Genomic DNA, 72,089 nt, shown 5'->3' on the forward strand with positions numbered 1-72,089 from the left:
AATTTTACCACAGGTACTATAATATTGAAGCCATATCAAAAATTAAATTTCCACAAGAGATGTGATATTTCCAAATATTTACAAGTATCATTCAAAGACAATGAACATAATGCCCAATCATGCTCTATTAGACACATTCTATTTTAAAATGGGACTGTTCTTCAAAGTGATAACCATTTATCTGTATTTATAAAAGTGAACATGTGTGTGTTTGTTTGTGACATGGCAAAGCGTTGTTCCTTATACAATTTCACACTGTTTCATCCATCTGCACCGAATTTTGCATAGTTACCTGTTAGGACCTTCTGGACAATACTGGCTACATGATATGTGGACACCCCACCCCTTTCTCTGGATTTCAGCACAATCCAAAATGTGTTTGAGAGTTGGCAAAGCGTTGTTCCTTATACAATTCCACACCATTTCAACAATCTGCACCAAATGTTGCGTGTGTTACCTGTTAGGACCCTTTGGGCATTACTGGTTACATAATATTTGGAAACCACACCTCTTTCCCCAGATTTCAGTACCTTCACACATGAGACGGTTGCCTCACATCAGCAAAACATCAATGTGGTCATAGAAGGAATGGTCCACAACCCTCGAATGCTTGGTTTCTGGGACATTTGCACTGCAATGCACCACAATGAACTGCACCACATCAGGGTGAGGCAACAGGTGGGGAAGAACCACAGTAGGTCCCACTATGCAGCAGCAAACCAACTCTCACATCACCCCAACATCTGCTCCGGGGTATGTAAGCCATTCACACACACACATTCTCAGTGCACTTTTTTCTTCAGAGTGGAAAGCACATCAAGTGATTAGCGAACTGGAACAGTGACCTACAGGATCACTGATTTTCAACAACTGATGAGAGTTTTGTTATGTCTGTCCACAGAACCCAGAGAACGGGTGCTTTTTGCTATTGTGAAGTAAAATGTAATTATCAAAAGTTAACTTCTTTTAAAGCACAATCATTGAAAGAATTATTATAACTGAGCATGTTATATAACAAAAGTTGTGAAAATAATTGGCTTTCTAGTACAAAAAGACTAGTAGTAGTAGTAGTTAAAATGTGTATTTGGAAATAAAAATTCCAATCAAACAACACATAATAAAAAATACAGCACTAATATTCATTAAATTCAATCAAATCTTGTGGTCTATGGAAATAAACTAAAATCATTGATTAGATTATACAAATTGCATGCATAACAGAAGGGCGTGCTCAATGTATAGGTTTACATTGTGGGATGTCAGCAGATCCGGGACTGACAATAAGAACTTGAGTGCAATTGCACATGTCTATACTTAGACGCTATTAATACCGGAATTATGAGATCTTTACTTGGCTTTATTAGAATGGGACAAAAGAATAGAAAATGTAGCAGGTTATTTCTATCGCTGTCACAGCACGGGCAACTCCTTCTCTCAGTGCGATTTGTTGATGAGGAAAGTGCCCTTTCCCCAGTGAAAAAAAGATTTGCTCTGAAGGCCATGAATTCTGCCCTTTTTCTCAGGGTGGTAAACCATTGGACATAGGCTGGCTTTGTGGTTTTGGGGGCAAGAGTGCAGTGATACAATTGTACACTCTGCTTCTGCAATTCATTTCTGCTCCTTATTCTCACTCTAAAAGGAGAGAAGACATTTAGTAATTCTCTCTTATCAGAGTTACCTATGTGCAGTTCATCGCTAAATAACAGCCCAAGGCTAAGCTATTGTAAAGATGATTTTGTACATGTCAGCCAAGGTGAAGCGGCACAGGAATTTGTGGCCATAAGGAACCCACACCAGGGCTCTTGTTATTGACAATTGTAGCCTCTCCCATAATCGTATCCAGTAAATCAAGGGTTGTATTGCAACAAGATCTTCCACGTAGGCTAATTCAAGTTATTTATGCAACAGGTGCACTGGAAATCCTTGTGGCAAACCTATGATTTTCCTAAAGAACACCTTTTCAGTTATTTGTTTTTTTTGGTTTGTTGGTGACCCTAAGTGGCCACGCCATATATCAACAAAGCTACTGATTTCGCCTTATAGATTCAAAGGGTGTGATCCATGGTCAAACCACCCAATTTTACTCTGAATCTCAAGATTGAGCCGTTATTTTGGGATGCCTTTACAGTTTTCTGCTTTACAAGAGAAAGCCAACCCAAACCGCTAGAGATCGTCACCCAAAGGTGGCAAAACAATTTGACCCATTTGAGACTTTTCCATGCTGCTAGTATGGCATTCCCTCGTGGTTTGCTGTTGCCAACGCACACAACCTTTGTTTTCCCTGCATTGATCACCAGGCCTCTTTCTTCCAAATAGTCATTAAATCCATTTATCAATCTCTGGAGGGTGTGTTTTGTCCTGACCAACAGGACTGCATGGCCTGCCTATGGAAATGCACACACCCTTTGGTTGGCTACCCTTGGGACATTGCTTACCAAGTTAGCTAGAACGCTAATGAGTTTGTGCTCTATTAACATTGGCATCCAGAATGGTTTCAGTATGGTGTTCTGGGTCAGTTGCAGATTGCAATTGTGGGAAAACTTCAACCACAACCAGTGGCACATTTAGGCTATTAATACAAAATAAAACCATTATTTCTCCAAATGAATAATTAAGACAAATAAAAGAATATTAGTAATTCATGGAAAACATTCCATTAATGCAAAAAAGTTGTATTAATCGCAGCTAGTAAAGAAGACAAAAAGAAATAAATACAAATCAAAATAGCAATGAATGAAAGAGAAACCTAAGATTATTGATTACCTTGAATTATCAAGAAAATTATAATTCACATACATTCAACAGGAGGAAAAAAAAAGAGAAAGGAATAATAAATATGATTATTTAAAGATAAAGATGATATAATCGGAATAAAACATAAAAGCTGAATACAACATTAATATTAATCAGAAATAATGTTAATTATCAATATGAACAGTGTTAATTCAAGATGAAATGCAATACCAATAAAAGTCAAAATGTAAAGCAATAATCTTGGCTAACAAAAAAGTGATAATAAACAAAATACAAATAATGTAAATACATATTAAATGTATTTATTTTATTTTTTGCATTTGGAAGCGCATAAAACCTGTGGGCATTGATGTGCTTTTGTATTGAACGTTACATGGTAGACAGCTTATGTTGGCTTACAAGTTACAAAGTAGAATGCTTGCAGTGACATATGGGTGGGGGGCGGGCAGGTCGAGGGAACAGAGTCTATGTGAAGAGCCGGGTTTTCAAATGTTTGCAAAGTACCCAGTATGATTATCTGGATCGCAGCGCAGGCAATAAGGTGTTGCAGAGTATAGCTGCCCTGAAACGGAAGCTGGAGCCACCAACTTTAGCCCTTTTAAATTGGGGCAGGATGAGCTTGTGGGCTTAGGCCTGATCTGGTTGGTCTTGTTGATTGGGCTTTTCTTATTTTCTGTGAGGAGTGGGTGCAGCGTTTGAGATGCATCTATGGGTGATAGCCAGCATTTTGAAAGATATGCGTTCTCGTATCAGGAGCCAGTATGCACTTCTTCTTGCTGCAGAGATATGTTCTTGTCTAGGGATGTTGAGGGCTGCTCTGAGGGCGGTATTTTGAATAACTTCCATCTTGTGAATTTTGCGAGTTCATGTGCCTGCAAAGATTGCATTGGAGTAATCTAGTCCCACACCAATAACAGCACAGACAATAATAAGGCAGCTGCCCAGAGATGAGAATGGTCTGCAGGCGTTGATACCTATTGTTGTGTGGCCAGCAGAGGAGGCAATAGTGTTGACTTGGTGGGTCAGGGAAAGTGAGGCATCAAGATAAACTCCTATACTCCTCACTGTTGTGGAGGCAGCAAACAGGTTACCATCCATGGTGAAGTAGGCAGCACCCCAGGTGAGCCGACAAGGAGGATTTCTGCCTTTTCTTCATTAAGACATAAACGTTGTGCTGCCATCCAGGTATGGGTGGTCTGAAAGACAGCATTTAGTGTGGCAGTGTCTGCATGGTAGTTCCCTGATGGGGGCAGTAGGACTTCTGTATCATCAGCATAGTGTGTGTAACAGATGCCAGAGGAGCCCAGGAGTTCAAAGAGAGGTTTGGTGAAAATGTTGTAGAGAGTAGGGGAGACACATGAAACTTGGTGGATGCTGCAGGACATAGGTGCCGGAGCACATGCATTTTCCGCAAATACTCTGAAGGATCTGTCATCCAGAAAGAGCGAGATCTAGGTTGTTGCTTCTGAAGAGAAGTTGGCTGTGGACATCAGCTATCGGCAAAGGATCTTATGGTCGACTAGGTCAAACACAGCTGAAAGGTCTAGATGTAGAAGGAGAGCTGGCTTTCCAGCTTTTGTGATGTCATTAAGCTGTTTTTTCAGGTCCAACAGGGCTGTTTCCATTCCATGCCCAGAGCAAAACCCTGATTGACACATCCCCAAGATGTGGTTGGATTTAGGGTTTTGCTGCATTTGAAGGTAGGCTGCCCGGTCCAGGATTTTTAGGAGGAAGGGGACTGTGGTGATGGGGCGGTAGTTGGTTGGGATCTAGGGTAGGAGTTTTGAGTAGTGGGAGTAGCCAGGATTGCTTGAGGCTAGGGGGTATCCAGTCAGAAGAGAAGGATGAGTTGATACAGGTTGTGATGAAAGGAGCAAAGACGTCAGAGCAATAGTTGACATTGGTGCCTGGGCATACGTCACCTTTGCATCTAGTAGGGTTCAGGCCTTTTAGGATGTCAGTGATGTCCGTTACTGTGACAGGGTTAATGCAGAAGGGGGGATGTGTGGGTTTATGGTGGAGGAGTAGTGGGGGCAGCTGATTGGTGCTAAGGGTAGTTTGTTTGAGGTGGATTTTATTGTGAAGGGCGGTGATTTTGTCCAGAAAGTCACTTTTTATCCAGGTGTACCAGACCTGGTCTTTGGTGAGGTTAGCTGTTGGGGCAGACTGCAACTCTATTTCTTTGAGGATGGTGAAGATCACATGAGTTTTAGATTGGGCATTGGCGAGTCTTGTGTTGTAAGTGGATGATTTGTCCAGTAAGATGGCTTGTTTGTATAGCTTAGCCGCAGTGGTAAACGCCATTTTGTCAGAGTCCTAGGGTGATTTTCTCCAATTGGAGAAAATATATAACTCACACATTTTTAAAAAATATATATAAAAGAGAAATGTGTGGACATGTGTGTGTGTCTGTTCGAAATGTTCAGCAAATTTCCCAACATGCTACAAACCTGAAATGTAGCATGAGTGTTGTTCCATTGTGTGGACAATGTATAAAGTATACAATATATATTGTTCAAATTTTTGTTTAAGCAGTTTTTATTTTAAGCGGTCTGCAATGCTAGAATATGTGTGGGTGCATGTTTGAAATGTTCAGCATACTTCCCATCATGCTAAAAACCTGCAGGTTTGCATGTGGGTAGGTTCATGGTGTAGACAATGTACAAAAGTATAAAATATAAATAGAACTGAATGAAATGAATGATCAAGATGAAAAATGTTATCATGAATACAAATAAAATATTAATACAAAATAAAAGTAGCATTCACCATACCTATCTTTCAGAAAACAATACATAATTAAAACAATATGTTTTTGCATCAAGACACACATTCAAGGAACAGGCAATTACAAAGAATCAAGGCAAAGTATACGACTTTGCATCCCTTATCCTGCCCATCACCCTCAAATGTAATACATGGTGTTTGGCAGTGGTTAGATTTTCAGTACACTAAACAAAGTAACTGGATGTACGAAGAAAATGGCTTCAAGTTCTAGCAACTCCATAAAGTGGACCTTATGCCCCTTCCTCCTATCATCCAACCGTTTGGCTTAGGCATAGCGTGCAGATCACTATGCAGCCAGGCAGAGCCATGCACCTATACATCCCTGAACATATGATCCTGATTGAAGGAATACGACACCAGTAGATCCAGGAGGAAGATAATAGGGGACCACCCATTCACAGGGTCATATCATACACATTGGCAGTGAAAACGATCCAATTATCACCATCCATAGAGCATGCACCTTCTTCTGAAGGTAGTATCTGTACTGCAGTGTAGCTCACTTCCAGACCACAAAGTGTGCCTTGGCATGCACACATGTCTCATTGGTGCTACTCCAGGTCAGAGTGAAAATGTGCAGAGTTTGGAAGCACCAACACATACACAATGTACATTATCACCTGCAGTATTGATATTCTTGTCACCCATTGCTGCACACGATTTCCCAGATCCCCCTATGATTCCATGCTTCTTAGGAGCAGCATCCTGCCCACGCACATGGCCACCCAATAGAATAAGCAGTTGTGAATAATAGGAAGGTAATGAACCCGTTCATTGGAGCAAAATGCATTGCAGGGGCTGTGGAATCAGTGAATCTGCTAAATATGAGTCAGTCAGGGAAGATTGGGAATATGGAGGGTGGTCAGGAATCAATAATGTGTGCAGATATGAAGAGGTGGCATTTGAACCAGGGAAGGCAGAGGCACTTTCCCCATAACTCCTTCTCCACCCCGTTGCCCTGTAAAGAACTTCAATAAATGTTTGCAAAACAAATAAATATATGTATGCACCCACTGACACCTATGTCATGTTCTATCCCAATGGATGACACTGTATGCCTCCTATTGTCTTGGTTACTGACACCATGCCGGAATCCCCAGAGGCCACAGGATCACTGATACAATGGGCTTCATTACGAGGTGGGCGCAAAGGGATACCGGGCACCGTTAAGGATATCGGTGCCAGTAATCCCGTTGCGCCCTATTCCGAGGTCCTTTAGCGGGTCCCTTCCTTAACGCCTGGTTTTAACAGGCGTTATGGACGGGGCCCGTTAAGGGACTTCAGAGCTAATAATGGTACCGCAATTTGCGGTACCGTTATTAGCGCCTTCCCCCTTCCCATTGATCCCTATGGGGGCTGAAATGCGAATGGGGAATGGCTTTTTCAATGGGGACTTACCGGTCCCGCAAAGGTCAGAATAGACCGGTAAGTCCCCATTGAACGAGGGCGGATCAGTACCGGTATTGGTGGTAGTCATGGCGCTAATAGCACCATGGCTACCTCCAACCTCGGAATGAGGCCCAATGAAGCACAAACACAAAAACATTTAGTAATTGTAAGGGAATGTGCACTACTGGAGGTCATGTGCCGGTTTCTACACAGAACTGAGTGGGGCCCTGATGTACTAGCGAGTCAAGATTGGACAAATAATCATTGCATGCTCCATGGTGGACAACATCGTTATCAGGCAACATTTTCCATTCAGAGCAACACCCAACCAGATAGTGAGGATGAGGAAGAAGGGAGAAATCAAGGACTTGACCAATGAGTTCGGAATGATGTCCCAATCACCCAGCAGCAATTGGTGGAGATTTTAATTCTGCTTTCAAAGGCAAAGTGGTGCTCCTCAGGGGATGTGTCCTTTCATTTTCTGTAGACCTTCCCCCTCGACTGTAGAGTAATCAATGAAACATGTTGACAGGCATGGACCTGGGCCCCTATAATTTGTGTGGACGGACGTGTGGTACGTTTTAGAACAAGTATATGGGCTGCAGCATATCATGCATTATTTCTACGAAGTGTTGTGATGTGCAAGCAGCACAGATATATAGACTGCACACAACCTTATGTAGAGGTAGTATTGCTGTACTGATTTTTCACTGACTTTGTATGTCCCCATAGCCACCAAAATTACAATTACAATTTGCATAATGCTGTTGCTTAGCAGGCAATTACAGGCAAACAATACATGTTCTTTCACTGCCCGAGGGGACAGCCATATCCGGAGAAAGTGTTTTCATACACTTCACCATTGCCTTGCAAAGGACATATATGGCAATATTTGTAATGAAGTTGTGTCTCTCTGTACAAATTGTTATTTCTAACTTGTCTTCCAGCGACACAATTGTCCATAAACAGTGCTCTCCATCTGCCACTCTTTCTACCGCAAACACCCAAACCTCCACCTTCACCCACCACCCACCAGGCCCTTCCACAGCACACAGCCCAACACTATGTAACACCCGTCACCACGATCACAGCAAACACCCCAGCACTACCCTCTACGTACCACCTACTCCTACAGCAAACAACAAAACCCTTCCTTCTGACCCCTCAACCTCTCACAGCAAATACCCCAACACTGCCCACCATCCGCACCTCTTCCCACAAAACTACGTGCACCCAACAGTGATGCAGATTTTTCCTATGCCCAGGTAGAGGGGTAGGTGGATAATCATGAGGAATGGTGTGGTGCTCTGGTAACAACAGAGCTCTCCGAGGGATGGTCTGAAGTCAATGGTATGATCTCCTTACATTTGGGAACAGGGAATGTTCTGCTGTCTCTAAGATTGCAGCCATGATCCAGGACCCATATGACACGGACTTAGACACCTTCCTGGCACACTGGCAGTTCAAAGTGATAGCTGCCGAAAGGCATTGATGGGTAAAAATAGGAGAGCATTGTATTGTCCCATCTTCGCAGTAGGCACCAAAATGGCCTTCCTGATATTGTGTTGCATGTGACCCTACCTGTTGTGCTGGTCCTTCTGGTGTTCAATATCTCGGCGGTCTAGCATGATGGTTCAATGTGGTGGACCAATGAGTAAATCCTCCATCCGGTCATCACCCCATTCTGAGTCATTCACCGGATGATATTACTGCTCAGTGATGATGTTGTTGCTGATCAGTATCATCTATTGGACCATCTGCCAATGTCTTTGACTCCCATGGTGTCAGGGACAACAGGGTCTCCAACACTCAAACACACTAACTCTTCTACTGGGATATTTTGCAGGATGCGGTCACTAAGACCATGCTTGTGTTCTTGGACACAGCATGTGGAAGGAACTCTGCAGGCTGGCCAGAGATCCTTCTTGGAGTTTTCTTAGTATTGGCCATGTCCAGTCTGGATGCAGCAGTACAACTGTTTGTAACTATATTGGTAGTAGTAGGGGTGGTGGTGGTGGTAAAGGGTGATGGCCACGTGTTAGTGATAGTGGTGGTGGTGATGGAGTGCAATGACCCAATAGTATCTGAGGTGCCAGAGGGAGTAGGAGCATATGGATTCCTGGCTGTCAATTATTTTAGGATTCGAGGTAATATGCAGTCCATTGCTGCACTCGTGTTAATGTGATACTTTAAACTCACATGTGTCTCAATTATTTTACCAATCCTTTGTTTTTTGGCAAATGTTTGCCGTTTCATAATGGTACATGTTAGGGAGAATGCTCACACAAGTGATTAATTCCCTCTACCTTAGAGCCCTCCAGCTTTTTTGCTTTATTTTGAGACTTTGAACTTTTCATTTTTAACGTGTTTTACTTTTGTGTTCTTTGGTTAGGGAGTTTTTAAATAAACTCCATGGGCATTGTCTCTTTCTTATGTGTCACACAGCACCTTAAGTGCAGTGGCACAAGGGTGTCTTTTAAACTCCACAAGGTATAAATACCTTCTCTGGGACTGACTATTGTCTCCCAGAGCATGTAATGTTAAATTGACTTTACTAGTCTTTTTAAATTTACAGACCCAGCACACCTATCTTACTAAAGAGAGCTGGAGGGATTGCCTAGGATCCCCTTTGTCTGAACACTCATGTAACAGTCAGATGTTTCCCTTTCCTACTTTAAATGGCTGGTGGCAGTGGTTTTAAACAAACTACCATGATTTTTCCAAACCGCGAACACCGGTAGCTAAAAATCAGGTCAGCCATGTTTTCCAATATGGCGCCCAAGACCTAAATGTAAAAACAGACTCCGGTCGACTTTTTTTGCCATTTCTTTTAGGAAAGGTCCTTCTAGTGTCCAACACTGCACACCAAACCAGGTTTGGTCCCTTTGTTCATTGGCCTTTGGCGGGCTTCAGTGTTGAAGCCCTCCTCTGGCTCTTTAGTGTCTGGGGTGGACAGGATGTGAGAGAGGTGCCCGAGACTCCCTGTGCTTAGTCTCTTAGGCGACCTGAATGCACTCTGGCGTGATTGGCCAGCTGGCTGTCCAGCGAGGACAGCCACCCTGCTGTGCAAGTGACAGCTAGGCTGGAATGAATGGGGGAAAACTGTTTAAAAGCAAGCTTCTGGGACTTGAAAAGCAGAGTCGACCACTGGAACGAAAGAACCGAAGACGAGCTGAAGGAAGATGACTGCTGCAACTCCTGGTCCACCACTGAAACCCTGCTACAGGTCCAAATTGCCTGAAACTCCATCGACAGAGAAGCCCTTCAAGGTTAACTTCTTCCCTTGATTTTGGTGGGAACAACCAACTCGTAACTGCCTTGTTTCCATCCCCATACTGGTCAAATTTTCTGCAGAGTGCTGTGGAAAACCAGATAGCCTGTGGCAAGGATACCAGTTTGTTGTCTTTAAGGCACTCACACCTTAAACCAACATTTTTGCCAAGCTTGTGGCCTCTTCCCTGGGCAGCGCAGGAACCTCCCGACATCCTCCTTCTTGTTCCCACGACTGAAGTTCAGGGACAGGGAGATCTGCAGGAACTGCCAGGAACAACTGCCTCAGCTACAGCTCTTCTTCACTTTAAAGGTACTGTGCAAATGCGGTCAGGAAATCTTTTCGGCCGCGGTGAAAGTTTGTGAAACTTCCTGACTTTGAAGGCTTGTCCTTCCCTAAACCAACATCCAACTTTTCGTCTGACCAAATTCTTCTAAGATCCATGGCAAAGACTTAACCGTTTACTACCAGAACTGTGCTATCCTATACAAGACTCTGAACCATTAACTTTGGCCCAGGCCTATTGAATTGAATTGCTGGTTGTAGTGAACTGAAACCCTTTGCCGTACCTATGAAAGTATTTGTGCCTTGATTTCTTTTAACCTTGTCTTTTTTACCCCTTTTTAAAAGTAATTGAAGTGCCATTTTGCTCCCACATCAGTGGAGCTGATCTTGTCCAATAACGCTTGAGTAATTGGTTATTTGAATCACTGTAATTGTTGGTCCCTTTGTGTAACCCCTTGTACTGCTCACTTTACTCTTGAGATAAGTATGGCTGCTCAGCCACTGCTACCACAATACTGTGTAGTACAGGCTTGTACCAAAGGTGAAACGGTACTGACACTAGTAGTCTTAATTGCATGTAGTGGTCCCAAAGGTTACTTCATGTGATTCTGCCTAAGAGTATATGGTGTCTTTCTTTGTTTCTTCTGGGGCATGTCATTGTTTCCTGCATTAGTGAGTAGGGTGAGTTAAATGGGTCAGTTTACAATTTCAGTGGGTAGGTGTCAGACTTCTTCCAGGTATTGCGGGTATATTTGTCTCTTTATGGTGATAGGAGTTTTGTAATTCAGTGTGGCAAGGGGTTTACTTAACTTCTATAGTGAGTCTGTCGTGAGCTGACGTCATTTCACTGATAACATTCTTTTGGCTCTCGTTTTTATACACTCTGGACCACCATTGTGTGATTGTGGCATTGGGTGCTCATTTTTGGGTGGCATTATTTTATGTATTTATGTATGTATTTCATTTATATAGCACACCTAACCCTTAGGCATCTGGGTGCTTGTGCTTAAGAATAGGGTTACACTTTGAACTTAGTTGCGTGGTTACAATGCTGAATACAATTTATAGTATTGATACATGAATATTCAGTTGCATTGTCGTCAATAGATCCAGTTACATTTCAGGCTTATTCCATATCATTACATTCATACATTTACAGAATACTTTTTCCTAGTTCCCCTGAACGTGCCTAGTCTGCAGGAGCTAGGAGGGTACTTAGTGCTCAAAGGTAGACTACAGTTGATTCTTGATGTCTTGGTTGAAGAGCCAAGTTTGGAGTTTTCTGTGGAAGGACCAAAGTGAGGGGGCTGTCCTTGGCTCCAAAGGCATGGCATTCCAATAGTTGGCTGTGATAACAGGGAAGCTGGAGCCTCTTGCTTTTTGCCTTTTGTATCTTTGCGTGATCAGCTGCCCCATATAGGCAGATCTAGTTGTTCTGGAGGGGTGATCTTTGGAGATTTGGTTTGAGAGGTAGCACGGGAAGGTATTGGACAGACATTTGTGTGTGAATGATAGTATTTTGAATATAATATGGTCTCTAACTGGGAGCAAATTAATATTTCTTCTAGTTGTGGATATGTGGTCTGATTTGGGGATACTGAGTGCTGCTCTGATTGCGTTGTTTTGGACTATCTGAAGTTTCTTCATGTTTTTAGCTATGAAGCCTGCGAAAATGGCATTACAATAGTAGATCCTGTAGAGGATCAGTGCTCTGGCCAGTGTGACGCAGCTCACCACAGTTAAGAAGGGTCTACATGCGGTGATTAGTTTAGCAGTATATGCAGAGGCTGAGGTGATGGCGTTAACTTGTCAGGTGAGATTTAGTGCTGATTTTAGATATACCCCTAGTGTTTTGACTTCTTTGGCTACCGTGATACTATTACCATCAATGTCGCAGGATTTGTAGGTGGGTGGGAGGTTCTTGAGCCTTGAGGGGCTACCTATGATCAGAAGCTCTGTTTTATAATCATTAAGACAGAGTTTATGTTGAGCCTTCCAGCTTGAATGACAAGGTAGATAGATTTCAGAGATTTGGAGTCTGTGTTGTAATCGCTAGTAAGTGACAGTAGTATTTTGGTGTCATCCACGTAATTTGTGTATGTGACACCCAATTTGTCTAGCTGGTCAAAGAGCGGTTTTGTGAACGCGTTGTACAAGGTAGGGAAGACACACGATCCTTGTGGGACCCCGCATGTGACTGGGGTAGGAGGTGCTGGTGCTGTGGGGGAGAAAACTCTCATGGATCGATTAGATAGGAATGATTCAATCCAGCTTATGGTGTTATTAGAGAAGTGGGTATCGCTAGATAGATGGTGGCCCAGGATGTTGTGATTCACTAAATCAAATGCTCCTGAGAGTTCCAGTAAGAGAACGACGGCTAGGTCACCTCTGTCTCTGATTTGAGCCATTTGTATTTTAAGATACAGCAGGGCCGTTTCAGTGCCATGGCCAGGTCATAATCCTGATTGGCAGAGGCCAAGAAGGTTATGTGTTTCTAGATAGTTCTAGATTTGTACGTAGGCCACCCTGTCTAATATTTTTTAGCAGGAAGGGAACTGTTGTAATGGATCGATAGTTGGTCGGCACATTAGGGTCAAGTGTAGGTTTCTTCAGTAATGGGAGTACCCAAGCTTCCTTCAGATTTTATGGTACTTTGTTGGAGGCAAAGGAGTTATTAATTAGTGATGTGATAAATGCGGCTAGGTTGTTTGCACATTCTTTGATCAGTGTGTCAGGGCATATGTCGCCTTGGCATTTTGAAGGTTTTAGGCCCTTTATGATTTTGATGGTCTCATCTATAGTAATAGGTGTGAATTCAAACCTATGGTGTGTTTTCTGATGGGTTGTATTCTGTGGTAGTGGGTTCGGCAGGTGAAGCAAGCTTCAATTATTTTAGATTAATCTTATGTTGTAGGGATGCAATTTTGTCCATGAGTGACTTTTGTATGCTTTTGCACCAGGCTTGGTCCTTAATACAATGGTCAGGGGTCTGAGAAGGTGATTCTAATTCCCGAACGACAGAGAAAAACACTTTGGTGCCATGTTGGCATTTTTGATACACGTGTTGTACGCGTTGCTCTTAGCTTGGAAGGTGGCTTCTTTGTATTCTGTGGCTAAGGTGGGGAATTGAAGTTCATTGTTGTGGGTAGGAGATTTTTTGCAGCTTCTTTCTTTTTCTGTTGCCTAGGTCTTTAAGCTCTGAGGTAAACCAGTGATTGATGTGGGCTATGGGTTTTGCTTTGCGGGTGCCAAGGGGGGCCACTTCATTAACAGCTGCCTCCATGGTCTGGTTCAGTGCATAATTTGTAAAAAATAAGTGCCAGTGCCCAAAACAACTTGGCCCCATAATGCCGGCACCGGAGCGAGCTGGTTGGGTAATGGTGTGAGTACCTGTGTTGGTACTCCTTTATCAACCTCCGAAGGATGAAAGGCTGTCATGGCCTTGCTGGGGATTCGACGCTGCAACCTGCAGATCACACACACAGTGCAGCAGTGAGCGCTCAACTGACTGAGCTATCATATCGGTTATAGTAAAATGAGTAATTATTCTGTAGTGGATACCATTAAACTACTGAGATTTAACAGCAGAGCAGTTAAGCTCATCTGCAGGTCTGGTGCAAACTTGGCACATGCCAAGCTTGCATGCATCTACTTTCAGGCTTCAGAGGTGGGCAAAATAGGGAAAGCAGCAACACTTAGGAGGGACACTAAATTGCCCGTTGTGCCCTCCACTAACCACTCCATGCTAACAGTGTCAAATTCTTTGCTCCTTCACACTACACGCAGACTCGGGAATTCACTCGCACACAGTAATGTAATATTCCTCCCAGCAGACATCAAACAAGTAAACTACACCTCTCTGCACACCACAGCCCCAAAACAGCCAAAGACAAAAACATGTCATTGTAAGGGAATGTGCCCTACTGGAGGCCATGTGCCGGTTTCTACACAAAACTGAGTGGTGCCCTGAAGTACCAGCGAGTCAAGATTGGACAAATAATCATTGCATGCTCCATGGTGGACAACATCATTATCAGGCAACATTTTCCATTCAGAGCAACACCCACCCAGATAGTGAGGATGAAGAAGAAGGGAGAAATCAAGGACTTGACCAATCAGTTCGGAATGATGTCCCAATCACCCAGCAGCAATTGGTGGAGATTTTAATTCTGCTTTCAAAGGCAAAGTGGTGCTCCTCAGGGGATGTGTCCTTTCATTTTCTGTAGACCTTCCCCCTCGACTGTAGTATAATCAATGGAACATGTGTACAGGCATGGACCTGGGCCCCTATAATTTGTGTGGACGGACGTGTGGTACGTTTTAGAACAAGTATATGGGCTGCAGCATATCATGCATTATGTCTACGAAGTGTTGTGATGTGCAAGCAGCACAGATATATAGACTGCACACAACCTTATGTAGAGGTAGTATTGCTGTACTGATTTTTCACTGACTTTGTATGTCCCCATAGCCACCAAAATTACAATTACAATTTGCATAATGCTGTTGCTTAGCAGGCAATTACAGGCAAACAATACATGTTCTTTCACTGACCAAGGGGACAGGCCTATCCGGAGAAAGTGTTTTCATACACTTCACCATTGCCTTGCAAAGGACATATATGGCAATATGTGTAATGAAGTTGTGTCTCTCTGTACAAATTGTTATTTCTAACTTGTCTTCCAGCTCCACAATTGTCCATAAACCATGCTCTCCATCTGCCACTCTTTCTACCGCAAACACCCAAACCTCCACCTTCACCCACCAGGCCCTTCCACAGCACACAGCCCAACACTATGTAACACCAGTCACCACTATCACAGCAAACACCCCAGCACTACCCTCTACGTACCACCTACTCCTACAGCAAACAACAAAACCCTTCCTTCTGACCCCTCAACCTCTCACAGCAAATACCCCAACACTGCCCACCATCCGCACCTCTTCCCACAAAACTACGTGCACCCAACAGTGATGCAGATTTTTCCTATGCCCAGGTAGAGGGGTAGGTGGATAATCATGAGGAATGGTGTGGTGCTCTGGTAACAACAGAGCTCTCCGAGGGATGGTCTGAGGTCAATGGTATGATCGCCTTACATTTGGGAACAGGGAATGTTCTGCTGTCTCTAAGATTGCAGCCATGATCCAGGACCCATATGACATGGACTTAGACACCTTCCTGGCACACTGGCAGTTCAAAGTGATAGCTGCCGAAATGCATTGATGGGTAAAAATAGGAGAGCATTGTATTGTCCCATCTTCGCAGTAGGCACCAAAATGGCCTTCCTGATATTGTGTTGCATGTGACCCTACCTGTTGTGCTGGTCCTTCTGGTGTTCAATATCTCGGCGGTCTAGCATGATGGTTCAATGTGGTGGACCAATGAGTAAATCCTCCATCCACCATACCCTTTACCCTCCCAGTAGCCTAAAGCAACACTCTGGGTGTTAAAGGGGTCATCACCCCATTCTGAGTCATTCACCGGATGATATTACTGCTCAGTGATGATGTTGTTGCTGATCAGTATCATCTATTGGACCATCAGCCAATGTCTTTGACTCCCATGGTGTCAGGGACAACAGGCTCTCCAACACTCAAACACACTAACTCTTCTGCTGGGATATTTTGCAGGATGCTGTCACTAAGACCAGGCTTGTGTTCTGGGTCACAGCATGTGGAGGGAACTCTGCAGGCTGGCCAGAGATCCTTCTTGTAGTTTTCTTAGTATTGACCATGTCCAGTCTGGATGCAGAAGTGCAACTGTTTGTAACTATGTTGGTAGTAGTAGGGGTGATGGTAGTGGTGGTGGTAAAGGGTGATGGCCACGTGTTAGTGATAGTGGTGGTGGTGATGGAGTGCAATGACCCAATAGTATCTGAGGTGCCAGAGGAAGTAGGAGCATATGGATTCCTGGCTGTCAATTATGTTAGGAGTCGAGGTAATATGCAGTCCATTGCTGCACTCGAGTTAATGTGATACTTTAAACTCACATCTGTCCCAATTATTTTACCAATCCTTTGTTTTTTGGCAAATGTTTGCCTTTTCATAATGGTATATGTTAGGGAGAATGCTCACACAAGTGATTAATTCCCTCTACCTTAGAGCCCTCCAGCTCTTTTGCTTTATTTTGAGACTGAACTTTTAATTTTTAACGTGTTTTACTTTTGTGTTCTTTGGTTATGGAGTTTTTAAATACACTCCATGGGCATTGTCTCTTTGTTATGTGTCACTCAGTACCTTCAGTGCAGTGGCACAAGGGTGTCTTTTAAACTCCACAAGGTGTAAATACCTTCTCTGGGACTGACTATTGTCTCCCAGAGCATGTAATGTTAAATTGACTTTAATAGTCTTTTTAAATGTACAGACCCAGCACACCTATCTTACTATAGAGAGCTGGAGGGGTTGCCTAGCATCCCCTTAGTCTGAACACTCATGTAACAGTCAGATGTTACCCTTTCCTACTGTAAATGGCTGGTGGCAGTGGTTTTAAACAAACTACCATGATTTTTCCAAACCGCGAACACCGGTAGCTAAAAATCAGGACAGCCATGTTTTCGAATATGGCGCCCAAGACCTATCTGTAAAAACAGACTCTGGTCGACTTTTTTGCCATTTCTTTTAGGAAAGGTCCTTCTAGTGTCCAACTGTGTGCGCCAAACAGGTTTGGTCCCTTTGTTCATTGGCCTTTGGCGGGCTTCAGTGCTGAAGCCCTCCTCTGGCGCTTGAGTGTCTGGGGTGGACAGGATGTGAGAGAGGTGCCCGAGACTCCCTGTGCTTAGTCTCCTAGGAGACCTGAATGCACTCTGGCGTGATTGGCCACCTGACTGTCCAGCAAGGACAGCGATCCTGCTGTGCAAGTGACAGCTAGGCTGGAATGAATGGGGGAAAACTGTTTAAAAGCAGGCTTCTGGGGCTTAAAAAGCAGAGTCGACCACTGGAACGAAAGAACCGAAGACGAGCTGAAGGAAGATGACTGCTGCAACTACTGGTCCACCACTGAAGCTCTGCTACAGGTCCAAATTGCCTGAAACTCCATCGACAGAGAAGTCCTTCAAGGTTAACTTCTTCCCTTGAGTTTGGTGGGAACAACCAACTCGTAAACCGCCTGGATACCATCCCCATACTGGTCGAATTTTCTGCAGAGTGCTGAGGAAAACCGGATAGCCAGTGGGAAGGATAGCAGTTTGTTGTCTTTAAGGCACTCACCCCTTATACTGACATTTTTGCCAAGCTTGTGGACTCTTCCATGGGCAGCGCAGGAACCTCCCGACGTCCTCCTTCTTGTCCCCATGACTGAAGCTCAGGAGCAGGGAGATCTGCAGGAACTGCCAGGAACAACTACCTCAGCTTCTTCACTTTAAATGTACTGTGCAAATGCGGTCAGGAAATCTTTTCGGCCGCGGTGAAAGTTTGTGAAACTTTCCTGACTTTGAAGGCTTGTCCTTCCCTAAACCTGGAGTCTTGTTGTAATCGGCAGTAATTGACAGTAGTATTTTGGTGTCATCCAAATAATTTTTGTATGTGACACCCAATTTGTCTAGCTGGTCAAAGAGTGGTTTTGTGAACGTGTTGTACAAGGCAGGGGAGACACAAGATCCTTGTGGGACTCTGCATGTGACTAGGGTAGGAGGTGCTGGTGCTGTGGGTGAGAAAACTCTCATGGACCGATTAGATAGGAATGAGTCAATCCAGCTTATGATGTTATTAGAGAAGTGGGCATCGCTAGGTAGATGGCGGCCCAGGATGTTGTGATTCACTAAATTAAATGCTCCTGAGAGGTCCAGTAAGAGAACGATGTCTAGGTCACCTCTGTCTCTGATTTGATCCATTTGTATTTTAAGATACAGCAGGGCCGTTTCAGTGCCATGGCCAGCTCACAATCCTGATTGGCAGAGGCCAAGAAGGTTATGTGTTTCTAGACAGTTCTAGATTTGTACGTAGGCCACCCTGTCTAATATTTTTAGCAGGAAGGGAACTGTTGTAATGGACCGATAGTTGGTCGGCACATTAGGGTCAAGTGTAGGTTTCTCCAGTATGGGAGTACCCAAGCTTCCTTCAGATTTTCTGGTACTTTGTTGGAGGCAAAGGAGTTGTTAATTAGTGATGTGATAAATGCGGCTAGATTGTTTGCTCATTCTTTGATCAGTGTGTCATGGCATTTGTCGCCTTGGCATTTTGAAGGTTTTAGGCCCTTTATGATTTTGATGGTCTCATCTATAGTAATAGGTGTGAATTCAAACCTATGGTGTGTTTTTCGATGGGCTGTATTCTGCGGTAGTGGGTTGGGCAGGTGAAGTAAGCTTCAGTTATTTTAGATTAATCTTACGTTGTAGGGATGCTTGGTCCTTAATACAATGGTCAGGGTTCTGAGAAGGTGATTCTAATTCCACAAGGACAGAGAAGAGCACTTGGTGCCAGAGTTGGCATTATTGATACACATGTTGTAAGCGTTGCTCTTAGCTTGGAAGGTGGCTTCTTTGTTTTCTTTGGCTAAGGTGGGGAAATTAAGTTCATTGTTGTGGGTTGGAGATTTTTTCCAGCTACTTTCTTTTTCTGTTGCGTAGGTCTTTAAGCTCTGAGGTAAACCAGTGATTGATTGGGCTATGGATTTTGCTTTGCGGGTGCCAAGGGGGGCCACTTCATTAACAGCTGCCTCCATGGTCTCGTTCAGTGCTTAATTTGTAAACAAATAAGTGCCAGTGCCCAAAAAATGCCGGCCCCGGAGCTAGCTGGTTGGGTAATGGTGTGAGTACCTGTGTTGGTACTCCTTTATCGACCTCCGAAGGATGAAAGGCTGAGATGGCCTTGCTGGGGATTCAAAGCTGCAACCTGCAGATCACACACACACATCACAGCAGCGAGCGCTCAACTGACTGTGCCATCGTATCGGCTATAGTAAAATGAGTAATTATTCTGTAGTGGATACCATTAAACTACTGAGATTTAACAGCAGACCAGTTAAGTTCATCTTCAGGTCTGGTGCAAAGTTGGCACATGCCAAGCTTGCATGCATCTACTTTCAGGCTTCAGAGGTTGGCAAAATAGTGAAAGCAGCAACACTTAGGAGGGACACTAAATTGCCCGTCGTGCCCTCCACTAACCATTCCATGCTAACAGTGTAAAATTCTGTGCTCCTTCACACTACACGCAGACTCGGGAATTCACTTGCACACAGTAATGTAATATTCCTCCCAGCAGATATCAAACAGTAAACTACACCTCTCTGCACACCACAGCCCCGGACAATGCATCCCAGAAACATGGGAACACAGGTCTTCGATATTCAAAGGCCCATATGCCAGTAACTGGATCCAGTAAAAACTATTTGTAAAGGGGCACCCGGAGTTAGCACCAGGGTTGATGGCATTGCCAGTGGAATTCTGAGCTTGACACCTTTGATCAGTTGCCAGATTTTGCGGAGAGAATGAAAGCAAAGCCCCCTATGTTGTAACTTTCTTTTTGATAAGAGCCATGTGATGTGGAGTTCATTTAGTGGTGTGCACCTTGTGGTCTGGGGCAGTAGCATAACACCATTGAGCTGACCGGGCTTCAGCACCTGCACACACACACACACACACACACACACAACCATGACATTTTGGGCTACGTTGATGCGTCCTGGCTGATCAACGAGCCGTGGCCGAACACACACAACAGAACACAGACGTTAAACGGTTGCGCAATAGCTTCATGGTTAACGAAGGCCCTGCCATTGTACTTATTTATTTATTTATATAGGGCGTTGCAGCCCGCGGCCATCAGATTGCCAACAAAAAGACAAGAAACTACATATGATCGAACCAGGACAACAAGGTCAGCGAGCAGGCTAGTGGATGGCCGGAAAATTAAGTAGCGGCAAGTTAAGGAACGAGGTGAGGGACCTCAACATTATAAAGAAGAATTATTTGCAGCAGAGAAAGGTGACGTGCAAAAGTACCTGTCCTGCGCACTCACAGGACATCCCATACAATGTGGGCACTACCTCGTACATGCAAACAAACATCCTGCTCCAATCCACTAACCGTGCCCGCCGCAGCATGTCCTTGGTCTTCTTAATGTGATCCGGGATGAGCAAGCATTGGGGTGAAGGGCCGTGAGCCGGCCTCCACCTGCACTCTGTGCGCGTACGGTACAGCCCATCGCTAATTACAGAGATTAGCCTGCGTGTTGGCTAATTGAGTAGCCGGATGTCCTGGAGGTATTTCATGCTCGGAACTGAAGGCGTTGGCCAAGCAGAGGGCGCAGAGCAGGACCAGTCTGCACGCAGTAGTCTGTAATACAAATCACTGGGAGGGAGCAGGCCGGGCTGAGGCAGCCCCGCCCAGCCCTGCCGCTCCCTCCCAGTGTTTTGTAACACTGACTGCTGGTCTGGCGCCATGGTAACACTTCAGTATTACCTTACTTTGATGAATGCAGCGGGCAGGCGCCGGCGAGGCCGTAAAGGATCTGTTAGTTACAGATCCTTTGCAAATTAGGCGTCCTGCGTCCGTGTCCAGCGAGTCCCTGGGGGCTGGTTCCTGAAGCCCACACCTGGGTGGGATTCAGGAACCAGCCCCTAGGGCCTCGTCATGATGTTCCGGTGCTGAAAAAAAAGTGCCGGTGTCCGGGACCGCCAAACACCGACACAAATTAAGCTGGTTATTGGTAGCTACTAGAGATGTGGGGTTAGTGACAATTTCAGTGTGTGCTGTGAGCGTTGAGAGCAGGGGAAGCATGTTAGCTGGTATGATGTTGCAGTGATTTCATGCCTGGGTTTCTGGTGCAAGGATGGTAGGAGTACTTTATTGTATGGACGTGTTGATGGGGAACAATATTGTGTTGTGGTCTGACCACGGGCAAGGGTCATTGTTAGAAATATTAGTGATGCAATTGTGATCAGCAAGCCAGTCCAGAGTGCGGCCTTTGGCATGTGTGGGGCCTGCGGTGCTTAAGGTGAAACCTTGTCCCTCTGCGGTATTGGCCAGAGTTGTGGCTTCAGTGTCGGTGCTGTCATACTAGATTAAAGTCCCCTAGGATAAGAACTATGGAGGAGGGTTTTAGGTCTGTAGTTTGTAGTGCGGCTATGTCCTCTTCAAAGGAGGAAGTGGGGCCCGGAGGCCCGTAGATGAGGTGGATTTGGAGAGATGCTGTAGCAGACAGAGTTATTTTGACCATCAGCAATTCTCCTGATGGGAAGGCTTGGTTTAGTGTTTCTCTTATGCTTAGGTTCGTTTCGGAGATGAAGGTGACTCCGCCTCCCTTTGAGATGCTTTTATCTTTTCTGATGATGGAATATCCATCCGGTAAGGCAAGAGCGAGGGACGGGCCAGCTGCATGGTGTAGCCAGGTTTCTGTTATGGCGATGAAGTCTAGATCATTGGTGGTAATTAGGTCTGAGATGTCCAGGGTGTGTGCTGGGAGGGATCTAGCATTGGTGAGGGGTCCCTTGATAAGGGACTGCATATATTTCTCTTTAGTCATGCTAGACGGACTTCTCACTGTAGGTATAATGGGATTCCTAGCGGTCTTTGCTGATACGTTTTCAGAGGTTAAGTACTGCTGAGTGGCTGCACCCGATGAAATGATGTTAGTCATGGTAGCTCTAGCACAAGGGTGGCTGCGATGAGGATTTGTTTCTTTAGAATGATGTTGGTTCCTGGAGCAGGCAAAGATCTTTCATTTCTCTGCGGGATAGTAGGGATAGTGGTTGGTGAAAAGTTGTGGTACGGCATGGGGTGGCTGAGGGGGGTTGAACTAGGTTGGGTTAATTCTGAGTCATTGAACTTATATGTTCCAAGGGAGAATCCATAAGATTGGCGGTGGAAGTGGGTGGGAGGGGTTGTGAAGTTGATAATGATAGGTTTTCTTGTGTGAGGTTAGTTGAGACCAACTCCCTGTTACCGCCCTCATTGTTCGGCAGTCAGAGGGGTAGAAGGGACATGTTTTGAGAGAGGGTTGGGCAGGTGCATCTGTGGAAGGAATGCTGATGGAGGGATGGTGAGTTAGGGAGTGTTTTGGCCATACTTAAAGTATGTGGTTGGTATGTGTATGTTGTGGGATGTGTGGAGGTTTTGGTGTGGTGTGATGTGTGTGTGCATAGGTTCAGCTTGTGAGTAGTCAGGATGTTTTTTAGTAAGGAGGTTCGATAATTGAGTGTCAAGGCTGCTTTGGATGACGGGTAAATGAGTGCCATGATGGTTGGAGAGGGGAAGGCGTGTGAGGGGTGCTTACCTGATAGTGAAGGTAATCAATGTAGTCTTGTGTGGGTGAGCATGGTGGTGGACAGTTGGCTGGAGCTTTAGTTGCCAGGATACCGGGTTAATGCGGGTTAGGGTGTGTGGGCACTTCACTATGTAGAGGTGCACATTCATTTCATGCAGAAAGGGAGTAAAGAAATGGAACTGAAATTTACCGGAGATGTGGGATCCTGTAACGGCTTCTTTAAGAGTGGAAAAACAACCGCCTGTTTAAGCTCCGGTACAATAGAGCCAGATCGGCAGGAGTTGTTAACCACATCTGTCAGCCATATAGACATAAGAGGGGAAATATCTTTCAAAATTCTCAGGGGAATGGCATCAGAGGGGGAAGCAGATTTAAGTTTACTAACTGCACCCTCCACCTCTTCGACTGAATGATACAAGACCCCCGGCAAAGTTTGTTGCACAGGGACAGGAAAAGCAGATGAACAAATCTTATCTCATATGACTTTAACTTTATCAATCAAGAAAGTGGCCAGGTCATCACAAAAGGCCTGCAAAGGTTCAGCCTGTGGGGCAGAGTCAGGGGGGAGGAGAGAGAACGGACAAGAGAGAATAATTCCTGAGGTAGGTTAAGGGCATTTTCAATTTTACCCGTATAATAGGTACTTTGGGCTGATTGAATAGCCAGATGGTAAATGCTACTTATCGAAGAAAAGGCTAACTTAGTGCCATTTTTTTGCTCGTAGAGCCTTCAGCTCATCCGAGAACCAAGGCTGAGTGGACGGCTTCTTAGCTTCCAAAGAGTGAGGTTGGCTAAGGTGTCAGCAACACTACTAAAAACTTTGGTTAATGTGGAAAAGTCTATTGAATTGGCTGTTAGGCACTGAGTTTGAATGCCGGAAATAATATCAGTATTCGGGGTGTTTTTCCAATTGCGACAGCAATGGTATTTAGCTTCAGCCGGGGTTGGAATGACTTGGGCTTGAATTAAAAAGGGGATGACAAAGTGTTCTGACCACATAATAGGGAAGGGGGGAAGACAATGGCTAGGGAGTCTCTGGAAAAGACCAGATCTAATATATTATCGGATAAGTGCATCAGGGTTGAAACTAGTTGTACTAAGCCGAGGACACTCATTGCTTCAAAGAATTGTTTCTCGGCTGTGGTCCCAGGACAATTAAAAAGTACGTTAAAATCACCTGTAATAATCAGGTGGGGATATCTAAGTTCTAAATCAGAAATAAATTCAGGAAATAAATCACAGAAGGAGCCGATCACTCCAGGTGGTCAATAAACCCCCAGAATATGGCGGCTAAAATGGGAGGAAATGGCGACTTTTACTAAAATGGCATCCATTTTGATACAGTGAATCAAGGGAATCAAGGTGTTCGGCCGGATCTAGCAATTACAGCTGTCCAACCTCCATCTTGCTCTAGCGGTCGATCAACACGAACAATGTTATGAAAGTCTGAGAGAAGCGGGACCACTGCTGGGCTGGAGGCATCGTTAAGCCATGTCTCCATAACACACAACAAATCAGGGGCTGATTCTGACAGTAAGTCCGAACAGGCAGCAGTGTGTTTCATCAGAGAATGAGCATTAATTAAAAGGCCAGTAAGGGACTTTTCAGGGGACTTACCAGGGTGGGCTCTCACAGAGGTTATCTGATCTGCTAGGGTGGGCAGAGATGAGCCGGGGGCGGTGCTAATGCCAATACTTCGTCTCTTGACCATCTGATAGAAGATGTTATATCTGGTTCAGGAGCCCATGGCACGCAGTGCGCACAGACGCGTATATTCATGGTTACCTTAGTTAAGAGCCAGGAGCGCATGATATCCATTTTTCTCTGGCTGGGAATTCAATATGTGCTATGTGCCAAATTGGCCAGTGGACCTCCCAGGTGGATATTCTGATGGCCCTTCTGCAGCCTATCACAATTATAGATATTCCCATCCCAAGAACAGGGATCGCCATAGTCAGACCTTTGGAACATTCAAAGGCAAGCAGCAGATACATCTTTGTTATATTGGACTATGTCATCCGCTATCCTGAAACTATTCCTCCATGCGTCAAAAACCTATGGAAAAATCTTACACATCAAGTCCTATTTTTACCATTTCAGGTTTGCCAAGAGAAAGACATACTGATCAGGACTCGAGCCTCATGTTGAACTTGATGAGTGACATTAAAGACCTATCACATATTAAGACCTCCCAAACATCAATTTATTGATTCCATACTGATGAATTGTTTGTAAGAATTAATCAGGCATTAAAGCAACTAGTAAGAAAGATTGTAGATTATTTCAGATGAAATTGGGATGGGTTATAGCCCTAGAACCTCTTTGGTGAGCCCAGAGGCATCAACCAGCTTACCCTCTTGTGAGCTTTAATAAAGCAGAAAGACAAAAGTAGTTCTGGACTTGCAAAAGGCAGAGTAGGAACAGACAGAAGTCCAGGCCCTCAATACTGCTCAGTTCATCCATAAAACCCAAGATTGCAAACACTTTATTCAGAGAATTGGTACACCAACCTGTGAAGGATGCCCAAAAAAAAGAAGAAAAGTCTGTTCAAGCACAACTCCAGACTAAGGAAACGCTAAGTGGGTAATCAGGTGATGGTGTTAGTTTCTCTCATTGATAACATACTTCTGCATGAGTGGCATCAAACTTTCCTTGAGACCGAGGTCTTAAGTCTTTGAGTGTTTGACAAATAATTTTGTTATAATCATGGAGACAGAAAAATTAACCATAATCGAATTATCTAATCTATCTACTCTCTGGCTAAGAGGATAGACCAGGGGCAACACACTCATCTTGGAAACGAGATTGCACTGAGTAGCAGGGGTTCAATACCTGGTCCCTCGCTTATGGGATGGAGTTTGGCCTGAAGCATGTTATTATAAAAAAAATCTTCTTTCATCATATTAATACCACCTGAGCCCATGCTGTCTACAGGAACACACTGACAAATCAACCAGATGGAGTCTTTAATTAAGTTTAAGCTGAAAGTTATTGATTGGCGACAAAGTAAGTTTGTCTCTCCTATTTTAATGGTCGAGAAACCAGGTAGAAAATAGAGAAGAAATGTGAAAGAGCTTTCTCAATTTGACACCTGCACAATGTACTGGCTAGATGAGCTGATTGAAGGAATTCAACCCTCTGCCATCATATTGACCCGTCAATTAACTAAAAGACTCTGACAGGTTCCTCTACCACCTGAAGACATGGAGAACCTTGTTTATCCAACCGTGCAGAGTTATTGACTATCACTATGCTTCCCTTTGGTATGGATGGGGATCCTACTAATTTCCATAGACGTATGGATACAATTGAAAGTCCTCATCCGGACTTTGCTGGCACTTACACCGACAGTCTTTTGATATTTTGGGAAGAACACATGGGAAAATATCTGATTTTTCCAACCTTGAGGAGTACCCGCTTAAAATCCAACACTTCTGTCAAGCCAAAGTCAAGTATTTGGGTTTCCGCATAGGGAACTCACTATGCAAGTAGGAGTCAGGAAATGTGGAAGCCATTGAGGAATCCCCCTTCCTTAGACAAAGAAGGTTTTGTGAGCATTCTGTGAACTGTTGGGATATTATCAGCAGAGGCTGCTCAGAAGGGTCCTATAAGCAGGAGCTGCTGTGCTGTTTAAGACACATTTTTGGCACTCAGGATATACAATCTTAGAAGAGGCTAAGAAATGTAGAAATCAATTTTAAAGAAATGGGGCTTAGACAGTACCTCATGTGCTGAATTAAACGTGGCAACTTACTTTCTGTTGCTCACCTTTACTGAAACTACTTAAACAACAGTTCCTCTAACCCCACCCTACATGTCTTTAACAAGCATAATCAGGATGTCTCGGGAGGATAGCTCAGGGGCAACATGCTCGCCTTGGAAGCAAGACGATACAGAGCACCACAGGTTTGAACCCCGGGTCCACGCTTAGAAACCTCTGGGTATTAAGCGCATTATAAATAACCTATCATATCATATCATATCATGAAGGTGTTGAAACATGAACTGAGTCTTGAGTCTTCTGTTCATCCCACATCATGACTGTATATAGCAGCCAGCTTTTGAGGTTAGAAATATTACCTGCTAAAAATGAATGGCTGTATTAAATAGACAAACTTCCTTAAACATTACAATGTTTCCACTAGGAGCCTGTAACAAGAACAGAGCACAGGTGAGTGTTCTGGATGTGGTGTTGTAAGTTAACTGGCATTGGGAAATAGTCTTTTGGGAGGAGGCCAAAAAAGCGCATTACAATAATCCAGCCCTCATGAAATTAGGATTTTTATTATCATGATTGTTGCTTGAAAAGAGTAAATGTGTTGAATATGACATAGCATACGAAGATGGATGACATCAGTTTGTACCATATTAGCAATGTCCGTGATCAAATTCTATCCTGCACTTTATGACAACAGAGATTTCAAACATCATAAAAACGGACACATTTCCTTCAGGAAATTAGTTATCTCATACCATACTTAAGAACCATGCTCAACTTTGAATGTTGTTTTTTATTTTTTCATTTGTTTATGACTCGATGAGCTTTACAACATTTTTCATACATATACAAGACAAATTATACTTCTTAAACTGACGTTTCTACATAAAATTACTTCAACAATTGCATTAAAACAAAAATCCAACAAGAATCTAACAAGGCATCAATGAAATAAGTTTTTCAGGTCTACTACTTGTCCATAGTGGGGAAAAAGAAAAAAAAAATAATATTTTACCACTATCTTCCCAAGTTCCATGTAAAAAGACTACAGTCCGAAGAGATTATTTACATATTAATTCCACAATTTTCTAGCACCTTAACCGCTGCAGAGATTAATGCAGCACTCGATCCTGCAGTTATTCTGTCCCAAAAGGATTCTGAAATGAGATCCTCTTCATAATGCACAAAACTCTTAAACAGTACTGAGTGTTGGTTCCATGTCCCTCCACAGTCCATCAATAGGTGCCTTAATGATTGTTTTGCTGGATCAATGCAAATTGTGCATAACTGCTTTGCATTGTCACCTTGCTTTCGTTTATTTAGTACTTCTCCGCAATAGACCAGATTAAGTCTCATTCTGAGGACGTTTTTTCGCAGCACTCTATTTGGGAATTTCTCCAAGAAGCTCGAAAGGCAGCCAAGTTTTTTTGCCTCCTTAAAAAGGGGTTTTCAGCAGAACCCATTCTCACTTCCTCAACTGTCTCTATCCAGTCAAGTGTTTCTATTTTTTTCTTGATCTAAAGCGGATTAGAAATAAGAGTCTCGGCATCAAGGTCGATCTTGGAAAGAGACATCATTACTTTATTCCCCAATGATGACAATATTGCTGATTTTGAGTTCAACATATGACATCTTATGTCGCCATAAAGAGTGGTCTCTTTTTCAATAATGATCTCCCTATATAGAGAGATTAATTTCCAGTCTGCCATACATATTAGGGATTTCAAACCCAGTTCGAATCTAAGACTCCCATTAGGTGTACAGATAGGAATTCCTAAAACCTTTTTCCATAACCGACTTTCAAATGTGCCCCAATTTATAAACCAAAGCCGGGTTATGGCTTCCAGTCCGTAGAGGACAACTGGCACTATTTTGACCAATTAATATCTGATTAATGGAGAGAAAGAGAATTTACAAAATGTATGTTTCAGATTGAGCATTTGTGATGCACCCGGGGTTATTACCGACACCTCGGCCTCAGCTTTAGATTTAGATGGGAAAGCATGGATATTATACCCCAAATACTTAACCATCTATACTCTTTTGATCTTTTGACTACCTAGCTCCCAGCTTGTATATTTGATTTTCTTTTTAGGGTGTTTAAAAATCATGATGAATTATTTAGCAGGGTTGATTGATAACTTGTTGATTCCTGCATATTAATTCAATCTTGTGAGCAGGTGTTGAAGCCCAATTGGTGTCCTGTCCAGGAGCACTATATCATCTGCATAGGCCAGCCAATAGACCTTTTTCCCGTTCAACATAGTGCTGGCCAATGCAGATGATTCTAAGGAGAAACCCATATCTACTAAGAAGAGATTAAACAATAGGAGGGCCCCCAAACACCCTTGTCTTACCCACCTTTCTAGCTCTATGAGTTCCGAGAGATGACTTGACTCGTCCAAACGGACTCTCAATTTGGTGTTTCTATCTAAATCCACCAATATTGCTAAGAGTGCCTCTGGTAGACCCCATTGCCTCAACTTTTGCCAAAGTAGAGCCCTATTGACTTGATCAAAGGCCTTAGGTAGATCAATCCATGCTCCGTATAAAGGGAGCGATCTGATTCCCTCTGTCTGCTGGGTCGCTAAATTCAGGATCAGGCCATTTAATAATGTTCACATTCCTTTTCTAAATCCTGCCTGAAAATGGGAAAGGATGCTATGCTCATCTACCCATTGTCATACCGTTTAGTAGGAGCTTCACAAAAATCTTGCTTTCTATGTCGAGCAGAGCTATTGGTCTATAGTTTACTACTGCTCGACGATCCCCCCTCTTAAAAAAAGGTATGACCAGTGCAATCCTCCAAGATGCTGGAAACAGACGTCTCTTAAGAATTTCTCTAAATAAGCAGGATAACAGTCTTGCCCACATTTCTGGTTAGATTTTGAGTGTTTGATATACCATTTGGCCCTGCTGCCTTTGAAGTCGACCATTTAACTATGATCTCTTGCATATCTATTTCATTAATATCAAGCTTCCAAGGTGTTTCCAGGTTAACTATAAATTGAGACCCACTTGTACTCTTGAAACTCCACCCATCTTTTTTCAGGGACCAGATTGCACAGAGAATTATCTGTGAAACCCTCAAATTGACTGATCGTTGCCCAGAAGTTTTTGCTGTTACTTTCTCTGAGCATTTTTAACACCTTTTCCCCATCATTTTGCATACGTGCCTCCATAAGAAATTACCATGATTTATAGTTGGCTTTCTCCCTCCCTACTTCAAATTTATTTTCCTCCAATGTGAGCCCAGCTAATCTAATTTATCACAAGACCTTTCTATGATCCCTCTTTTTTTTCTACGTCACCTCATCATATGCGTGAATGTGTTTTTGTTTTAATGTCCCTCCTGGTTCACTAGGGTCTGAGGTGACCCACAGGAATTTAGTGAATTTGTGCGGGTTACATTCTAGCTCCCAGATGTTTCTTGGTATCTTCTTTAGTTGCATATTTAATTTTGCACCTTCATGTTTATATTTCACCAATTTTATCTTCCCTTTTTACCATCTAATCGCTGCTTATTCACGCTCATGGGGGAACTAAGAATATCAGGGAGGAGCAGCTTCAACCTAGAATGGTCACTCCCACCATTGTGCTTTATTGTCAAAACTGAGGGGAGTGTGTGCAAATGATGAGAGACAAAAATATAATCTAGGGTGGAAGCAGAGTCCCCTCTGTGCCATATTGTGAATTCTCCCAACTCCCCCCCCGGTGGTCCTGTTTACCATCCTAAGGACCCAATGCTCAGTGAATTCCGACCACATTCTCCCCTTCCTTGATTTTTTGGCTGTAGAATAGTTTGTTCAGTCCCATTTTGACTGTAAACAGTTTCTATTTAAATCCCCTGCTAAGATTATATTGCTGTAGACCGAATCTAATTTCACTGCTTCTAATAATAGTCCTAGATTTTCTAGGAAGAGTTGTAATTTTCAGCTGGCGGGGTTCCAATATACGTTAATCATCACCCATGTTGTAGTTTTCCCATCATGATACATCTGGGCTCTACACACCTGGATGTCTAGGGAACTTTCCCATATTGTGGTTATCTTTTTAAATAGTGAGTTTCTTAAGGCTGTAAGCAGGCAACCTGATGGTCTACTTTTTGCTTTTTGGAATGCATGGTGTACCCTTCTATTATCAGCGGATTCACCAACCATGTTTCCTGCAATAGGATAATATCACCCTGGTTAAATAGATGTTCCCGCATGCCTCTTGCCTTAATAGTACTTGGCCCCGTGAATTCCAGCTGATGACATTTAAACCCCTAAGCCGAAAGGTGCTGAGTACCTACACCTAACATTTGCAGAACTTGGGAAAGGATTTCCAGCAGAAGGGGCAGAAGGGATAGTGTGTATTCATGTGGCTTCTGCTCTATTATTTCTTTTCCCTCTTTGTCTTCTTTGGGATCCTGGGAATCTCTCCCTTTTGTGGGATTTTTTTAATTAGATTCTGCGTTGGTATAACATTCATTAGAGTTACCATCAGAATCATTAATTGGGATTCCAGTTCTCTTAACTTCTTCAAAATGACGCTTTTTGCGCTATCAGATGTAAAAGCTACTTCCACCAAAAAGGGATCTTGGGACAAAGGAAATGTCACGCTTTCTATATCTTCCGAGGAGAACAGATATAGATTGTTTACCTTTTTCACTATGCCTAAAATCACAGAACGACTCAATGATTTATGTTGCTTAGGATTGGTACAGAGTCTTAACCATACTCTAGGGATAGCATAATCTTTTGAGCTTTTTGTCGTTGTTAGAACAAGTGCTTTAAACATTGCCCGATTTGCGGGGCTGACCGTTTCTTGATTCTTTTGAGTATTTATCGATATAAATTTTCCATGACCATTTTTTATGCATTCTGTTTTTGTTGGTATCAATTGTACAGCATCCTGAGCTGTGTCAATCCTTGAAGATTCTTGTGTCACCAGACCCTCTTTGACACTCTTCATTCTTGCTGCTAGAAAGATAGGAGCTATTTTCATGTTGGCTTCGCAACATGCTGGCAAAGGATTTTTAAGAACAGCGACTTCTTTCAACAATGAGGAATTCTTTTGCATGAAGATAGGAGCCCATTTTATTGTATTCAATGATCCTTTCTTCTGAGAAACTCCCGTTGATGAATTAGTAGCCTGCAGGTTTTTTGCAATTTTGGGCTCTTTAACAATTTTCTCCTCTGTGGTGTCCCTTGAATTACTACCCAATCCCTTTTTCATGTCTGTTTGAAGACCAATACTTATGTTCGTGATTTTAACTGTTTCTCCAGTTCTCTCATATAGAATGCTTTTAGTTTTCTTCTCGTTCTACTTAGGTTTTTTCAGGATTCTCTTATCTTTTGCTTCTGTAGTCTTCTCCAGTTGTTCCATCAAGTTTGGGGAGTCAGCCATTAGGGTTCCCACGCCCTTTGAGCTTTTGGATAATATTGGGCTTGACAGGCCAGTTACTTTATCTGGTGCATCTTTAGTGAAGATTTGTGATTTTTTCTTTTTTTTCCGATTTGTCTTTGTTTTTGGTTGCACCATTTTTGATCTTTCTCTACCAGATCTGCTTGATGCTTTTTCATATTTCTTCTACTTCTTGATCTCTGGCAGTAAGCAGGTTGCCAATCGGGCACTATTTCTATTTGTTTTTCCGTGGCCATCTTGGGGTCGCTCTTTGACATCGCATCAATGGTTTCCATCTCTCCTTCAACTGCATTTGCCAACCTCCTAAATTCTTATAAAACGGACTCCGAAAGAGGTGTATCATGAAAGGGATGGTCTTTTATATCAACCCCCCTTCTGATGGTTGTAAGATAGGGTTTCCTTTCAAATATTGAGCAATTTCTTTCGAAAGCTTGCAGTTCTCCTCTTCACTTTTGTTTTTACTGCTCAACATGGTTTGTATAGAGGAGATGTCCAGCCCTTGCTTTGCCACTTCTAGACGTATGTCTCTGAGTGGTAAGGTCATGATGTTGTTGATGGTTGAAAGCAGCCCAACTAAGTTAGATTCACAAGATGCCACCTCATTTTCTACTTCCAAGAGTACGGCCGCTTGTGTTTGCACTTCTGCTTTCAACATTTCAAAAACCGACACCAGGGAATTCAGAACGAAGTTTATGGCCGTTAAGGTATGTACATTTGGTTCGATTATTTCTGTTTGTGTGTCCAGTTGGGCAGTATCTTTCAAAGCTCTTAGGTTATGACTTGAGTTTTCTGGAGAGCAGGTAATTGAATAGGATGGCATCGCTCCATTTCCGTCTGAGTTTGATGTGGATGTTCTATTCCCCATATTAGTTGTTGGTAAATGGTTTTCTGTGCTTGTAGATGGGGTTTGGAAAATTTGTGGAACTGCTGATTGAGTCGCTTTCCAGATCTTTATGGCTTTTATGTTTTTGTTTTTTTCTGCCAAAGTGATTTGTATTTTTTTATGGATTTTTTTAGTAGTTATCGTATACTCCAGTCCCCGCTGCCATTGTTTCATTAGGGTAGCGTGGAGATTTCCTTCCACTCTCCTGTTTAATGATGCTGCAGATGTTTCCTCGTCGTGTATTTGGGCCTGGATTGTTTCCGTTGTATTAAGGTGGTTATTTGGAGATGTTAAAGGGTTAATAATAAGACCTACCCCCGTGCTCTCCAACAGGTATGATCCGTCCCCTTCCCTTTCACTTTCTTCGTCCCTCTGCAACATGTTGCACAGCTTCACTGTACTTGCGGAGGAGACTCTTTATGAGTGTGTAGTATGTTTTCCTTAATGCAGACCAAGAGCCCCCCCCGAATGTTCCACCAAGTCAATTCTAGTGGTTCACACCTTTGTAAATTCCAGGGAGTTAGCCTCAGGCCTGTCTCTGAAATTTGAATGCAACAAGTCCCCCAAAACAGCAGACCAACTCGTATGCCTTCTTCGAGCAGAATTATGAGGACTCAACACTGCTCCCTTAAATATGTTCAAGGTGATGATAAAGGAAAGTTTCACAATCTATCTCGTTGTCGCTGAACGTGGGAGACACAACAAATATTTCTATAAGTGAAGTGCGCCTGCTTCTAGAGGTAAGGAGATGCGTCTTTTAATAGTTTTGTTCTATTTTTCTTTGGGCGCAGCGAGATCAAAGCACATGATTCCTGTAGTGTCCCGCTGCACCCCAGGTATTGATTATATTTGGAGCGCGGAATTCTAAATTGCCTACCGTCCTTTCCTTGCTTGCTTCATCGCCTTCCTGATGATTTGCAGGACTCCGCGACACCCGCGCCCCAGGCAGAACAGCAAAACATCAGCAAAAACACTTCGGCCCTTGTGCCTTTCTGAGCTTCTCGCCGTAAGGGTCTGCTGATCAGGCTATAAGCTGCACCTCCTGGTGGGCGTGTCACCAGTATAGAATAGATTAAAGTCACAGCGCTCTCAATACACAGACTGCGAGCTGGACGCAGGGTTCAGGTTTGTTAATACACACGGCTTCCCTGTTGTCACAGCTTCACAGTCACAAAATGATTCCACAGCAAAACAGCGGCACGAAACACTTCCACCCTTGTCTCCTTCCGGGCTTCTTGCCGCAAGGGTCTGCTGATCAGGTTATAACCCCACCTCCTGGTGGGCGTGTCACCAGTATAGAACAGATTAAAGTCACAGCGCTCTCAATAGACAGACTGCGAGCTGGACGCAGGGTTCAGGTTTGTTAATGCACACGGCTTCCCTGTTGTCACAGCTTCATAGTCACAAAATGATTCCACAGCAAAACAGTGGCACGAAACACTTCCGCCCTTGTCTTCTTCCGGGCTTCTTGGTTTTAATTCAACTTGTTGTTTTCTATTCCCTTGATACCCATCCATTTATGGGAAATCGCATTATACTTAGTTAATTTTTAAAATGTTTCTCTATCAATCCTAATACAAGTTCGAAAACAACATACAGTGTTCCTGTAATAGCTTGTGGAACAATTATTATTTTCGTGTATCTAAGCCACAACAGCGTTTACTCTGTATTCAATATTGTAATGGTGATTTATTGAAACAAAATATTGTCAATAGGAAAATTGAAAAAGCTATTAGACGAACGCCAAATAATACTTTTTCTCATGCAATGAATGAATCGGGATACCATTAGCCACTCTATGTTTTTTATCTGTGAACGTTTCCATGGCTGCTTTTAGAAGAGATAGACTTGGGAAAGGCCTTTTGCATCCGTGAGACAATCTGTAGTATGTTCTTCATCTAATGCAGATCATCAATATTTCTTCCTGATACATTTCTCTCGTTCATTCTGAAATGTTGCAATTTTGGGATTTTCACACCCCAGTCTTTTTTGGTAATTAAGAGAATGGTGATTAATTGTTAGGCAATTGAGGGGTGTTTAAAATTGGACAGGCATTCTTTCAAGGCTTGTATGACAGCATTAATGTTAGGGAAATATACTACAGTGGCTGTTCACAATATCCCAGCTCATTTTAAATGTCTATGGTTCTCCACAATGTACATATTTTGACAGTGCTGGCAGCAAGGCTTTTAAACTGGGGATAATCGGCTAAGTTACATTTTTTAACTTTTAAAATAATGCACTGAACACGAGGAAGGTCAGAAAGTTAATACGAAGAAAGACACCAAACTGGTCCTTAAAAGTGTGAGCTACATAAGAATGCAGGACATGGACACCTGAAATCATACAGGCAGAAGTGAGAACACCACAACATTTTGCCCTTTGCAGTTTACTAAAACAAGATTTCTTATCCTTAATGATATTTTACTACAGAAAGGTAGAACTGAATGAAACCATAAACACTCAGGGGGTAATTCATAGAATTTAGCGCACAAGTGGCACACACGGCTGGCGCACAGAGTGCGCATGCAACAGTCTGCGCCAGCCGCGTTCGCCAAAACCCATTTACACGCACATCGTATTCGTGGATACTAACATCCATAACCAGCTGTGGCACAGAGTGGTGCAGCAGCACCAGTTACGCCCCCAACCCCGCCCTGTGTGGCAAAAAACATTGCACAAATCCCCTAACTGGTGCAAAGGCCAGTGGACCAGCATACAGCCCCCCAACCATGAAAACACGTGGAAAACTCCCCGTACACCTCTCGGAATACACCTACCCCGCTCGCGCTAGTGAAAACACGTGTAAAAGTCCACGTGCACCCTCGGAATACATGTACCCCGCTCACGCTAGTGAAAACACGTTTAAAAGTCCACACGCACCCGTCGGAACATACATACTCCGCTCGCACTAGTGAAAATGCATGTGAAAGTCCACGCACACCCCTCGGAACACGCGTACGCGCTGCATCAGGTAAAATGCGTGGAAAAAGTCCACCTTGTGGTGTGGCCTGCCTACGGGCCATGGACTGGGGTGATGGGCTGCCTGTGGGCCATGCCCAGGGGTGATGGGCTGCCTGCGGGCCAGGGGGAGGGTGGATGGGCTGCCTGCGTGTATTCCAGGGGTGCACGCAGACTTTCACCTGCGTTTTTGCTAGCGCGAGCGGGGTATGTGTATTCCGGGAGTGCCTGTGGACTTTCACGCGCGTTTTCGCTTGCGCAAGTGGGGCACGTGTATTCCGGCAGTGCCTGTGGACTTTCACACACGTTTTCGCTAGCGAGAGCGGGGTACGTGTATTCCGGGGGTGCGCGTGGACTTTCACACGCAATTTGGCGGTGTGTGCCCACCCGGGTGTGCCCTCCTTCCCCATGCCCTGCAGGCAGCCCATCACCCCATACCATGCCCTACAGGCAGCCCATCACCCCATACCATGCCCCGCAGGCAGCCCATCACCCCATACCATGCCGCACAGGCAGGCCACATGGCACCATGCACTCGGGAGCACTGACTCATGGCCCCCCATTGACGGGCACCTGCCAGCAGGCCCCAACTCATGTCCCCCCGCACCTCCAACACCATTGACGGGCACCTGCCAGCATGCCCCGACTCATGTCCCCCCACATCCCCAACCCCCTTTGACGGGCATCTGCGACCAGGCCCTGACTCATGGCCCACCAAACAACATGTCCTAACAAAACAGACCCATGGCCCTAATGCCAACCCAAATCCCCCTTGACCCCCAGTACAAGCATGCAACCATCCACTGCACCCACTCCCAAATTACCCATGCCATGACAGTCTTAAAAGAACCACCATGCCCATGCATAAATGCACCACAGAGCCACACAGTGGCAACACATGACAGAGGCAATGTTCATTGAGACATGCACAAAACCAATGATAGTACACATCACCAATCATGAAGTTATAATAAATGCATTAAAAACATAATGAAATAACATAAAGAAAATCAAACTTGCAAATTAATAAATAATGAAAGCTATTACCAAAAAAAATTGAAAATCCAATAATAAACAAAAATCCCTGGCATAAAAAAAGAAAAGTAGTCCATCGCCAATGTCAATATGATTTGAATAACCAAAAAAAAAAAGAAAACCATTAATCCATGGGAAATGTTAAAAAAGAAAGTATGTACAAGTATTTAACTATGCACAATCCAAGTCCAAAGGGTCCATGATCCCAAAACAAAAGGAAACCTACAAAAAAGTCCTATGAATAAAAAACTATATACATAAGGTGGAGCAAAGTCCATTAACTCCAAATAATAAGAAAAAACAAAGGAAACCTAACCCTAAATAACCATGTACAAAGGCAGCGGGCAAGTCCAACGGCTCACTTGTTGATATTCCGGGCCAGGGCATCATCGAACTACACGTCGATGTTCCGGAGGCAGGCCTCTTCCCTGGCCTCAAGGTCTCACAGGGATGCATCCATGGCCTCCTCCAACTCCCTGCGAGTTGCCTCAAGGCACTCAGCCTGCCTCAATGCCCTGCGCATGGAGTTCTCCGCCCTGACCATAGAGACGTGCCCTCTCCGCCCGCTGCCTCTCTGCATCTATTTGCCGGCCCAACCGCTGCCACACGGAAGACGCTCCCATTCCAGGGTCCTCGTGCCCCTCAGCCGATGCCTGCCCCCGGGGTGTTGATGGCCCCAAGCCATGATGCTGATGAAATCCGCTGGTGCCGTCGTGCATGTGCCCTGCCCAAAGATGCCAGCACATCCACCCCTGCTGGACCTACGACTTCCGACTGTGGCAGGGATTGGATCTCCACCAGGCTGGCTGCGTTGGTTGGGGCAGATCCACAGGGGACCCTGGTGGCATCTGGGCTGGAAGACGACACGGAGAACGACTGGCGTGTAGTGTGCACAGAGGAGGAGAGGGCCGCAAGACTGGCCGACACATGGAGGAAACCCTCGACCACGGTCCCTCCCAACTGAGCCACGTTGGCACCCAGCTCTTCGTGATGGCGTGCATGGTGCCCCCAGGAAGCACGCATGTCATCATGAATGTCATGTGTGCGCAACACGACACCAATCAGGACGGACTCAATCTGTTCACGAGTCCACACATTCGCAGGTAGAGGAGTGCCAGATGACATGGACCTCCCCCCTACCTGCGGACGGGCCTGGGACTGGGCATCCCTGCTGCTGCATGGTGATGCAGTCACAGTGTCAGGGACAGAGACATGCACAGACACCTCCACGGTGACCTGTGCTGCCTCCTGCCCCTGGACTGCACCACTTGCACTAGTGGTACCACCCCCACCATGCCCATGTACGGCTCTGTAGCGGCCTCTTCCTCCTCTATACACACCACCAACCTGGTTGGCTCTGCACCGTCTTCCGCCGTTGCAAGCCCCTGTGGGGGCTCATCCGCCCCTTACGCTGCAGCCGTAGTGGCAGACGCAGCACCACTCCCCTCGCTCCCGGATGATGGAAATTCCTGGGAGGGTGACTGGGCCTTGAGTCGCCGGCCGGTGGAGGCCTCCCTGCCGCTTTCCTCCACGGTGCCATCTCCGCCCTCTTCTTCACTCACCACTGTGTGAGGGGAGACATTCAAAAAAGTAAACAACAAGCCCACCTCAACGCATGGTTCACCCCCCACCTGAAAGAACTAAGAATGCAAAAAAGGAAACTAGAAACCAATGGCGCAATACCCCCACAGAAGAGAACAAACTACAGCTCAAACAATTCGCAAACAACTACAAAAATGAAATCCTACTCACCAAGAAGAACTTTTTCAATGAAAGAATCAAAAACTCCAGCTCCAATACCAGGGAACTATTTGCAATCCTAAGAGAACTGGAATCCCCCATACCCTCACCAGACAACATAACTAAAGACAAACAATGGTGCACCAGCGTCCAAAACGCCCTAAACAACAAAATCAAAACCCTCCAAACAAAAATCGCCCTAAAAAAGACTCCATAACCACCAATGACTCATCACCCAGCATCCCTGCCAAAACAACTAACCCACTAGGCCAAAATCTCTTCAGATTCGATAAAATCTCCATTCCAGAAACAGAAAGGATCATCGCCTCCCTCAAATCCTCCAATTGCAAAGGCGACAACTGCCCACCCCAGATAATAAAGGACGCAGCCAGGGATCTAGCTCCCTTTATAATCAAATTGATCAATGCATCCTTCTCCTCCAATACCATATCAAGCAACCTCAAACAATCCTGGGTTCTGCCGCTCCTCAAGAAGCAAACCCTAGACCCCGCTATCCCCACCAACTACATGCCCATTACCACGGTGCCTTTCCTGCTAAAAAAAATAGAGTAGCATACCTACAAATCCAGCAATATCTAGAAACCAACAAACTCTTAGGTGCCCGCCAATCCGGATTCAGACCCCAACACGGCACAGAAACCACCCTAATCGACCTCAAAACCCAAATTAATGAGATTAACGACAAAGGAAACACCGCCATGCTCCTCCTCCTCGATCTGTCGGCGGCCTTCGACCTGGTAGATCACACAATCCTGTGCGAACACCTGGCCTCTGCTGCCCACTTCTCAAAAGAGGCGATAGCCTGGATCCAATCATTTTTGGACAATCGCACCATGAGAGTCTTCTCCTCATTAGCCTCAGCAGACCCCATCAAAATAACCTGCGGCGTCCCCCAACGATCCTGCGTCTCCTCCACCCTCTACAATATCTTTACCAAGCCCTTATTTGACAAGTTGGACAAACTGGGTGTCTCAAACACTAACTATGCACATGACACCCAGATTCTCATACCGCTTTCGGGCAACTTCGACTCAGATACGGCCTTAGTAAACAAAATATACCTCATCATTCAGGCATGGATGGCCAATCACGGCCTATGCCTGAATGATGAAAAACCGAAATACTGCTCCTTGGATCCAACTTCAACCTAAAAAAACTCAGTCCTGACTACAAGGCCTTCAACATAGATGGCAACACTATCACAGTCGCCAATACAGTGACAACCCTAGGCTTTCACCTTGACTCAGCCACGTCACAAAAAAAACAAGTGAACTCTCTAGCATCATCTATCGCTTACACTTGCAAGCTTATCAGGGCAAGTAGAGCATTCCTCTCCCAAGCTAGCTGCACTACCATCGCCAATGCCCTTATAGTATCCAGACTCGACTATTGCAATGCCATGTATCTAGGAGCCAACAAATACATAACAGACAAGCTCCAAACTCTGCAAAATAATGCACTCAGGACAGCCCTTAACTTACCACACAAGGAACATATATCCAACAAAAGAAGAGAACACAAATGGCTCAAAGTCTGCGACCGCATCTCACTCAAAACAGCATCACTCACCTTCAAATGCTTAAACAACGCTGCCCCCCATACTTGGCAACCAGAATAGTAAAAAGAACCTCCACCAGACCCACCAGGACAACCAACGCTTACTGCCTACAGGTACCCAAATTCAGACATCAAAAAACAGGCGGTAGCAGCTTCCCTGTCTTGACAACCCAACACTGGAATGCCCTCCCTCTCAACATTAGAACTGACCAATCCTATTACAGTTTTAGGGTTACGTACCAACGATCCCCATGACTGAACAGTGCCTCTGCACCCGTATCCAAACCTCACTGTATATATGTACATAAACTGACACGCCAAAATGTATAATATTGTATGTATACTTGTATATATGTCTACTCAACAGACCATTGTAAGAAATGCTATGCTCTGCCTACCTTCAACTGTTTTCCCACCCTGTAACCAAGTCTTTATGTATACTTACTTTCTGTTCTCTGTTGCGCCCTGTTACCTCTGGGTTCTGCGCGCCATATCAAATGAATAAACAAACAAACAAACAAACAAACATTGAACACAAGCATCAGGGTACTGAACAATAGTCCCCTAGACACAAAGCAATAGCACATGAGTGGCACTGTCAAACGTCACTTCCATCATGTCCCTCCACAACACATGGGTCAGTGCAGGCAACACACATGCAGGAACAGACAAACATTGGCATCCATTTCCAAGGCACTGTAGATTCATCCAATGGTGGCTGATACTCACATGCATCATGGGACATGCTGGTCACATGCACACACATCACCGCAGGGTCATGCATCTAGCCCTGTATACCCCCAGACACAGTGGATACAAGGATGACTAGGCTGTATCAGTGAATCAAGACATCGTCACGGACATGTGTCATGCCTCCATGGCGCACACACTACTCAGACACACGGACATGTACATTATGCATGTCCATGACAGCATCACACATCTCTCACACCCAAAACATGTCAAAGTACAGACACAGGCATGCATACATGTGTGCGTTCCGAATACTGCTCCACATGATCCATTGTAACACATACACCATCCATGTGGGTCACGCCTGACTGGACTCACATGCGGCACCATCATGTCCCTGCACACACACATCCAAACATGACCCATGTCACACATGCAGCCAAGTAGCTAACTACCAGCACACTGCAACATGCCCTTTTTTAAACGTGAATTCATGGCCACTTACTGCTCGACTCCAGATGGGCCTGCATCCTGAGGATCTGGTGGTGAAGCACTGGGTGAATGTGCTCCAGGACCCTCATCTGCAGGGTGGTAAGCTGGACCCGACACCCCACTGCATCCGCTGCTTCCAAGAGGCGCCGGGCATTCTTGAGGGTCTTGGACTTGTAGTCCTCCCTGCACTTCTGGACGTATTTGATGTCGTGGGGTGCCACCCCCTCCGCATTGATGGCACCCACTATGTCCTTCCAGATCCTCTTCCGTCCTTCCTTGTCGGCGCGCGATGGTGTGAAGAGGGCATCATAATGCCCAGAACTTGCTCCACCAGGATATCAACTTCCTTTTCTCTGAAGCTGGTAGTCCTCTGCCTCTCTGCTGGGGGGTTGCCTGTGGTGTCTGATGGTGTTTCCCCCGACATGGCAACCCCCGAGGCAGGTGTGGGTGGGCAACTGGGTCCTGGGGCTTGGCTGTAGAGTGATGGAACACCAGTCGGGAGTCTTCTGTTCCAGCAGGGGTGGTCACAGCAACTGGACCCCTGCATATGGCAGATGTGCAGGCACCAAATGGCAGGGCATGGTGGCAGCAGGCTGGCAGGCAGCAGCAGATGGCTCGTGTGAGGCTGCTCAGGGCTCTGGGGGGCAGTAATTCAGCCTTCTGGGCAGGAGCGTGGTCTTCCTTGTGTTGTTGCATGGCCAGCTTGATACGGTGTGATTTGGCATGTGAAAAACAGCATGTTTGCATGAATTCCGAGGAAAGGCCCTTAGCGCGTAAGCACATAGGTGATGTAACGTGCGCGCAGGCATTTCCCTCAGCACGGGTTGAAAGTCCCACGTGGGTTTCCATCACTCTGTACATGCTTATCGTGGAAAGCGTTGCGTGTGTTTTCCAGACGTTGGGGTTAACACGCGATTAGTTCACAGCGGCTACAGTGCATACTTCTTCTTTTGGTGTGGATGTTGGCTACGCATTCTTCTTCTGCACGCAAGTAGACGGTGAGTCCCACACACTATTTCTCCTACTGCAAGTGTCCCTGTTAGTCGCGTACACCTTTTTGTCGGGCACACTAGCCTGCGTGTTGATCACATACACAGTTTTTGTGTTCCTGGCTGCCACAGCGTACTGTATGTGTTTTTTTTACATGCACATGGGCTACATGGGTCGCATATCTCTTTTTCTTGCTTTTTTGGGATGCCTGAGCATTGCTTGACATGTCATTTCTCCTAAGGGGCCACAGAATGGGACATTAATCGTAGCTGTATATTCATGTTTGTTGTTTGTACGCCCTTTTATACTACGCGGGGAAGCATCTGCCTGCCTTCGTGTGTTGGACGGGTTTAGGCCTGTGCATGTCTTTTGGCATGTGCGCATTTTTCCCCTATTCTATTCCATCAATATGTGTAGTTACTCCCTTATTTTCATGCGTTGTTCCTCATTCCGCGTGTTCCGCCTCCTTTTTGGTTTGTGCGCTAACGTTGTGCGCTTTCTCTGTGCGCATCACGCACAGCATTCGGGATATTGCAGTGACGTGTGTGCCCCGCACGGATTTGGCGCAAATCCCAGGAAATACTCGCGCAGGGCCTTCCATGAACCTCAAACGTGCGAATCGGAGGCGTGCGCCGGCTTTTTCAAGCTTGCGCCACTAATTTCGGCGCACATTTATTCCATGAATTACCCCCTCAATGAAGAAAATAAGGCAAATGAAGAAGCTAGATCGGCACCAAATGACATGAAACGAGATTGCAACATTATAGCATAATTAAGATGATAAAATATGTCTTTAGTAACACATGCAGGCGAGGACGAGGGCTACAAAATTAGAAAAAGGACATTCAAGATGAATGATGGTCTCATGCAACGGAGGAGTGAGGAATGTGTATGTCGCCTTGAAAATATCTACGCCATTCTGCTTTATTTGTTCTCTGTGTGCTCCTTTTACAAACTCCCACACACTCCTTGCTGTCTCATCATTCTTTGGCCTCCTTCTTTGAGTTTAAACTCAAACAGTGTCATTGCAGTCTGGAACCTTTATCAAACCACTCTTGCTCCAACGCATATCCCTTCCATGGTCACACATCATGAACTCACACACGTCTCTTTTAATAGAGACATGTATACTGGCAAACCCATGACAACCAAGCATGGATTCTTGACTCTGACAACGCATAACATTGAATTGGTTTGGTAGCGAGAAATTGCTCAGAACTCAGCAGATAAATATATGTTTATTTCTTTTGCTCTATCCATCACTTGTTGAATGTTTGCTGTCATATGCCCGCTCAACTACATCCCCACTAAAGGTAACCTGGTACCGGAAGCTCTGCCACACACCAACACAAGTGGAGTCACTCCTGTTACGAAATTGGGTGTCAAACTTGCTATGCCACCATAGCTTCACACAAGGCTTGATGCCAGTATTAACTCCTTGAGAATGCCAACCTTACACTACCTTATATAAAAACGGATGGCACTTTTCGGCAACCCAGTGGCACACGATTGATAAAATACAGGACATGAACTCTTAACACTGTAGTCTTGATGGAATTGCACCCTATTGTCATTGACAATTAGAAATATGTTAAGCTTTGTGTTTGCTAATGGTTGACTTGATCATTCCACTTTGATCTATAGTCTATATTATGATCAGATAGGTAGGGCAGCTCCATATCACCTCAGAAGGACCAAATATATCCATAAAGTGTTTGGACCACATTTGTTTAGAAGAAAAGTGAGGGTTTGGAGTAGAGGTTACATGTTTCTTACACTTGTCGCATAAGTCACTTCAACAAATGTTTGACAACTTCTCCCACTTGATTCTCCTTGTTTGTCCACCAATAATGTTTGTAAACCCTTGTTTTGTTGAGAATATAGGCCAGCTAAATTTCACAAGCTAATTAACTAAATTTACCCCTCTACACTTCTGGTGGTACAACGCTGTTGCCTCTTAAACTCCCCCACTCATTATAAGCCACTGCCATAATCACATTCTGGAAAAACGGGGAGGAGATTAACCACTTCCTTCCACCGCATCCCCACACCTTTGTCTATAAAACAACGTTCCTATCCTCATCACATCACCTTTTTTTATTCTGCATGTTGAGTGAGTAGTACATTTATGATTCTGATACATGATCAGGGGTTATTATCCCAATGTGTGTGTGGCCAATTGCCCCACAAAATTAGTGAAACCAGCTATAATGTAAAATGTTGCCTTCATACACAGCATACCCACAGCAGCCCATGAGAATCTGATCAAATTGGACAAGGGTTTAAGTACTGCAGTTAGAACCTGCAGGACCTTCGAGAAGTCAGGCTGTGACACACTGGCACCCATTGCTACAGGGTCCTGAAAGGAGCCAGTAGCACAAAAGTACAACATGGACAGAAGTTTGACGAGAAGATATACAGCAGTGGGAATCGGGCTGCAAGGCTCCAGTTATGCATCTATGAGGCAGGGCCAGCCCTATGATTTGCAGGGCCCTAGGCACCAAAAGCAAAGATGTGTAGGGTTCCATTTATTTCTACAAATAATGACGTCGTTGATATGAGGGAAAGTTAAATCAGAGAATGAGTGTTTAATACGCAAAGGTATCATGGGAAGTTACATAAAACACATGTTTCCATGTGTAAAGCAGGAGGCAAACAAACTCTGAAATATAGCATATGCATTTTCACAGTTAATATTTACCAATGTTGCAATATCAGAAGTGAGGCTTTTATTTAAAGTATCAGGCTGTGGGGGTTGAATACCTTGCATAGACTACTAATTCTGGCAGATCAAGTCTAGTGAGATAAAAGGATTTGCCTGGGAGCACTCAATTTGGTTCAGTGGAGAAGCTGGGATTTGTCTGCAATTCATGTACTTGAACGCATCTCTTTCCAGGTGTAATTAGACGAAATATTGTTTTCAAAAGCTTGTTTGGAAACTTTCTTTGCACACACTATCTGACTGGGGAAGGCATTGCAAACCTATGGTGATTGTGTTTTGCTAAGTGAAGTTAAGTGCTATTTTTGCAGCATTTTTACAATTGCTTTTATTTTTTGCGTGCATATATTTGACCATATTGTACAAACTAGCAATATGCTTTTATTTCAGAAGCTACAGATAAGAATTGTTTTGACTGCCCAACCAAATAAACTCCAAGCATGTCTCAAGGATGTCATGCCGTGGCAGGTTGGGACTAGGACAGACAGGTCAGGTTGCGTGTACTGCGGGATTTCCTTAGAGTGCAATAGAATATATATACCTGGGAGGTCGCATCCCGGAAGTGCATTCGTAAGTGCACCGACTGTTGGACTGTCTGCCCTTTTCTGAGTGCTCCCTGGTCTGCTGCTGTTTGGAATTTACCCTGTTGGACTGTCTCGAGGTGCTCGTCGGCAAGAGGAATCTTTATGTGCTACGAAACGCGCCTCGTTGGACTGCTGCTGTGACGCGGTGCCTTGCACGCCCACAAGTGCTCCTATTGGTTCCTCCCAACCCACGCCCACCAACGTGTTCCCGCAGCCTATATTTCCCGAGTGCACGCGCATCCGCACGCGCGCATCCCGGAAGTGCATTCGTAAGTGCACCGACTGTTGGACTGTCTGCCCTTTTCTGAGTGCTCCCTGTTCTGCTGCTGTTTGGAATTTACCCTGTTGGACTGTCTCGAGGTGCTCGTCGGCAAGAGGAATCTTTATGTGCTACGAAACGCGCCTCGTTGGACTGCTGCTGTGACGCGGTGCCTTGCACGCCCACAAGTAATTACACGAGACGTGTGCTTAGTCTCTGTGCGGTGTTGTGTTGTGTTGTGCTCGGTCTTGGTTAGGAGGCACTGTGTTTGTTGTTTCGTTCTCTCCTTCCTTATTGTGAAAGGGCTTCTCCTTTTTTTTTTTTTTTTTGTTTTAGGTGCTCCTATTGGTTCCTCCCAGCCCACGCCCACCAACGTGTTCCCGCAGCCTATATTTCCCGAGTGCACGCGGATCCGCGCGCGCGCATCCCGGAAGTGCATTCGTAAGTGCACCGACTGTTGGACTGTTTGACGGGACACGGGCTGCGCTGGTTAGAGGTGACTTATAGCGATTCGATTCATAGAATTCCTTAGACGCGTGACTTAGAAGGTTGGAAGGTCCCGTCTATCGCCTACACGAGAGTATAGGAAATTTAAAAACATGGTCAATGGCCTACGTAGTGGGCGGAAAATTCGTGACACCCTACCTGAATTCAGCAACGATTCAGGTAACACTATTAATGAGTCTATTAAGGGGGTTTCCTTATCTGCCACTGCAAATATGGGGCTATCTTTGACTGATGTCTCTCTGTGTGTTGGCCCTATGCTCAATTCATGCTCCAGAGTTACGGCCAAGATGCGTCTGTTAGAGAACGCCCCCATTATCCACCATTTGATTGGAGTTGGTGATATGGGTCCTACTGACCCTATTGAGAGTGTTGCTACATTTAAAATTAATGATCTTAATGAATGTAAGGAGATAGCGTACAACCAATCTCATTCGATGTCTCCAAAGTCTCTTACTAATATGTGTGCTCCGGCTTTTGCTGGAGCTACGTCAAGTAACAACAAATTAGCGGATGTCTCTATAATACCACCTGGTATTGAGGCTGCATTGGGGAATCGTATGAGGTTCTCAAAGGCTCCCTCCACACCCGTTACTCAAGCAAGATTTGGTATTGAAAACGTCCACTTATTTAATAATGTCGTTGCCTCATCTCAAAGCATGAGTGGGACAGCTATTATGGGTCCTAACAAATTGATGGGAAGGGACTACAACAAAATATACCTGGGAGGTCTTGAGGCAGTGAGTGTAAGCTATTTTGCAGGTCTTCAAATCTTACCAAAATGAACAAAGCTCAATTCCTTAAAATGGGGGTGGTGGCTCATGAATGCATAGGTGCTGAGTAAATCATGGCAGAGGGTGAAGTTGCACCTATTCTCCTTGCCATGCTTATCTAAATCACTGGTTATGGCAGGGTTTCTGTCTCCTCTCCTGCTGGTTTCAGTGTTGGTGATGTTTAACATGCTTCTTGCAGAATTAGAAACTGGTGCTCACTTCAAAATGGGATGGAAGGCTCATCAAAGCACCCCCTGAATCTTGATTGGTGGTGGTGGGCATGCCAAATCTGTTTTGCGGGCATGGGAGTAGCAGGGTGAAGCAAGGGATCATAGAGTAGAATACGTCACAGATAAGTCAGCAGGTTAGGTCACTGTTGTCGAGAAATTAGATATGTAGACCTTCAAATAGATCGCTATCCAAATTAAATTGCACATCATGTCCTGAAAATACACTGCCACCTAAATTGATACTAGACAACCCAGAAACATTCACCCCTTTTCTTACACGCATGGTCAATGCCTCATTTAGAGACCAAACTGTACCAGCGACAATAGAAATAGTCACAGTTGCACCTCTACCCAAAATAACAGAATTAAATCAACAGGATCCTTCAAATCTCAGACCAATCACAAATTGCAATTTTTTACAGAAAACAATGGACAGAATCGCCACAGAACAACTACAAGAGTACGTACACAATAATAATCTTCTCCACCGAAAACAATCAGGATTCAGAAAAGCTCACAGCGCTGAGTCCGCTCTGTTGGACTTACAGACAGAGATGCTGGGACTGATGGATAGGGGTAAAACAGGCTTACTGATTTTGCTCGACCTCTCGGCAGTTTCAATTTGTTAGACCAACGGAAGCTCCGAGAGGACCTAGACCTTGTCGGAAATTGCTCTCAGGGAGCCATTGACTGGCTATCATCTTTTCTCCAAGACAGACAATCTAAAATAATATGAGGAAACCACACATCTGCTACCAAACCAGTGGATTGTGGCGTCCCACAGGGAGCCAGTTTCTCTCCACTGTTGTTCAATCTGTATCTCCGGTGCCTATGCACATTACTAACACAAACTTGGCATATTTTTAACGAACTTTGCTGATGATACACAGCTGCTGATTGAACTCAGTGGAGACCATAATCAGGACAGCAACAAATTAACATCTATTTACAACACCATTGAAGCCTGGATGAAGGCTAATTGGATGTGCCTCAATGGCACAAACACTGAACTTTTGGTCTTTGGCTCACTTCATGCCAGAAAAAAGCTCAGGCCAGTTTATGGCAAATTTACCATCAAAGAAACACCAATCTTGGTGTCAGAGAAAGTCAAAACACTAGGAATTTACATGCAGGCATCACGTGGCGCTGAAGCCCAGGTTGCATACCTAAAAAGAAATTGCCAATATTACCAAAAACTCCTGAGGAAAATTCAACCCTTACTAAATAAGCAAAACAGCACAACCATGGCCAGGACCACCATATTCTCAAGATTAGACTATGGAAATGCCCTTATGCTAGGAGCTAGTAAAAAATGTATGAACCAGTGCCAGGTGATTCAGAGCAACACTGTAAGAACAATAACCGGAACATATCACAGGAGAAATGAGGTGCACTGGCTAGCCATAGATGAACAAATTGCTTTTAAGTCATTGACTCTAGTCCATGCTGCCTAAATGGAAACGGCCCTTCATACCTCCAAAAACAATTCAAAATATACAAACCAACTTGGAACCTCAGATCCATGAAAAAAGGACTTTTACAGGCTAAGCCAACAAAAATAACTAACAGTCTAGGCAGGGCATGGCAGGGCATGGCATTCTCCACCAAAGAAATAGCAAAATGGAACACACTACCTGAGACTTTAAGAACTGAAACAAACTTGCTATGCTTCAAATGAAACTGAAAACCTGCCTATTCAAATAAACACTCCCAAGTAGAGCATGTGTATGAATCTTTGCCCCTGTAGAGAAAATCAAAAGCTCTTACCCATGCATTTATTCAAAATAAGTGAAACAATCTTAAAGTCAAAATTGGAAATTGAGTTCAATTGCACAAGTCAAATGTGCATTGATCTTTCACAAAAATGTACCAATACCCAATAAAACACAAGAGAAAGGAAATTGAATAATAACTGCTCGGGCAAAGTATAAAAGGTGTCCCAACTTTTAAACCCAACCATGGGAAATATTCCCAGAAAAACTAAATCTGAATAAAACGTGTGCTTTAATGACACTTTATGCAGTCTTGTGGGTAAGCATCTGCACCATGAACATGGCAACTTAGGGTGAAATTCTAGTAGACGAATGATACCGTAGAAGTGACCGAATTCCAGGTTTTCAAGGAAGAAGTGCCGAATAGTTTTTTCTTTTACTGAAAAAAACATTAAAACATCTATATATGTGAGGGTGGGATAAGGGTTACTAATAAAGGTAGGGGGGAGAATGGGGGCTGCAGAGGGTCTCTCCTCACAATAAAAAAAGAAAATATAGTCACTTCACTCTTTCGAAAAGATAGATTCGATCACCTACATCTGTAGTCGAACACTTGAGCAAGTAAACTTTGTTTTGAATGATAGCCTCATAAACACCAAAAAAAGTGGTTGTATCCACCCTCGGAAATAAATGGGCAGATGCGGTCCACCCACATGTATCCTCGACTTGTGCCCTGAAAATCAGCACAGGGACAGAACCAGGGAAAATAACCACTACAGTCTCCAAGAATGCAACTTCTCTTGGCACATCATGGGCAAATATTCATGACTCACTTGCAGAGGTCTTGTTTGGATATGAGCCTACCCATTGCTTGCCCAGAGCCATGCTATCCCTATGGCCATTCCCACCCATTCTGCCTCTCCCCACCCAAACCACCTCCTCATGGGAACTCTTTGAACTTGAGAACTCACTTCAATGACGCTGCCCGTTATTTATTGTTGTTTGGGTTGGGGGTGGAAGGAGGCAGGTCATGGGAGGAAGGAGTCGGGTCTTATGGAAGAGTGCATCATTGCATTGTTTGATCAGCTCCAGTTAAAGGTTCAGAGATTTTAATAATGCGTCTGTTTTTTTCTTTCTTTCTTGACAAGCATAAAGAATCAATCACACGTGGGGAAACGGCCTCGGAAGAAAGAAGATGGACTGTAAAATGACCAGCTTTTCAAGATGCTGCCTCGGGTGAGGTTGAGTTTTTCAATTTGTTCCAGTAGTAGAATCTTAACGTATTAAAATGGCACGGGATTGTCATGTCGTCAAAATAGTTGCAATCCTTTGAAAACATTTCTCCTCTGCTGCTATCATGTACAGCATATTCCACATGGGTTGATCAGATTTTCAAACCAGAAACCTGATGGAAACACACTGAAAAGGCTTTTTTTTCAGTCACCTTCAATGTATAAGCACTGTGCATGTCCTTCACTGAAGTCCTGCTAAAAACAAGAATTGGCAAAAACCAACAGTTTTGACTTGTGTATAAGTACAAGGAATTTCCCAGGCGCTGCTATTAGATGATCATGTATTCACACCATTATGCACCTGCTACCATCAATGGGCAGTTAATACTACTATGGCTGAGCCTGGCAAGTGCCTTTGTCATGCCTACACAAAACCGTTGGCATTGCCAATGCTTGTTTCTTATGGCTGCTGCATCAATGGCCCTGTGCCTTACAGCACACATGTACTGCATTGCTTCCTGCCTTTCAACGTGTGAAATTTTACAGTTTGCATGTCCTTTGACCTGCCGTTATGTCCTGAGAATTTCTTTTAATCATTTGGAGCACATGCAACATCATTCGACTATGCGGGCACATAAATTACTTGCTTTTTAAAACTATGGCATTTGCCACATGGCTACGCTGTAAAATGTGGTGCTCACACCTCTTTACTATTGTGACTCCATGGTACTGATGCAATTCATTTGCAAACTGTGCTCTCAGAATCTGCAACATTTACTGATTCCAGTAAAACCACTGTCTCTTCCTTTACTGTTTGCAATACCATTGCTTGCGCCGTCTACAGAACGAAGCCAGTAATGTCTTGTTTGGATATGCAATTGCCTCATGTGTTCATGTAAGAGATACTCATGTCACAGATATGAGCTGCACATTTTGAGAGCATCTTAATAAAAAGGTTTGGAGTTCTTTATGTTTGTTTTTGTTTAGTCAACTGTGGCCATCTTGAGTCAGCACACTCTCCAGCTGAAGGTCCCATGTCTCCTCTGGGAACACCAGTTAGGAAATAACCACCTCATCCAAGCAACACCAGCGACACAATTAGAGACCAACCACTGATGGACTAAGCGATCAGGTGATGACTGCGTGTATCTTCATACATGCCTTGTGGTTTTCCTTTCTGTCTATAACACCATTTCATGTGGTCATCTAAGATCAGTGACAAACCCTTCCTGTGGCCATCTTGGATCACTGACATCACTTCCTGTGGCCATATTGAATCCCACTTTCCAGCTGAATGCGATAAGAGGCTCCTTTGGGGATACCAACCAGGGACAAGATCAGAGACCAACCACTGATGGACTAGACAATCAGGTGATGAGAGCATGTGTCATCACTTCTGAACTCCCTGGGGGCATCCAGCCAGGGACATCCCAGTTGAGGCTGAAACAGTGATGGGTGAAGACCAGCCATTGACCAGCCTCATTGCCTCTATGCCTATGAACCTTTGCATTTGCATTCCTTCCACCTGCAGCTGTGAGTATCAATAGCTTGCTAATTACTGTTTTGTCTCTCCTCAGTGCAGTACTCGTCTACATTGCATTCACTTTTGATGCTCCTGCTTCTCTGTCTACTCACCTCTCCTTATACTTTCTCCACTCACACAACAACTGCCTCCTTTTCTATCCACATCATAAAACTCCCACTACTTCTACTCTCTTTCACCTACTTCCAACAAACAAAGCCGACGAGCTAACCATACCTCTCCTAACAACTTTCCACATTGCCTGTGTTCCTCTGAGACTCAACTTCTATACTCTTCCTTACCGCATAAACTGAGCATTGACCACTGGAATGCTCAGTTTGTATGCAACAAAACATCTTTTTATAACTGACTACTTTCATGTCAGCTCCCCTCCTCTAGACATCCTCGTTATAAATGAAACCTGGACTGGATTCCTCCATCTGACCGTGTCACCTTGGTGGCCCTGCATGACTCCAAGCTATCCATCATTCACTTACCTCATCTGACTGACAAGGGTGAGGCATCAGACTATTCTCTTTCTGCCTCAATGCCTCACAAAACTCCAATGCCATGTCCTCTCCTACCTCTTTTGAATTCACCATCTCTACTATTGTTCCACATCACTCAATTCACATCATCTCCATCTCTCACCCTACGGGTCCCAATGGAACATTCTTGGATGAACGTGGGTGACTCCTTGATTCTCTTTCCACTAAACATCACCTCATTCTCTTAGGTGACTTTAACCTTCCCTCCCCACGACTTCTCAGAAATCTGAACTTCAGTATTTTCTGAGTGGCCATACTCTCCACTCAAACCATAACGTACCTATCCACACTGGGTGTGAATCATTGGATCTCTTACTCATCTTTATCTCTCTCTCAGCTACTAATACTACTGTCACAGCATCCTTATTTTACCACTCTGTTGTTTCCACCACCATCTCTTTTCCACCCGCTGACCTCTCCTCCCCACTTGCCTCACATATTACTACTCGGAAATGTAAACATTCAGACGCTCCTCACTTTCACTCGGGCTTACAGTTCTCATTCTCCTCCATCACACCTGAGGCCTCTTCCACAAACACTGCCTTCCCCAGCTTCCAATGCCTACTATATGACTCATTCTACTCTCACATCCCACTGCAAACATTCACAACTAAATCTTAGCTTCCTCAACCATGGGTCTGCCCATTCAAATGCTTTCTTCGCAATGACATGCATCTGCTGCTGGGTAAATGGAGGTGTACACACACACATGAGGATGGTGTTCAATCGGCTTACCAATTTCTTACACATCCACTACTTTTGAGACCCCCTAAAAACAGATTTCCACTCCTGTCTCTCCTCTGAAAAGCACTCCAAGCTGTCCTCTAACCTAATTCTCCTTTACTCGCCTGCTGTCTTTGACACTGCTGATCAGTCTGGTCTTCTTAATACTCACTTTCTTCTGGAAATTCACAAACAAGCACTTGCCTGGATTGAATCCTACCTGGCACCAGTACATATAATCTCACTCCTCTAACGGTTGGTGTTCCACAAGCCTCTGTGTTGGGACCTGTCCTCTTTACACTCTACACCTCTGCTCTTTGTGCACTAATCTCTCCTTTGGGTTTGTGTACCAAATCTTCACGGACAACACCCAAATGGACTTCTCTTTTCCTGGACTCTCCTCTGAGCTCTCTAGCAATATTTCAAACGGTCTCACTTACGTAAAATATTGGATGACTGTGCACTCTCTAATGATAAAATCTATCAAAACAGTGATGCTCTTCTTCCCTGCCAAATGCTCTCTCTCATCTCTTACCGTGACTATCCATTTCCCACCTGACATGCTCCCCTGCTCTTCTTAAGCTACAAACCTAAATGTCATCTATGACGCAACTCACACTTCTCTACTTTCATCTCTAAAACTGAAATGATGGCTTCCCACAACCTCCTAAATATTAGGAAAATCAAACACCTCCTTCCTTTCAACAAGGCCAAGGATCATTACATATTTTATACTCTCTTAATTGGGTTTGCAATAGTATAATTGAGAACAGTCTACTTCACTACAACAAAAATATTTTCAGTGTCCAGATGAAGGTGTTCTTTTGTCCAGATAAGCTGTAGAAATATGAATGGTGATTTAGACATTTCACAATACATTCCAATCATGATTAAATACTTTTATAGCATCAATGTTGTCTGATAGAAGCTATGGCTACGCATTATGCCCTGTATGTGTTTTGTTAATGTAGGAAACAATTCATGTTTTTAAATATGTACATCTGTCAGGAATGAACAAAACCCCTCAGTGTTGTTAACTAGCCCTTGAACTTTTTCAAGTGTTTATAGTAGAGAAACTACTTATGCAGTGTGACAAAATGATAACTTCCTTGCAGGAGTACAGGAATGAATAGTCCCTAAACTACATACTCATCCCTCACTCCTTTACAAACCAACCATGATCGCAGTCATAAAGGTAAAAAGAGGCACAACCAAGAAATATGCCTCATTCACCTTTTGTGATAACTGCCCTAACTCCACCACCTCTAAACCCTGCAGATACTAATGCTCTCTTATGGACAGCACACTAGTGTGAGGCAAGACTTTGATATGGAAGTGAAGAAATTGCTCATATTGTTTAAATGGTTGTGCAGTTGAGACTAGGGTCAAGATAACATAATACTATCGAGTTATGAAAAATGCATTTAGGCTGTCAGTGTCTGGCTTGTGCGGGGCACTAGGCAACAACAACTAGGATTTCATCAATACTAGAAGTGGGAGTGGAAGAGGAAGGCATGGGAATGTTGCATGATATAATGGTTGGGTATGTACGCATCATGGACAGCAGTACAGTACAGCAGAATGTAGCAACTAGATGCAGCGTATTGACCAGAGCTCAACTACTCAGATTATTGAAAGAATGGAAGAGCTAGATTCTAGTGTTTCAAATGTCATCACTGGTGCCGCTGTGTTTAATACTTCATGGTTGCAAGCCAAAATTCCTGGTTTCCTACCATTTAGTATGGTATAATTGGGAAGTCCTCCCATGTTGCAACAAACCGGCAAAAAAGACCTGTGTGAACATTCAACTTTTGCAGGGGTCTGTTGAGGTGTCAGCAGGGAGTTGTCCACATAATCCTCTTCATAAGGGGATGTTTTTAGTGAGGATTGTTTGGAGTTTCAGCTCTCAGTAGTAGGTTTGGGGCAATTGGGGCATGAATCTACCGAGATGCATCCGGTTTAGAGATCCAAAATCCAAAGCAGATTCTGGAGTGTCTTTCAGTGATTCAGGGAAAGATATGCTATGGGAAAACACCAATCCATTGATGCCTCTTAGTCAACTGGCTTGGACACTCGAAGGGAAAAAACAAACGTATACAAACCTGTGCCCCCCAGCAGCAGTCCTTATGATGGAGAAAGGATTTCTCCCTCTCAAGCAGCTGCAGCATTTAAAGAGAGAAATATGTCCTTCTCGTTCTCGAAAGGAAAAGCAGTTGCGGCACAGATGTGAACTTGCACATTGTTATGGCCTTTTTAACATCAGAAACTAACAAAGTAAACTTCAGTGCTGGGGACAGTCTGCAGGCAATGCAGTAACAGAGCTACTGACAAACACCAATTCCCGCACTTGGCAACCAACTGAAATGAATCTATAAGGGTGTCACACCTTTTAAAGATTTCTTTCTCCTGGCATGGAATAGGAAGCCAGCTTGCCAATTCATTTAAAAGTTTGCCTCAGCCAATGGAAGAATAGTGGGGGCTTTATAGCTGAGGCTAAAACACACAGTGAGCCACATTCACAAAAATAAAAAAGTGTGCAAATCTGAGATGCGCCACAAATGCTCCACAAATGTGCCATAAAAATATGTGCCACGTTCACAGAAGTGGGCATCTCAGAGGCGTGTCACTTTTGAAAAGGAGGGCAAAATGTGTGCAAAGATGCACATAGTAGGAGGAAAGCGTACAAATACACACAATTAAGCAAAAAAAATGGGGGAGTAGCCATCGAAATTAAGCAAAGATGCATCATAATTCCGATTCACAAAACCAGACCACATAATTTGCTCCAAAAAAATTCCATTCAACATTTGCTCCATTTAAAAGTGTAGCAAGTGGCCCAGAAAAGAGTGCAAGTGACCTATATTATCAAACAATAACACGGTGCACCACAATCACACTGACAACACAGTATAAAAGCCCTGTACAGAGAGGAAAGTACACATTCCTAAAATAGCCAACCCAGAAGTCATCATGCTGCATATTCGACTGTTGAGGGAAATTATATATAGGAGGATCATCGTATTTCAACTGGCTAATCAAGAGGATCAGACCCAGTCGTCCTACCTCCCACCCCATATCATATTGGAGATGGTGACTCAGTGAGAGGGGCCCTTCGCACACGCACAATGCAAGCCATGGAGGATTCACAGACAGTTGCTGTTGTCCATGGACATCGCGCTGGGGGCAAAGTCTGGAAAACACATTTTGGGTCCTTTGTTGGTGGAAGGAGGGGCTGGGGAGGGTGAGAGAGTGGACAAAAGATGGTATGGGGCTGTTTTTGTAGGCTGAAAAAGGGCAGGAAGGTGTCGTAGCTGTCCGTTGATACTGCAGTTGTGGATACTGCAGTAGTTCGCGGACAGCGCTGTGAATGGGCGGCTTGGAAAAGACGTTTGATGGCCAGAAGAGAGCGTAGAAATGGTAGGGAAGTGAAATGAAGGTGTTGGAAAGCTGTTTTTATGGGTCAAAAAAGGGTTTGAAAAGGCTGCCAAGTACTCTGTCAATTTTGGTGTAAGCAGACATAATTTCAATTGCAGGGGTTCAGGGTGAGCTTTATTAGTTGCCGTTGTATGGTATGTACTACTTATATAGTTAATTGTGTTTTGGTGGTTGAGGTCAGTGGCCAGATTCTGGGGGGCATGACCACAGGCCATGTCCCCAAGAATATGTGCACTGGGCACAGCCACCACAGTAGTAATATGTGTATAGTAATTATAGGTAATGTAGTAGGAGTATGGCCAGAATTACATTAATAGCAATATGTGTATATTTTTTTTACTTTTTTTTTATTATTGTGATATGATTTATCAATACAACATTTTTATCACAGTCGAAGCCTACTAAATCTCCATCGGCAGACTTATCACTATCTTTATTCTGGTTCTTTAAAAATTGAACAAATCCCGCTGCTGTTAATGCAACTTAATGCAATTTATCAGTTTTCAAGTTCCTTCGGATCTTTTAACGAGGAACATTCTGCTTCCCTGTGGTTATGTTGTCAAACTCCATCATTGCGCCATTGCTGGTGATCTCAATTCTTGTTTCTTTAACAGTTAATCTAGGAACGTTATACCAGCACACGTCAATCGCATGTTTTGACCCAATATAAAGTTTTCCCACCATATGTCTACTAAGCTCTCTTTGAATAGTGAAATATGATTTTAGAGATATGTCTGTCTTTCAGTTCCCAATGCGCTACATTCCAGTCAAAGATGTTTTGGAGTCTCTGGGTTTTAGGCGATATTACAAAGTCTGCACACTTCATTATTAACTCCTTTTTTACTCGTCCTGTTTTTTAAAATCGTTTGTCGGAATCACTCTAAGCCTGGTTTGCATCAGTCTTTCACGCAGATGTTTGGACAGAATTTATTTTACATATGTTGGTACTGTGCCGCTTTACTATGCCCATATACATCGAGCATGTTTGACTTACATGCAAATGTGGCTTCCCTTGTATGGATCCAGTCTAGTTTTTTTAGTTTCTCGTTTACTCGCGGTGGATTCTCTATTAGTTCTTGTAAAGAAGAATCCAAAGCAGTTTAACAGGATTGCTGTCTTTCCCTCAGCTTCAAGTGCAAGAACTTGGTACCCCGTTACTGGCGATGTTACAGAGATCTTTCTTAACAATGATAGCAATTTCCATTTTATAACAGAATACATGGATTGGAGTCCTCACTCCAATCTAATTGCAGCTATTGGGGTACATCTCAGCACTTTTAGAATCGATTTCCAAAACTGTGACTCCAGTCTTGCCCAAACTTCCCACGAGAGGTTCAATCCTGCTTCACCACCGTGAAGCAATATGGGGATCATTTTTTTATTATAAAACATCCAAACTGGATCTAGAGAGAATTTTCCAAATTTCCCATTTAGAATCATCCCCTGTGCACTCAACATTATTTCTTTAGAGAAGAGCTCCTCTTCCCATGTTTTCTCAGCGATTGATTGGTTCACTCTTATTCCAGTAGTGTAACTCATTCACTTTTTCTTCATGGTCTTCACCAATTTTCCAGACAAACGTTCTCTCATTTGCTTTCTTTGATTCTCCAACTATCAGGATTTTTGATTTGCCGATGTTGATCACTAGTTGGTTTTGTATCATGTAGGATTGATGTTCCATCAGTAACCTTAGTAGCCCAATTTGGGTCCGATCTAACAGGACAATATAATCTGCATAACAAATCATTGACCTCTCTTGATAGTTTATTTTCATAGGAAAATGTCTTGCTTGTTTTCGGGCTTCTGGCAAGTCGGCAAAATAGATCTTTAAAAGTGTTGCTGCAAGGGGACACTCTTGCTTCACTCCTTTGTTGATTTGAAGAACACCTGACAGGTTACCTTTGTTATTTATCCTTACCTGGGTAGAGGTGTTTTAATGTAGTACTTTTATCGGTTGCAATATTTCTTCTGGGCAATTCAATTTTTCTAATTCCTGCCAAAGCAATTCCCTATTTACTCCATCAAAGTCTTGCCTTAGGTCGATAAAGGCTAGATGACACTTTTCCTTTGTTTTGATGGTGTTAATTGTTATAATTGACAGAATAAAAAGATTTAGATCCATTCCAGTGCCTTTAGTAAATCCGGTCTGTTGCAGATCTATAATCTTATTTATGTCCGCCCACCCTATGTGTATAGTAATTGTAGGTAATGTAGTGGGACTGCAAAGTGTTTGCAATATGAAGGAATGATGTAATTGAACTCCATATGGTACTTATGATTGTGGTACAATTGAGGATAGTGCTTATAGAGTATGTATTTGATTATAATTGCTGTTGTTACTTAGTTCTGTACCGTTATGATGCTGCAATCTCTGGTTTATTTTCTGGGTGAAAAAAACAATGCAATTGCTTATTCAGGCTAGTTCAAAGTTGTATACACATTTAAATATACAATTTATTTTTAGACCCTCATAAACAGTACATTCTAAGTACTATGTTTGGTACGACATTAGTGTATGACAAATTGCTGTTGTATTAACATTAAATAATCATTGGTTCATTGGGAAAAAAATCCATACTGGATTTAAAAAAAAACCTGATTACAGTTATGTGAGTGTAAAGGTGATAGTATGTTTGTTTGAAGTATGTTGTCATTAAGGGAATGCTTGAAGTAGTTGGATACCTGTTGGTGTATTTTAACTACATTAGAGGTTAGAAGATCTTTTGTCGTATAAGAATTGAGATGGAGTATTTGAAGTGTTTTGCAATGAATGGTGTTTTTCAAGTAGTTAGATAACTGTTGGTGTATTGTAACTAAACTGACTTTTAAAAGTGCTATTGCATTATTATGGATGTAGTTAGATACCTGCTGGCGCATTCTAACTGTTAATTGTGCTCCAGTTTAGTGACTACATTTGGGTTGCAGGAAAATTAAGTAGGCAGTTGTTAAATGATCTGGCAACTTATGTTTTGGAGTAACAGAGGTATTGTTACATTCAAACCAACCACTTATTTTTTTTTACATATGCTGTTTAGTGCCCTGAAGTGGTTGGGGCACCAGTGTGGTGTACTATACCTACTGTTTTTTTTAAACTTTATTTTTGCATTTACCGTTTACAGAAATACAAATTAGCCCGAACTGTGGGCTGTGCAACTTGCGCCAACACCCTTAACCAGTCCACCCCCCCTATACCACCCCAGACCCCCCCGAGGCACTCATTATAGTCTTCGACCCCTTGAGCAATGAATGTTGACCTTGGCACTTAGTCTGCATGGGTTACTGCTTGCGTTGGCTTAGGCGATGATGTGAGGGAGTGAGCAGTGGAAAGCAGATGTGATACGTAAGGGCCCCAAATGTCCGGAGGCCTCGCGTGTAGGGGCAGTGTTCTTATGAATTCCGCTTCCACTTCTTGGCAATAGATGATGTCTTTCCTCCAGTTTGTTAGTGAGGGGCCTGGGCCACGCCCCCATGTCATAGCTATTCTTCTGCGTGCCAGTACCAGTAGTACATTTGTCAGTTTCCTTATTGGTGGTGCCAGGGTTTTTGCCATTCCTTGTAGTGCTACAATTGGGTTGGGTCTTATCTCCTCGCCTATTATTGCTTCAGTTTCGCAGAGTGCCTCTGTCCAGAACTTGGCCACCACTGGGCAGCTCCAGGCGAGATGCATGAAGTCAACTGCGGTGTCCCGCACCTGTCGCATGTGGCGTTTAACTCTGGGTGGTATCTGTTCCTTTTCTGTGGCGTGTGGTATGTTCGGTGTAAAAAGTTGAAATGAATTTGTTTGAAGCGTAAATTTAGCGCCACTTTTTGCGTTTGTTGTAATATGTAGTCCCATTCTTCGTCTGGGATCAATGTTTGTAGCACATTTTCCCTTCTTTCTTTTGTTCTTGGGTTCGCTGGTAATGTGTATCGATGAGACCAGTTTTCCCTCTCCTTGAGCTTGTATCGCTCTGTGTAGTAACTACCATGTTGATGGTTGTTGTGGGAACAGAAGTTCTTGCAGAGCGTATCGTAGTCTGAAGTATATGAATATATGAAGGGATGTAGTGCTACCTTTCTCTTTCGCTTGTTGGGGTGTTATAAAGTTTTCTTTGTCGAACAGTTCGCCCAGCGTATTAATCTTGCATTTGTCCGCCCACTTTAGGAACACTTTTTCAGCAGTAAGAGGTACCCCTGGGATAAATTTAATGGGTCGGAGAGGTGAGTATCTGATCTGCACGTTACATTTTTGGGCAATTTTCCACCAGATGGTAAATGTGGATTGTACTATATTCAGTGCAGTGTGTGGTACCACCTGTTTGCTAATGATTACGGCTCTCAGCAAATTTGGTGAGGCGAGGGCTCGTTCGACCTGTACATGTGGTCTTATGAACTGGGTTGAGTACCAGTGGCTGAGAAACTGGGCCTGGGCTGCCCAGTAATATCTTTCCATATTGGGGAGTGCAAGGCCACCTTTAGCCACCGGCAATGTGAGGGATGAGTATGCTACCCTTGCAGGTTTGCCCATCCAAATTAGGTCCAGCACCAGGCTCCTCACAGTCACCAGGAAGCGCAGATAGCAGGATTGGAATATTGGAAAATAGGTATAAAAGTTTGGGGAGAATTACCATTTTTACTAGGGACACCCTCCCCCACAGGGTAAGTGGGAGTGTTTTCCACCTGTTCAACTTTTCTCGCAGTGTTTTAAGTATGTTTTCATAGTTATCTCTGAATATTTCATGATGATTCAGGGACATCTGGATCCCCAAGTAGCGGACGTGGGTGTTTTCCCATTTAAAATTGTAATCGTCATTAAATGATCTAGTGTTGGTGTTTAGGGGGAATACAATTGACTTGGAGTGGTTGATTTTTAGCCCTGACACTGCCCCGAACTTTACTACTTCACGCATGATGGGATTGAGGTTTTTTCTAGGGTTTTGTACATAGAGAACTATGTCATCAGCGTAAAGGGATATTATTAATTTGTGGGGTCCGATATTAAGCCCTCTTTGAATTTGCCGCTCTCGAAGGCCAGCCGCCAGGGGCTCCATTACTAGTGCAAAGATCAGGGCGGATAGTGGGCATCCTTCTCTGGTGCCACGTTGGAGTTTTATGGGTGTAGATTTCGTTGTTCCTAAAATGATTGCTGATTGGGGTTGGTTGTAGAGGAGGGAGACTAATTTTATATACTGGTTCCCGAGCCCGAGTTGCTGCAGCACTGCGAATAAGAAGGGCCACTCGAAGGCCTTTTCGGCATCTAACAGCACCGCTATATGCCTGCTGGTTGGGGTCCAGTGCTGCTTTCACTCCAAACATTCTCCGTATCCCAAATGTTGTATTTCGCCCAGGCACAAACCCTGCTTGGTCTGCTAACACCAGTGCAGGCATTAGTGGGAGTAACCCATTTGCCAGGATTTTTGCCAGGATTTTGTTGTCAAGATTAATGAGAGAGATTGGGCGATAGGATTTGCATTCTTCGGGGGGGGTTTGTCTTTTTTATGTAGGAGGATTACATTAGCTTCCCTTAGCGTTTGGGGAAGAATACCGGACTCAGTTGCTTCTTCATAGACCTTTAACAGGAGAAGAGCTATGATGTGGGCAAAGGATTTATAGAATTCGCCTGTTAGCCCATCGGGCCTGGGGGCTTTGGAGGTGGGTAGACTCTTTATTGCAACTTAGATCTCTTCTAGTGAGATGTGGTCATTCAGGAGCTCTCGAAGTTTCCTCTCCATCCAGTACAGCTCGGTGTCGTTGAGATATGTGCGGATCGCCTCTGTGTCTGGTGGATGATTGGCACTGTACAGCTCTTTGATAGTATGTTCGGAACGCCTCGACTAATTTGTCTTTTTTATATATCATGTCTCCTTGTGGGGATCAAATTCTTTCTAACTTTGTAGGCTTCCTGTCTGCTGCGATCATTCGGGCGAGGAGAGCTCCTGGTTTCTGGCCCTTGCCGTATTGTCTGATCCTATGTCTGTGTCCTAGGAATTTTAATTCACACTCCGTAAGGGTCCTGAAATTTAGAAGTTCCTTCTTCAACTCTGCTTGGGTGTGATTTTCGTTCGTGGTTCGCTGCTGACTTTCTTAGGATTTTAGACGGTTTTCGCTGGTGGTCAGTTTGTGGCAGATTCATTTCAAAATACTATTCTCTTTGGCTAAGCATACCCCCTTATATAGCATTTGAGTGATTCCCACAGCGTACCTGCCGAGTCGACTGTAACCTGGTTGATTTCAAGATAGGCAGTAATTTCTTCACGTAGTTTTGACGCAAAGGATTGGTCAGCCAGTGCCCGGGGTTTGAAGCACCAGTGAGGTGGTCTCGGACTGATGACTGGTGGGTTGCACTCAAGAGTTACTGTGGCAAGATCCGAGAAAGTTTTGGAGAGTATTTGACAGGAGCCCAATTGCCACTTGCTGTGGGAAGAGACCAGCAGGTAATCAATGCATGAGCTTGAATTGTGGGTGCTGGAATGATAGGTATAGTCTCTGCTTTCCCAGTTTTGGTGTCTCCAAATGTCTATCAGATCGCACGCTTTGCAGATTTCTTGCACTTGTAAGTTGGCTTTGGATGGGTTTGTTGTTGTTGATTGTGTTTTGTCTTTCCGTGAGTCGAGGTGTGTGTTCAGATCACATCCCCAGATTATGGTTGCGTTACCCACTTGTGCTAGCTGGGACAGCACCCAGTCAAAATTATTGGGGCCGTGTGTGTTGGGGGCATATGAGTTGACGAATACCACCTCCACCCCTGCCACGACTCTCCACACCAGGAGTGCTCTCCCTTCTCCGTCTTTTTCTGTTTTGATCGGGCGGAAGCCTAGTGTCGAGTGAATGAGGATCACCACTCCTCTGGCATATGATGAGTAAGAAGAGAAGTATCGGTGGCAGCCCCAGCTTCAGGCCCAGAGGTGTTCGTTATGGGGGAGAAGATGGGTCTCCTGGATCATTGCGACCTCTATCTTATGGTGTCTGAGGAGATGTAGGATCTTCCTCGTCTTGACAGGATGATTACCACCTCTAATATTCCATGATGCTACCTTGAATTGCCCCAGAGATACTTCATGTGGTGCCCGCCAGGAGGGACAGTAGCTGGTTTTTCGTGGCACATGCTCTTGTGGGCGTTATGTCTGCATTGTATGGGATCTACTTCGGTTCTCTGGGAATGTAGGGAGTGCTCGGGGGCCGAGGGGCCGAGACGACGGGTGGGCGTCGGCGGGTGGCATGTGCCTTGAACAACAATAACAAAACTTGCTTCCTTACACGAACAACCCCCAACTTGTCCGTTAGGAACCCCCCCAACTTGAACTGAAAACATGCTGTGCATGGGGCGTGGGTGTCCTCCCGAGAATTAGGCTCCCACGTCCCGGTTGCTGATATTGCCCTGATGGCGTGTTTCAACTTAGGTTTAGGCAGGTGCTTTGAGTTTCATTATTTTCAAGTCGGTATTCTTCCCGTTCTTTCTCTTCTTGATGGTCTGGAGCTTTTGCTTGCGGGTTTGCAGTCCTGTCTGTCTAGGAACAGCATGGCTTCCTCGGGGGAATTGAGGAAATGTGTTCCTTCATCATATTGGATGCGTAGTTTCACCGGGAAGAGCATTGAATAGGTGATTTGGTTGTCGCGTAGTCTGTGTTTGACGTGAATAAAGGACCTTCTCTGGGCTTGGACTGATGGGGAGAAATCTGGATAGAACTGAATGTCGTCACCATCATAATGGAGTTTGCCTTTCTCCCTCGCCATTCTCAAAATTGTATCTCGGTCCTTGCAGCTTAATAGCTTGGCTACAATCGGATGGGGAGGTGCCCCAGGAATGGATCTGGTGGATGGGATCCTATGGGCTCTCTCGACTACGAACAATTGGGATAGTGCATTGGGTCCAAAGAGCTCTGTGCATGTAATGCTCACCTGATTCCCAAGGAGGCGCTGGTCCCGGCTGAACTGTTATAGTCTCTTCAATTGAGAAGCGTAGAGCTCGGATGACTCTCTGGACTGGGCTTCCTCTTATTGACCGTCTGACTTGCAGGGTAAGGTTTCTGCAGGCGGAAGAAAAAAGGGTTAATGACCGTTTGGCTGGACTTCCTCCTCACTAATCGCCAACTCTCCGAAAGTCCAATGTCCTGGTGAGCTCTCACGTTAGGCGTATAAATGCTGGGCTCTCCATCCTGCGACTTATGCAGGGGTGCGTGGGTTCCAGTTACGTCACTGGAGGCCTCAAAGTCTTTTGTGGCCTTAGAAGTGGCACAGGTGCTGAGATGCCAAAAGGTGATGCCGCCATTACTACACGAGCGGATGCCAGTAGGTATAAATAGTTTATAGTCTTGAAGAGATGGGCACCTTTAATGAAGTCTTTGCATTGTCTTTTTCAGGTGCCTGGATGCTGAGGGCATGGACACTGAGAGCGCGACACGTGCGGTTGTACGTAGGTATGGGAATTTCAATGACACCTCAATAAAGTCCCTTGTTTTCTGTTTTCAGGTCTTGAGATGTTGCGGGCGTTGTTCGTCCGTTGCCGTTGCATGTGCGAAGTACGTGAGTATAATGATCTGTGACCTTATTATAGCACCTCTAACAGATGTTCTTTTCTTATTTGCAGGTGTCGGGACCTTGCGGGCGTTTTCCCAGTCGCGGATGCACGTGGGGAAACACGTAAGTGTTAGGCTTTCTTGCAGTCTTTAATGGCACTTAAATAATGTCTTTTCTTGTTTTCAGGTGCCGGGCTGCTGCGGTTGAAGAGATCGTAATACGCGCACAAAAGCAGGTAAGAAAAGTAAATGCGGCCGATTTCACCCGATTCCTACTTAACAATGTTCTTTGTCTTTACAGGTGCCGTTAGGCTGCTGAAGAGAAGGCCGCGAAGAATCTGTGAAAGCACAGATGGATCAGGTAAGCGAGCGCGGCTGCGAACGTGTTGCAACTTGCTAACCTTATGTTTCTTTTGCTTGCAGGTTCTGCCGGTGTCTGGATTCCTGGATGGTAAGTATAGTTCTCATGTCTTTCTTCCACAGGTTGCTGAGCTGAAGCTGGAGATGTCACTGGAATGCTGGAGCTGACTCGGTGAGCGTCCTGCTGCAGATGCAGAATAACGCAAAGCACGTTTTCCCAATCGGGTGTGGTTTAAATAGTGTTGGAGTGATTGGGTGTCTTCTTCCTCAGCCTCGCCCAGGTAAAAGAGTTCCTGTGTTCCAGAGCTAAGGAGTGGCACCAGCCCCACCCAGGTAAGAAAGTAGTCCCAGTTCAGGGAATAGTTCCTCCCAGCAGAAGGCTGGGGACTTCATCCTGCCAGCATTTGCAAAGGTGAGTATGCAGCATGGTCTGCTACAGGTAGGTCCACCCAAGCACCTTTGCAAGAATTATGAGCCCGGCGCCCCTGGCGCTGGGACTGAGGTTCCTTATGAGCCTGGCGCCAGGGGCGCCAGGACATGGTCCAAAGGGCCCCAATATGGGTTTGCTGGAGCCGGGGACGAGGGTCGTGAGCCTGCTTCCGGGGATGCTGGGCTTGACTTGGCTTCTCGGGAGCAGTGCTCGTGACAGCACCCCCCCTCAAGGCCCCTCCCAAACTTGTCTTCCCCGGAGGTTTTGGCCTATTGGGAAAGGTTCGATGGAATTTTTTGACTAGACGAGGAGCATGGACGTGGTCAGAGGGTTCCCATGATCGTTCTTGAGGTCCGTAACCCTTCCAGTCGATCAGATAGTATAATTTTGACTTGATGATCTTGGAGTCCAGGATGTTTTTAACCTCAAATTCAGGTTCTCCATTTACTTGAATAGGCTCTGGAGGTTTATTCAGTCTGGTTCCAGGTTGCATAGGTTTTAGTAGAGATACGTGAAACACCGGATGTATTTTCATGTGGGATGGCAAACCCAATTTGACAGCCACTGGGTTTATTATGGCTGTAATTGGATATGGTCCCAGATATTTTGGGTTGAAGGTGTGAGGTCCTTTAAGTGATAAATGTTTGGTGGATAACCAAACTTGATCTCCAACCTGGTATTGAGGGGCGTCTCTTCGGTGTTGGTCTGCTCCCCTTTTGTACCGTTCTTTAGCCTGTTGTAGGTGGATTGTCGCTTCTTTGAAAGCTTGAGTGATAGCATTGTGAAGTTGATCCACGGCAGGCGTTCCAAGATCTTGGGGCGGGTCGAGATTGGAGGTTCGAGGATGAATCCCATATAAAATGTAAAAGGGACTTTTTCCGGTTCCTGAATGGATCGAGTTGTTGTAAGCATATTCGGCTATCCAAAGGATATCTTTCCAATTACTTTCCGACTGCTGTAGCATACAACGTAAATATTGTTCCAGAGTTTGGTTTGTCCTCTCAGTTTGTCCGTCGGTCTGGGGATGATGGCTGGTTGAAAGTCTCACATCGATTTGAGCTAAACGACAGCAACTTCGCCAAAAGTGAGAGATAAACTGGCTCCCCCTATCTGAGATCAAAACCGAAGGGAAGCCGTGCAATCTTACAATATTTTCAAGGAATTCCCGTGCTAGAACTGAAGCTGAAGGTAAGCCCTTTAGTGGAACGAAGTGGGCCATTTTAGAAAACAAATCTACAATTACTAGAATAGTGTTGTATCTGGAACAGGAGGGTAAATCGGTGATGAAGTCCATGGAGAGGGTATGCCAGGGATGTGGCGGGATGTCTAGCGGATGCAGGAGACCCGCTGGTCTTTCCTTCTGACCTTTGTTTTGGGCACACACACCACAGGACATCACAAACTCCTTTATGTCTTTTCTCCATGACGGCCACCAGAAGTGTCTCTTGACTTTTTCCGAGGTTTTGGCAATGCCTGGGTGGCCCTCCATCAAGGAATCATGGTAGCAAGAGATTACCTGTTTTTGTAAATCGGCATGTGGTAGGAATAGTCGACCCTGAAAATAAGGCAGGTCTTTTTTTATGATAAGGTCCTTTCCCTTCAGTTGCCAGTTTTGTAAGTCCGAAGGGGTCACAAGTTGTTTAACTTTTGCTTCGATATCTTCGATGGATTGTGAAGAAATCAGGCCCAGGATTCTCTGTTCTGGGATTATTGGCACAGGTTCAGGATTGACAATATTATCTCCCATTCCAATCCGGGAAAGGGCATCCGCTTTGCCATTTTTGTTGCCGGGGCGATAAGTAATTACAAAGTCAAATTCGGCAAAGAAAAGTGCCCAGCGAAGCTGTCTGGAGGACTGAGCTTTGGCGGTTTTCAGGTATTGTAGGTTTCGATGATCGGTGATTACCGTGACAGTGTGTTTGGCTCCAATGAGATAGTGCCGCCAGGCCTTGAAAGCGGACTTAATTGCTAAAAGCTCTTTATCTGTGATGGTGTAGTTAATTTCAGGCGCCGAGAACTTGCGAGACCAGAATGCCACGGGGTGCAATTGGTTAGTTTCCGGATCTCTCTTTGATAGAACCGCCCCCATTGCTAAGCTGGAGGCGTCGGTCTCAACGATGTAAGGGAGGTCTGGGCGTGGGTTTTTCAGTATGGGTGCTGAGGTGAACTTGGCTTTTAGCTCTTGAAAGGCCTGTTCTGCTTCTGTTGACCACTCGAAACGTTTGTTTTTTCTTAAGAGGGCGGTGATGGGCTGCACCACTCGTGAAAACTCTGGAATAAACCTGCGGTAAAAGTTGGCGAAACCTAACATGCTTTGGACACCTTTCACGGAAGTAGGTGATGGCCACTTGATGACAGCGTCCACCTTTCTCGAGTCCATGTGGACTCCTTTGGGTGTCAGAATAAAGCCTAGAAATTCGACCTCCGTGACGTGAAAAACACATTTTTCGAGCTTAGCAAAAAGCTTATGTTGGCAGAGTTTTTCAAGGACGGCTCTAACATGTTTCCGATGATCTGCTTCTGAAGATGAGTACACAAGGATGTCATCTATGTAGACGACTACGCAAACATCTATGAGTTCTCTGAGGACATCATTCATAAAATACTGAAAAGCGGCTGGTGCATTGCATAGTCCGAAGGGCATCACTTGGTATTCAAATAGTCCACACTTGGTGCGAAATGCCGTCTTCCATTCGTCGCCTTCTTTAATCCGTACCAAGTGGTAGGCTCCCCGGAGATCTAGCTTTGTATAAATGCAGGCGTTCTTAACTTGGTCAAGGAGTTCCGGGATCAGAGGTAGGGGGTATCTGTTCTTTAACGTTATCTGGTTCAGGGCACGATAATCAATACAGGTTCTAAGGTCACCTTCTTTTTTAGGTACGAAGAACAGAGCCGAGGATGCAGGAGACTTTGATGGGCGGATAAATCCATTGGCCAGGTACTGGTCCAGATACTGTCGCAAATGAAGATTTTCAGGCTCGGTAAGGGCGTAAATTCTACTACAAGGGGGAGTGGCTCCGGGTATCAGGTATATTTGACAGTCGTAAGATCTGTGGGAGGCAGGGTATTAGCCTGTTCCTTCTGAAAGAAATCTTGGAATTCTTGATACTCTGGAGGCAATTGCGGTCCTTCGGATGTTGCTACCGCTAGGCCAATACTGGGTCGAGGATAACAAGTAGGTGCACACTCTGGGAACTGTATCGTCTTTGCTCGCCAATCAATTTGAGGATTGTGTTTCTCCAACCAAGGGATCCCCAGAATTATTTGGAACTGAGGGGCCTTGATCACATCGAACACGATTACCTCCCGATGTCCAGCTTGGCCTAATAACGTCACTTCTGTGGTGGTATGGGTTACCGGTCCGGAGGCTATTTCCGTACCATCCACTGTGGTAATGACGTCTTTAATTACCTTAGGACAAAGGGGTAGGTTCATCCTGGAAGCCATCTTGCGGTCTACATAATTTCCAATCGCTCCGCTATCAATGTATGCTTTAATGGCATGCAAACGATCTGGTCGTTCTGGATTTATGAGGACCATTGACATTATGAAGTGCGAGGTCAAAGAACTGGTTTTTACGCTCGGCAAGCGGACCTCTACACTGGTCGGGCGAGGTCGTTTCCCGGCTCGGGCTTTTCGGAATTCTTATCAGAAGCTCCCACTGTGTTCTTCGGAGGTTTCACCGGGCAATCTCGGAGGAAATGTCCTGAATTTCCACAATAGAGACATAGCTGCAATTGTCGTCTCCTGTCGCGTTCTTTCTGGGTTAGGGGACCCTTTACGACTCCTATTTGCACAGGTTCTACGGCTTCAACTCCTTTGGTGTGAGTTAGTGGCTTAGAGAATACTCGAGTTTCGAACCTGGAGCGGTCTGCCTTTCTGTTTTGCAGTCTGTGATCCAATTGGACCACTAAATCAATGTACTCTGAACAATCTTGAGGGGGATTCACGACCTGGGCTAGGACGTCTTTGAGTTCGCCACGCAAACCCCTGTGGAAAAGCGTGATCCTCTTGTCCTCGGGCCATCTGGTTTCTACGATTAGTCTGTTAAATGACGCAATATAAGCCAGAAGATCCTGATTGCCCTGCCGTAGGGAAAGGAGTTCGTTGTCCAGGGCCTGCCCCTGGGAATGTCTTGCGAAAAGTCTTTCCATATTGGCCTGGAAGGCATGGAAATTGCGAAGAATCGGGTCATCCTGTGTAACCAGAGGGAGCGACCAATCAGCGGCGCTGCCGCTAAGATATGAAAGCACAAAGGCTACTTTAGTCTGATCAGTCGGAAAAGCAGCTGGTCTACAAAGAAAGTGCAATCGGCACTGATTTATGAACACCGCAAACCTCTTAGGGTCACCAGAGAAGCGTTCGGGCGGAGGCAAAGGCACATTTCCGGGCAGATTGATTTGAACAGGATTGGCTGAAGCCGCCGGGGTATAGGTCCCTCCTGAATTAGGTAGAGGGGTTTGCCCCGCTTGTGTTTGTGATAACTGTCTGGCGAGGTCATCAGTTCGTTCTTTGGACATAATCAATTCCCTCCTCAGGGAATTTGTTTCCTGGCGGGCAGCATGTACTTCAGCTCTTAATTCCCCTAGTAACTGGGCCAGTTGATCAGTGTCGGAAGTTTCCATAGCGCCTGGGTAGGAGGTTATTGGAGGGCTTCGCGTTTTGTAACGCTCACCTGATTCCCACGGAGGCGCTGGTCCCGGCTGAACAGTTATAGTCTCTTCAATTGAGAAGCGTAGAGCTCGGATGACTCTCTGGACTGGGCTTCCTCTTATTGACCGTCTGGCTTGCAGGGTAAGGTTTCTGCAGGCGGAAGAAAAAAGGGTTAATGACCGTTTGGCTGGACTTCCTCCTCACTAATCGCCAACTCTCCGAAAGTCCAATGTCCTGGTGAGCTCTCCCCTTAGGCGTATAAATGCTGGGCTCTCCATCCTGCGACTTATGCAGGGGTGCGTGCGTTCCAGTTACGTCACTGGAGGCCTCAAGGTCTTTTGTGGCCTTAGAAGCGGCACAGGTGCTGAGATGCCAAAAGGCGATGCCGCCGTTACTGCACGAGCGGATGCCAGTAGGTATAAAGAGTTTATAGTCTTGAAAAGATGGGCACCTTTAATGAAGTCTTTGCATTGTCTTTTTCAGGTGCCTGGATGCTGAGGGCGTGGTCACTGAGAGTGCGACACGAGCGGTTGTACGTAAGTATGGGAATTTCAATGACACCTCAATAAAGTCCCTTGTTTTCTGTTTTCAGGTCTTGAGATGTTGTGGGTGTTGTTCGTCCGTTGCCGTTGCACGTGCGAAGTATGTGAGTATAATGATCTGTGACCTTATTATAGCACCTCTAAAAAATGTTCTTTTCTTATTTGCAGGTGTCGGGACCTTGCGGGCGTTTTCCCAGTCGCGGATGCACGTGGGGAAACACGTAAGTGTTAGGCTTTCTTGCAGTCTTTAATGGCACTTAAATAATGTCTTTTCTTGTTTTCAGGTGCCGGGCTGCTGCGGTTGAAGAGATCGTAATACGCGCACAAAAGCAGGTAAGAAAAGTAAATGCGGCCGCCTTCACCCGATTCCTACTTAACAATGTTCTTTGTCTTTACAGGTGCCGTTAGGCTGCTGAAGAGAAGGCTGCGAAGAATCTGTGAAAGCACAGATGGATCAGGTAAGCGAGCGCGGCTGCAAACGTGTTGCAACTTGCTAACCTTATGTTTCTTTTGCTTGCAGGTTCTGCCGGTGTCTGGATTCCTGGATGGTAAGTATAGTTCTCGTGTCTTTCTTCCACAGGTTGCTGAGCTGAAGCTGGAGATGTCACTGGAATGCTGGATCTGACTCGGTGAGCGTCCTGCTGCAGATGCAGAATAACGCAAAGCACGTTTTCCCAATCGGGTGTGGTTTAAATAGTGTTGGAGTGATTGGGTGTCTTCTTCCTCAGCCTCGCCCAGGTAAAAGAGTTCCTGTGTTCCAGAGCTAAGGAGTGGCACCAGCCCCACCCAGGTAAGAAAGTAGTCCCAGTTCAGGGAATAGTTCCTCCCAGCAGAAGGCTGGGGACTTCATCCTGCCAGCATTTGCAAAGGTGAGTATGCAGCATGGTCTGCTACAGGTAGGTCCACCCAAGCACCTTTGCAAGAATTATGAGCCCGGCGCCCCTGGCGCTGGGACTGAGGTTCCTTATGAGCCTGGCGCCAGAGGCGCCAGGACATGGTCCAAAGGGCCCCAATATGGGTTTGCTGGAGCCGGGGACGAGGGTCGTGAGCCTGCTTCTGGGGATGCTGGGCTTGACTTGGCTTCTCGGGAGCAGTGCTCATGACAGCGCACATTTTCTCAATATGTTCCTCCATTTTGATTTGTAGCTGTTGTTCTCTCAAGCCAACCACCCTTATGTTGTT

The sequence above is a fragment of the Ambystoma mexicanum genome, chromosome 6q, assembly GCF_040938575.1.
Source record: "Ambystoma mexicanum isolate Mex_15411 chromosome 6q, UKY_AmexF1_1, whole genome shotgun sequence".
Classification (NCBI taxonomy): domain Eukaryota; kingdom Metazoa; phylum Chordata; class Amphibia; order Caudata; family Ambystomatidae; genus Ambystoma; species Ambystoma mexicanum.